Source organism: Elephas maximus, chromosome 3 (genome assembly GCF_024166365.1).
Source record: "Elephas maximus indicus isolate mEleMax1 chromosome 3, mEleMax1 primary haplotype, whole genome shotgun sequence".
Lineage (NCBI taxonomy): Eukaryota > Metazoa > Chordata > Mammalia > Proboscidea > Elephantidae > Elephas > Elephas maximus.
Genome location: NC_064821.1, coordinates 1,463,916 through 1,534,015, shown reverse-complemented (window position 1 = coordinate 1,534,015; position 70,100 = coordinate 1,463,916). Strand labels below are relative to the sequence as shown.

Sequence of the window (70,100 nt, the reverse complement as noted above, 5' to 3'; positions counted from 1 at the left end):
ACTCTCAGCTGCTAACAAAAAGGTCAGTGGTTGGAACCCTTCCAGCGGCTCCACAGTAGAAAGGCCTGGCAATCTGCTTTCGCAAAGATGGCAGCCCAAGAAACCCCGTGGGCAGCTCTTCCGTGTCCCCTGGGGTTGCCGTGAGTCGGAATGGGCTCCAGGGCACCCAGCAGCTGTTTCCCTAATGCCCCGCAGGCCTGGGTTCCAGGATGCCTTGAGCCTTGCTGGCCCCACATCTTCTCTCTGTGGCTGAAGCCCAAGCTCCTTAGCCCCAGCCCAGCCCCTCGGGCCCCTGCCCCCACCAGCCAAGAATATGTCAGGCCTGGGGCCATCCGTTGGGGCAGGAAGGTGGAGGCGGCCAGGACCAGTGAGGGCGCCTTCCTGGGACCAGACAGAGGATCCGTGGCCCCTTCCTACTCCCCCTACCCAGGCCTCAGCCTGGGCCCAGCCCAGAGATTCCTGCCCAGGGGATCAGAGGGACAGTCTGGGGCTGGGAGAGGGAGCTCTGCCTGGGGAGGGGCCAGGAGGCCTGCGGGGGCCCTAGAGGAAAAATGATACCGTTCCCAGTGGCTCCTGACCCGGGAATGGCACATGCCAAGACATAGAGGCACAGAGGCCTGGGTGTCTCTGGGGGGCCATGGCAGCTACAGCGCATAGGCCAGGGTCCTCAAAGCCTCCTCTTGCTGCTGCAGGGAGGACAGGCTGTTGCGGGGGGCAGGATTTGGGGAGATTAGGGGGTGGGGGAGGGGTCGGGGGCTGGAGCCGGAGAGAAAGAAGCTGGGGTGGGGGTGGCGGACTGGACAGGCCGGCGTGGCAGGCTGGTGATGCGCCCACCACCTCCCAGGCCTTTGCGGAGCAGACCCTGCGGACACTGTGCCTGGCCTACAAGGAGGTGGACAAGGACGTGTATGAGGAGTGGAGCCAACGGCACCAGGAAGCCAGCCTCCTGCTGCAGAACCGGGCTCAGGCCCTGCACCAGTTGTACGAGGAGATGGAGCAGAACCTCCAGGTGGACAGGCACCAGGGGACTTATGGCGGGGCCCGGGGTCTGCAGGCAGGGCCCCCACCCTCTGCTGCAGAGCCTGGGGCCTGCTCAGTCCCCTTCTCCGTGCACCCAGCTGCTGGGAGCAACTGCCATCGAGGACAGACTGCAGGATGGCGTCCCAGACACCATCAAGTGCCTCAAGAATGGGAACATCAAAGTGTGGGTGCTGACAGGGGACAAGCAAGGTGGGTCCTCTCATTGCACGGTGGGCCCCAGCCCCCCAGTGTGGGGAGAAGGAGAAAGGAGGGGTCAGGAGAAGTGCTGGCATAACCCGCCCAAAGCTTTGCCACAGACCGGGCCAGTCTCTTGGGTTAAGCATTGCCCTTCATAAGGAGCCCTGGTGGTGCAGCGGTTAAGTGCTTGGCCACTAACGGAAGGGTCAGCGCTTCAGTCCCACCGAGGTGGGGCTGTCATGACCCCGTGGGACAGACGGGCAAAGCCAGGCTCAGAGAGCTCATGACACCTGCTGGAGGTGGCCCCGCATGTTAGGGGCAGAGCTGGCTCGACCCTCAGGTGCTCTGGCCCTGGGGCTCTTAGACTCACCCACAAGGGAACATGCCCCTCCTGCTGGGGCCCACTGGACATCTAGAGGGGTGAGGAGGGTGCCAGCAGGGCCACATTGGGACTTTTGGGGGCCTGAGGCACTTTTGCTTTCATGGGCCCCTTCCCCTACAAAAAAAATTAGAAATTATGTTTTATGACTGCACGGATATAAAAACCACTATAATACAGGTTGGATTGTGGTAACGTTTTTCTTATGATTTTAAAATAAATTCTGATATTTTCGTGGGCCGCCTAAAAGCTATTGTCGGCCCGAGGTACTGTGCCTAATGGTCAGTTAGTTCTGGGTGCCTGAGACCTTCATGGGACCTCCTGGACCAGCCCTGGGTCCCAGACTCACAGCCCTCCAGCAGCCAGCCTCAAAGAGCCCAAAGAGAGCCCATTTGCTCAGAATTGCAGCCAGAGTCTCAGGGCTGCCTCTCACTGGCCAGCCTGGGTCACATGCCCTCCTCTGAACCAATCGATGTGTGTAGGGGGTGGGACATGCTGTGATTGACCGGGTCTGGGTTACATGACCTTCTCTGAACCAGTAGTTGTGGCCTGGGGGCAGAACAGGCAGCCGTGATTGGTGAGGTCTGGACCCTCCCCCTCCCCGTTCCGCCCTAAGGGATACCTGCAGGATGAGTGTGGTGGGAGGCAGGGGTCCCAGGTGGGGTGGGGCCAGTGAGACTGAACGGGGCTGCCTTGCAGAGACGGCAGTGAACATCGGCTTTGCCTGCCACCTGCTCTCGGAGGACATGATCATTCTGGAAGAGAGTGAGATAGTGTGAGCTGTGGTGGGGCGAGGGCCGAGTGGGTGGGCAGGGCTGGGGCACCCACGGCCCAGATGTGGTCCCGGGGGTCTGCAGGGTGTCCGCGGCCTTCGCTGGCCCGAGCCCCTGAGGGCCCTTCTCCCAATGCTGGACACGGGGAATCCGAGGCACGGGGAGGGGACTGCGCTGGCTGGTGTGGCCGACCCCTGCTGGCCCCCACAGCCGCATGATGGAGACCTACTGGGACAGCAACAACAACCTGCAGGAGGGGAAGGGCCGGTTCCTTCAGCAAGTCAAGATGGCCATGGTCATCACGGGGGACTTCCTGGTCAGTGTCGGCGCCTGGGGTTTCTGGTAGAGAGAGGGGCTGGGAGGAGCCCCGGGCCGGGGCGGCTGGCTGCTGGACCAGCGGAGGCTGGAGGCTGGGACTCAGCGGGGCTGGAGCCGGTGGGGTGCTGCTCGGGCAGGCCTGGGGGTGAAACTGGATAGGTAAGGTGTCGGTCGGGAAGAGGCGGGGAGGCCGGGAAGCCCCGCAGCATGAGGGGGAGGCTGCAGGCAGGGTGTGACAGGGCGCCTGCTCCCCGTGGACCAGGACCAGCTGATGGCCCCGTCGTCCACGGACAAGCCCCGGACCCTGCCCCGGAACGCGCTCGGCGACGAAGCCTGGCAGGAGCCCGGCCAGCGGCAGGAGGCCTGGCGCACCTGGCGGCTGCCGCAGATGTGGCGCGCCTTGGTGGAGCGGCTGGGGGGCATGCCAGCGACCCTGCGGTTGCCGGGGGCCAAGGCCCAGGAGAGCCCCGAGGCGAGGCGCGAGCGGGCCTTCGTGGACCTGGCCGTGCGCTGCCAGGCGGTCATCTGCTGCCGGGTGACCCCCAAGCAGAAGGCACTGATCGTGACCCTCATCCAAAAACACAAGCGCGTCGTGACCTTGGCCATCGGGGACGGCGCCAACGACGTGAACATGATCAAGAGTGAGGAGCCGGCGGGGAGGGTCCTGGGGGCGGGAGGCCCGAGGGGGTCCTGGGGGCGGGCCGGGGGCGGTATTGGGGCGGTCCTGGGGGGCGGGGGGATTCTGGGGGCGGGGGGCGGTCATTGGGGCTGGGGAGGGGGGCCCGAGGGGGTCCTGGGGGCGGGCCGGGGGCGGTATTGGGGCGGTCCTGGGGGGCGGGGGGATTCTGGGGGCGGGGGGCGGTCATTGGGGCTGGGGAGGGGGGCCCGAGGGGGTCCTGGGGGCGGGCCGGGGGCGGTATTGGGGCGGTCCTGGAGGCGGGGGATCCTGGGGGCGAGGGGGCGGTCATTGGGGCTGGGGAGGGGGGCCCGAGGGGGTCCTGGGGGCGGGCCGGGGGCGGTATTGGGGCGGCCCTGGGGGCGATGGGCGGGTGCCGTGGAGGGAGACGGCCAGGGGTGGTGCGCCCGGCGCGCGGTGCCGGCTGGGGCGCCCGGGTGGCGCGGCCCACGGGCTGCTCTGTCCCGCAGCGGCGGACATCGGCGTGGGCCTGGCGGGCCAGGAGGGCATGCAGGCGGTGCAGAACAGCGACTACGTGCTGGCCCAGTTCTGCTTCCTGCAGCGCCTCCTGCTGGTGCACGGGCGCTGGGCCTACGTGCGCATCTGCAAGTTCCTGCGCTACTTTCTCTACAAGACGCTGGCCAGCATGATGGCGCAGATCTGGTTCGCCTTCTACAACGGCTTCACCGCCCAGGTGCGAGGCTGCGCTGGGGTGCAGCCCGCGGGGGGCGCTTCTGCGCCGGGGCCCTCATCGCTCACACCGATGCCTTCAAGCACTCCGGTCCCACATCACGAGGCTCGTTTTTCAGTCTTTCCCATTTATTTGTGTAAGGAGCCCTGGTGGCCCAAAGGTTAAGCCCCCATTTGAACCCACCTGCAGCTCTGAGGGACAATGACCTGGTGACCTACTCTGCTAACGATTAAAAAAAAAAAAAAAAAGCCCCTTGCCAAGGAGTCGATTCCGACTCATAGCGACCCTGTAGAACAGAGTAGAACTGCCCTATAGGGTTTCCAAGGAGCGGCTGGTAGATTTGAACTGCCGACCTTTTGGTTAGCAGCCACGTTCTTAGCCACCACTCAGTTCTACTCTGTCATACGGGATCGCTGAGCCTGAAGGACTTGATGGCACCCAGAAACAACTTTTTGTGTGTGTGCTTTAAGTGAAAGTTTAGAAATCAAGTCGGACTCTCATACAAAAATTTATATACACCTTGCTATATGCTCCTAATTGCTTTCCCCCAATGAGACAGCACACTCCTCTCCACCCTTGATTTTCGTGTCCATTCCACCAGCTTCTGACCCCCTCTGTCCTCTCATCTCCCCTTCAGACAGGACATGCCAACATAGTCTCATGTTTCCACCTGATCCAAGAAGCTCACTCTTCCCCAGTATCATTTCCTATCCCACAGTCCAGTCCAATCCATGTCTGAAGAGTTGGATTTGGGAATGGTTCCAGTCTTGGGCTAACTGAAGGTCTGGGGACCATGGCCTCCAGGGTCCTTCTAGTCTCAGTCAGACCTCTAAGTCTGGTCTTTTTATGAGAATTTGGGGTCTGCATCCCACTGCTTTCCTGCTCCCTCAGGGGTTCTCTGTTGTGTTCCCTGTCAGGGCAGTCATCGGTTGTAGCCGGGCACCATCTAGTTCTTCTGGTCTCAGGCTAATGTAATCTCTCCTTTATGTGGCCCGTTCTGCCCCTTGGGCTCATAATTACCTTGTGTCTTTGGTGTTCATTCTCCTTTGCTCCAGGTGGGTTGAGACCAATTGATGCATCTTAGATGGCCGCTTGCTAGTGTTTAAGGCCTCTCTCCAAAGTGGGATGCAGAATGTTTTCTTAATAGATTTTATTATGCCAATTGACTTAGATGTCTCCTGAAACCATGGTCCCCAAACCCCACCCCTGCTATGCTGGCCTTCGAAGCGTTCAGTTTATTCAAGAAACTTCTTTGCTTTTGGTTTAGTCCAGTTGTGCTGACCTCTCCTGTATTGTATGTTGTCTTTCCCTTCACCTAAAATAGTTCTCTAGTTAGTGAAAATCCCTCTCCTTCCCTCCCCCCCCATAACCATCAAAGAATATTTTCTTCTCTGTTTAAACTATTTCTCTAGTTCTTATAATAGTGGTCTTATACCGTATTTGTTGTTTTGCAGCTGACTAATTTCACTCAGCATAATGCTTTCCAGATTCTTCCATGTTATGAAATGTTTCATGGATCCATCATTGTTCTTTATCAATGCGTAATATTCCATTGTGTGAATATACCATTATTTATCCATTCATCTGTTGATGGGCACCTTGGTTGCTTCCATCTTTTTGCTATTGTGAACAGTGCTGCAATGAACATGGGTGTGCGTGTATCTGTTCGTGTAAAGGCTCTTGTTTCTCTAGGATATATTCCGAGGAGTGGGATTGCAGGATCGTATGGCAGTTCTATTTCTAGCTTTTTAAGGAAGTGCCAAATCGATTTCCAAAGTGGTTGTACCATTTTACATTCCCACCAGCAGTGAATAAGTGTTCCAGTCTCTCTACAACCTCTCCAGCATTTATTATTATTTTTTTTTGATTAATGCCGGCCTTGTTGGAGTGACATGGAATCTCATTGTGGTTTTGATTTGCATTTCTTTAAAGGCTAAGGGTCATGAGCATTTCCTCATGTATCTGTTAGCAACCTGAATGTCTTCTTTAGTGAAGTGTCTGTTCATTTCCTTTGCCCATTTTTTGATTGGGTTATTTGTCTTTTTGTAGTTGAGTTTTTGCAGTATCTTGTAGATTTTAGAGATCAGACGCTGATCGGAAATGTCATAGCTAAAAACTTTTTCCCAGTCTGTAGGTAATCTTTTTACTGTTTTGATGAAGTCTTTGGATGAGCACAGGTGTTTGATATTTAGGAGCTCTTCAGTTATCTAGTTTCTCTTCTGCATTGTTAGTAATGTTTTGTATACTGTTTATGCCATGTATTAGGGCTCCTGGTGTTGTCCTTATTTTTTTTTTTACATGATCTTTATTGTTGTAGATTTCATATTTAGGTCTTTGATCCATTTTGAGTTAATTTTTGTGCGTGATGTGAGGTATGGGTCTTGTTTCTTTCTTTTTTTTTTTTTTTTTTTGCAGATGGATATCCAGTTATGCCAGCACCATTTGTTAAAGAGACTCTTTTCCCGATTTAACTGACTTTGGGCCTTTGTCAAATATCAGCTGCTCATATGTGGATGGATTTATGTCTGGATTCTCAATTCTGTTCCGTTGGTCTATGTATCCATTGTTGTATCAGCACCAGGCTGTTTTGACTACTGTGGCTGTATAATATGTTGTAAAATCAGGTAGTGTGAGGCCTCCCACTTTGTTCTTCTTTTTCAGTAATGCTTTACTTATCTGGGGCCTCTTTCCCTTCCATATGAAGTTGGTGATTTGTTTCTCCATCTCATTAAAAAATGTCATTGGAATTTGGATTGGAATTGCACTGTATGTATAGATCACTTTGGTAGAATAAACATTTTTACAATGTTAAGTCTTCCTATCCATGAGCAAGGTATGTTTTTCCACTTATGTAGGTTTCTTGCATTAGTGTCTTGTAATTTTCTATGTGTAGGTCTTTTACATCTCTGGTAAGATTTATTCCTAAGTATTTTTTCTTCTTGGGGGCTACTGTAAATGGTATTGATTTGGTGATTTCTTCTTCGATGTTCTTTTTGTTGGTGTAGAGGAATCCAGCTGATTTTTGTATGTTTATCTTGTATCGTGATACTCTTCTGAACTCTTCTATTAGTTTCGGTAGTTTTCTTAAGGATTTTTTTTAGGGTTTTCTGTGTATAAGATCATGTCATCTGCAAATAGAGGTACTTTTACTTCTTCCTTACCAATCCGGATGCCCTTTATTTCTTTGTCTAGCCTAATTGCTCTGGCTAGGACCTCCAACACTATGTTGAATAAGAGCGGTGATAAAGGGCATCCTTGTCTGGTTCCCGATCTCAAAGGGGAAGGGTTTCAGACTCAACAACAACAACTCTTTATTGGAACTATCCAAATAAGAAAAGCACACACACACACAATTCAAGGGTTTTAAAAGAATCAGGGTCCAGGGGCACAGCTCTGCGTGTTTTTCTCTCTGCTCTTTCTCCTCCCGCCTTTATTAAGCCCCGCTTAGCCCAACCCTGGTTTCAGGCCCAGCCTTGATTAGAAGGCAACTTTCTAACTCACCAGGAGTCCTCCCCAGGTGCCTGGCTAGCTTGGTGGGGCTCCTCAGGTCAGGATGGGCTTCTGTTACTGGTCATCTGACCTCTGAGGCTGACCTCCCGCCCCACAGCCCCTATATGAAGGCTGGTTCCTGGCGCTCTTCAATCTATTGTACTCCACGCTCCCCGTGCTCTACATTGGACTGTTTGAGCAGGTGAGCGTCTCTGCACCCCTTCTCCACCCTTGGGGCCTGTCAGGGGATGCTGCGGGGGAGGGGATGGGATACCATCAGGCCAGTCCCTCTCTCCCTGCCTGAGACCATTTAACTTAACACCAGAGTCCAGCTTGATCCTGGGATCAGTGGACGGAGCCCTCCTGCTCTGCCCTCACTTTGTGGGAGGCCCCCTAGAATCCTGGCCCCACTGTCTAACCAGCTGCACAACAGAGAAAGGTGGCCTCCTGTGATGGTCTTGTCCCCAGGCCTGAGAGGCCCCAGCTAAGTGAGCTGAAGCGGGGCCTCCCAAACATTCCACAACAATGGAAGTTTTCCACACCTGGGCCATCCTGGACAGCCACTGGTCACATGCCATGGCCAGTGACTGCTTGACAGGTGGCTAGTACAACCCAGGAACGGGGTTTTATTCTACTGGTTTATTTTCTCATTTTCAAAACACAATTTCTTTTTTGGGTGTGAAAATATGCACAGAAAAGCATGTACCGATTCAACAATTTCTACATGTACAATTCAGTGACACTAGTTACATTCTTCAAGTTGTGCAACCGTTCTCACTATCCTTTTTCAAATTATTCCTCCACCGTTAACATACTCACTGTCCCTAAGGGCCTCATCTAACCATTCGAGTTGTTGTGCATTTGATCCCACATACATAACTTTAAAACGGGACAATGCTCGAGGCAGACATTCTTTACTAGTTAAGTTATACTATTGTTTGGTTTAAAAAAGACTTCAGGGGATAGTTTTTATGGTTTCAGGTTGTTTAAAGATTATCTCACGGCAGTAATTTCAGGGTTCAGCCAGTCTCAGTGGCTCCAGAAAGTCTGGATTCCAGGAGCGTTTGATATTCCATCCTACATTTTCCCCCCTTTTGATCAGGACTCTTCTGTAGAATTTTTGTTCAGAATGCAGGAATGGAATTTTACATTTTATTTCTCTGTAATTCATTTTAAATGTCAAGAGGCACATGGGGCGAGGGGCTAGAGCTTTGATGAGGGCCCCTACCTATCCCACAAGCCTGCCCCTCTGCCCTGTCTCTCCCCTTCCCCTTCCACCAGGATGTGAGTGCCGAGAAGAGCCTGCAGATGCCAGAGCTGTACATGGCAGGGCAGAAAGAGGAGCTCTTCAACTACTGGGTCCTCTTCCAAGCCCTGGCCCACGGCACGGCCACCTCCCTGATCAACTTCTTTGTGACCCTGCTAGCCTGTCACGACAAGGGAGGGCCCTCCAGCCTCAGTGACTACCAGTCCTTTGGCGTGATCGTGGCCTTGTCGGGCCTGCTGTCCGTCACCATGGAGGTACCACTGGGAGCTTTGGGGCGTGCAGCCACAGGTCCAGCCACGCCCCCCACTGACTGTGCTCCTTCCTCCCCTGCAGGTGGTCCTGATCATCAAGTACTGGACCGTCCTGAGTGTGCTGGCCATCCTTCTGAGCCTCTGCTGCTACGCCGTCATGACCTGTGCCTCGGAGAGCTTGTGGCTCTATAAGGTCTCGCCAAAGACCTTCCCGTTCCTGTGTAAGGACCCCCACGTGGGCAGAGTCGGTAGGGTCCCGGGGCACACACCCCAGTCGGGGCACCAGCTCCCCCCAGCCCAGCGGCAGCCGCCGTGGCAGCCCAGTGGGGACATGACATGACCAGGAGCCCCCTCCACACGGGCCTGCAGGGGTCCAGCAATGCAGGTTTGTCGTAACAGAGGCCTAGCTGAGCACCCGTGGAAGTGGGTGCACCTACGATCTCTTAGAGCTGCCTCCACGGAACCACCGCAAGTCGGTGGTCTCAACGCACAGACACTCCCTCCCTCACAGCGTGTTGTTGCGGGGTGCCGTTGTCGCGGGGTGCCGTTGTCGCGGGGTGCCGTTGTCGCGGGGTGCCGTTGTCGCGGGGTGCCGTTGTCGCGGGGTGCCGTTGTCGCGGGGTGCCGTTGTCGCGGGGTGCCGTTGAGTCAGCTCTGACTCGTAGCAACCCTGTGGTACCGAGTGGAACCACCTCAGCATTTTCTGGGATGTAATCTTTTTTTTTTTCCTTTTAATAATAGTGTGTTTTTGGTGAAAGTTTACACAGCAAGTTAGGTTCCCCTTTGACAGTTTCCACACAAATTGATCAGTGACAGTCACATTTTTCACACTGTGTCAACATTCTCTTTAATTGTGTCTGGTTGTTCCATTTCCATGGCTCTAGTTTCTCTGTCCCCTTATCTTCTCACCTTCGCTTTGGATTAAGTGTTGACATTTTGGACTCTTACAGGTGTTTCTTTTTTAGTAGAGAACCAGTCTGATGGGTAACATCCGTTATTCTGTGCGCCATTCTGCTTTTCTGTTAGAAGGTGATCTCGGGGGCTAGTTTTGGTTCAAGGTTTACAGAGCATCTCAGGGTGATAGTCTCAGGGAGTCTTCTGGTCTCAGTAGTTCAGTTAGTGTGGCCACTTTTAAGAATTTGAGTTTTGTTCTGCATTTTTCTCCCGTTCTAACTGGGATCATCTATTGCGCTGCTGGTCGGATCCATCGGTGGTGGCAGCTGGGCACCATCTAGTTCTTCTGGTCTCAGGAAAGTTGAGGTCGTGGTTTGTGTAGGCTATCAGCCCCGTAGACTTGTATCTTCTCTGAGATTTTGGTTACCTTCTTATTCTTTTGCTCCTGATGAGTAGAGACCAACAGTTGTATCTTAGATGGCTGCTTGCGAGCTTTTAAGACCCCAGATGCTACTCACCTCACTAAGATGTAGACAAGGATTTTGTGAACTATATAATGTCAGTTGACTGAGTTGTCCCATGAGACTATGATCCTAAGCCTTCAAATCCAGAAAACTGATCTCACAAGGTGTTTGGTTATGTCTGAGGAGTACCCGTAGTTGTGTCTTCAATGAATGTATGTGCCTGCCTACACATACCTGTATTTACACGTACATATAGATACTTCTTTTTTTTTAATAGATACTTCTGTCTATTCTCACATATGTGTACGTCTATTAGCAGCCGTAGCTCTCCGTAGCTCTTAACCATTGTGCCACCATGGCTTCGGACGCCTGTACTAACCCACGTACATACATGCCTGTACCCATCCTTATGTGATCCTAGACTCATTTTTTGTTCTTTGTTGAAGTTGTTGCCCTCTTAAACCTCCAGTTGCCGTCAAGTCGATCCCAGCTCATATCGACTCCATAGGACAGAGTAGAACTGCCCCCATAGAGTTTCCAAGGAGCTCCTGGTGGATTCGAATTGCTGACCTTTTGGTTAGCAGCCATAGAACTTAACCACTGTGCCACGAGGGTTTCCCGTTGCCCTCTTATGTACGTCAAAGTCTTTGGTGCAAGCATCCTTTTCTCATGAGCGCTTCTCAGGGACATCATTTACTTTGGTCAAGCTGTGCTCTCCACACCTACATTTGGTGCCACTTTTCCCATCACCCAGAATAACAAGTTTCTATCTCCTTTTCTCTCCCTGGTAACCAGCATTGAACATTGGCCTCTTTATATATGTTTATGTTTGTCTTCTTGTAAAGAGGGATCATACAGTGTTTGTCCCTACGTGCTTGACTTACTTCAGTCAGCGTTATTCCCTCTAGGCCCACCCATGTTATAACATGTTTCACGGACTGTTCATTGTTCTTTGTGTTTGTGTAGTATTCTGTTTTATGTATGTACCGTGTTTCACTGATCCATTCACCTGCTGATGGGCACTTTACTTGTTTCCATTTTTTTTACTATCGTGAATAAAGTTGCAATCAACATAGGAGTGCATATATCAGTTTGTTTCACTACTCTTAGGTCTCTAGGATATATCCCTAGCAGTGGGATTGCTGGACTGTAAGGTAGTTCTGTTTCTAGTTTTTTTGAAGAAGTGCCATACCATTTTCCATAGTGGTTGTACCATTTTACAATCCCACCAGCAATGGATAAGGGTTCTGATCTCCCCACAGCCTTGCCAACGTTTGTTGTTATCTGTTTTTGTAATCAGTGCTGTTTTAGTTGGGGTAATATGGTATCTCATTGTAGTTTTGATTTGTATCTCTCTAATGGCTTAATGGGAGTCCTGGTGGCGCAGTGGTTAAGAGCTCAGCTGCTAATCGAAAGGTGGGCAGTTTGAATCCACCAGGCACTCCTTGGAAACTCTATGGGGCAGTTCTACTCTGTCCTATAGGGCCACTATGAGTCGGAATTGACTCGACGGCAGTGGGTTTGGTTTGGTTTGGTTAATGGCTAATGACGGTGAGCATCTTTTTATGTGTTTGTTAGCTGCTTGGATGTCCTCTTTGGTGAAGGTTCTATTCACGTGTTTTGATGGGTTGTGATCTTTATGGAAGCAGATTGCCAGGTCTTTCTCCCAGGGAGCTGCTGGGTGGTTTCGAACCACCAACGTTTTGGTCAGCGGCTGAGCACTTAACTGTTTGTGTCACCAGGGCTCTTGTCTCACACTTTAGAAGGCTAACTCACTAGTCTGTTGCCATCAAGTTGATTCCGACTCATAGGAACCCTACAGGAGAGAGCAGAACTGTCCCCTAGGTTTCCAAGGAGCGGCTGGTGAATTTGAACTACCCACCTTTTGGTTAGCAGCTGAGCTCTTAACCACCGCGCCCCCAGGGTTCCTTTAGGAGCCTAGACATCCGAATTCAGGGTGCCGGCTCTAGGGGAAGGCTCTGTCTGTCCGCTGTGGGGGAAAACCCTTGTCTCAGCTTGTCTACTGTTCTTCTCAGAGTTCCTTGGCAGTCTCCACGTGGCATGTTTCCCCATTTGTCTTTGCTTGTCTCTGCCTAATCTGCTTCTTTTATATCTTAAAAGTCATTGATTTAAGGCACATCCTGCACCGATAGGACTTTTTGTTATGTTAACAGAGCCCTAATTTCTAATAGGATTACACCCATATGTACGTTGTTACCTGTCTTTGAATCGGTTCCCTACATGACAGTAGAACTGCTCCATAGGGCTTTCTGGGCTGTGGTCTTTACAGGAACAGACTGCCGGGTCTCTCTCCGGAGACGCTGCTGATGGGGTGAACCGCCAACCTTTCTGTTAGCAGCCAAGCGCTCAACCATTGCACCACTAGGGCTCCCCCTGTATGTATAAGGGTTAGGATTCCAGCACATTTTTTAAAAAATAATTTATTTACTTTTGCTGTTGTTGTTGAAAATATACACAGCAGAACATACACCTATTCAACAATCTCCAGCATGCATTTTTGGGAGACACATTTCAATCCATAACAGCACGTCTTTTGAATTTGCACGAAGGTGTCCTATGGGCTAGTGACATGGTGGGAAAGGGGAGGGGAAGGGTCTCACCCCACCCAAGTGGCTCTGGGGTGCCTCCTCCCCAGGCAGGACCATGACCCTACCCCTGTCCCCAGATGCCACCCGCAACGTGCTGTCCCAGCCCTTTGCCCTGCTCGTGATCCTGCTAAATGTGTCGCTCAACACCCTGTCCATCCTGGCTTTTCGCATCATCTACCAAATTGTCAAGAAGCCACGTCCCAAGGTGAGGCACACCCCTGGGACCCCATCAGCCAGAGACATGGGGCTACGGGAAAGTGTGGGGATGCAAACCCTGGCACGGGATCCAGTGTCCTCAGAAGGGGACAAGGGGGAGGCCACACTGCCTGGGACAGTGGCATCTGGGAGCTCTCCAAAGGCCAGCCTGGGTTTGACTGCTGACGCTGTGGGGCTTCAGCCAAGAATTGTCTAGGGCTCAGAGGTGGAGGTGATAAAACTGACCTTGAAATGGTTGAGGCAAAAGGGGGAACTCGATGGCTCACATAGCCAAAACATGGAATGTCAGGCTGGAAGCTGGGACAGGGCCTGGAATTGACTGGGATGGTGGAAACCAGGACATGGCCACGAACCTGCCACCTTCTGTTTATCCCTCCTTGCCTCGGGCCACCTTCTGCCACACAGCTGGACATGTGGCTGCCCCAGGCTTGCCTCTCCTGGCTTTGCCACCAGAGGGCGCCTGAGGTACCCAGTCACTGGTCCAAAGTTCAGTCCCAGGGAAGGACTCTGATTGGCTATTTCACAGTTAAGTGCCGGGGAAGGACTCCAGTTGGCTCAACTAGGGAAGAGATGGACCAATCAACTGAGGCCAAGTGCTCTGAGTATCTTCCACTGGGGGGACCCCCCAAACCAGTCCACAGAGTGTAGGAGCCTGATGACCCCTGATGTCCCCTTTGCTGTACAGGTGAAGGAGGCCCCAAGTGAGGAAATCACGGTGGAGCCCATTCACTACTTACAGCGTGTGTCACGTGCCCGGCGCTCCAGCTATGCCTTTTCCCACCGTGAGGGCTACGCAAACCTCATCACTCAGGGCACCATCATGCGAAGGGCTCGGGACACCAACAGCGAGCTGATGAATGATGACCAGCCCCCATCTGAAGACGATAGTCCCCCGAGCTTCAGGGACCCAACCTGGCATCCCAGAAGGCTGTCATTCCTGGTGAAGAGGAAGCACCAGCGTATGGAGAGGATATCCTCAGAGAGGATGTGCCCCAGCGCCGTGGAGAGCCCAAGCTTGCCTGTGGGAAGACAAATGCCTTCTGATTTCGGAAACCAGTCAAAGTCGCTCAATACCAGGAGGTCACCTTCATCTGGGCAGAGGCTGCCTTCTTCTCGGGATAGGTCACCTTCACCTGGGGAGAGGCCACCTTCTTCTCGGGACAGGTCTCAGTCACCTGAGCAAAGGTCACCTTCTCGAGCTAGGTCTCCATCACCTGGGAAGAGGTCACCTTCTCCTCAGGACAGGTCTCAGTCACCTGAGCAAAGGTCACCTTCTCGAGCTAGGTCTCCATCACCTGGGAAGAGGTCACCTTCTCCTCAGGATAGGTCTCAGTCACCTGGGCAGAGGTCACCTTCTCAAGATAGGTCTCAGTCACCTAGGAAGAGGTCAACTTCTCGAGATAGGTCGCCATCACCTGAGCAGAGGTCACCTTCTAATGAGAGGTCACCTTCTAAGGAGAGGTCACCTTCTAAGGAGAGGTCACCTTCTAAGGAGAGGTCACTATCATCACCTGAGCAGAGGCCACCTTCTTCTCAGGATAGGTCACCGTTGCCCGAAGGAAGCCTGCCATCAACTTCTGCAAGTCAGCCACAACCCTTGAAGGGTCAACCATTGCCTTCAGACCAGCCGTCCCCTTTGGATAGCCAGTCAGTCACTCTGGAGGACAGACCATCATTGTGGAGGACCTGGAAACTGTTGTGGCCATTCATCTGGCAAAGGAAACTCTTTGTCAGAGAGGAGACAGAGCCAATACCAGAGACCCCACCACCACCTGTAGAAGAATCATTCATAACTGAGCAGCCTATGGAGGTTGAACCCTGGCCCTTGGAGAGGGAGCCATCGTCCATGGAGTGGCTGCCAGTCACCATCGAGGACCAATTCCAGCCTGGGATGGAGGAGCAGCCACCTTTGCCTCCAGAGAAGGAGTAATTGCCCAGGGCTAGGAGTAGTTAACCAGGAAGCAGGAGGCCTTCCCCAGAGGATGAGGGCTCTGCATCCTTTTGTTTTTCTAATAAGCCGTGGTCCATCTGATCATGACTCCTTTAGGCCCCCCTTTCCTACATTTCTTTTTGTGATGCCACACGGCCACAAAACAGTGGCCTCTAGTGGCCAGGTTGAGGAATTGCAGGGAAAGCTCCCCCCCCCGCCCCCCCCCATGGGATAGACAATGTAGATAAAACTTCATTGCTATCGAAGTAGAGAAATGGTACTGAGCAAACTCTGGTTAACAGCCTTGGATCTTCCATTGCCTGCCTGCTGGCTCCTCTCAGGGAAGTTTGTAAGTTCCAATCCTGGCACCATCCAGTTTCTCCTTCCACAGGCTGTCCTGATTTCTTCTCTTCAAATAAACCACCGTACGCCTTAGACTCTTAAGAGTGTAATTGGCAGGCCTGACAACAGCTGCATCTCGGGGCTTGGGTGACACGAAGGCACTGAGCTTTTCCTTCTGATTCTTAACTGTGTCCCACAGAAGGTGGGGGCAGTGTGGAGGTGGGGGCTAAGAGAGTACCAGCAACCAAGGAAGAGAGCAGAGTTCAGAGAGGGGTGGCCTGGGGAGAGGTGAGAGCCCCTCTTCCCTCTATCCCTTTTCTCCTTCCCTATCTTGGTGGTGGGTGCATCCCATTCCTCCCTCTCTTACACCCACCTCCATCTGGCCAACACACACACCCAGGTAAGTGACTAGAAAATAATTTATTGAAGAAAAACAACAAACCCAACACAGCAATGGTTAACAATGATGATGATTTCTTTCTTTCTTTCTTTTTTTTTTTTTTAAGTTTTAAGCTTGTCGCATGAGGGTAGGGGCAGAGAGGGCTTCTCAGTTCCCTCTAGCATTGGGGGTCGGGGAGTCAGCCTCTGGATAACTCATTGAGTGTCTCCCCTAGATTCTGACCCCAGCTGAGACAACCCCCTCACCAAAGACCAGCCCTTGGTGAGAGTCTGAACAGGCCACAAGAAGGAGCCAGGAGTCCGATGGACTGATTTTGATTCAGCCACTTTGGGCAGGACAATGTGAAATGGCCCAAGTTCCAGCTGGTGCAGGGTCTGGGTAGGAGGGGCCCTGAAGTGTCCCCCACTGCTGCCATCATTTTAGGTTGGTTGAGAACTCAGCTTCAGGTCCAGTCGGGGGCCTCCTGTCCCACTGGGTGTGAGAGACCCCATTTGGCCACTCCAGCCCTCCCCCTACAACCAGGGGCCTGTCCTGGAAAGTGGGCCCTCTGACCTCTTCCCTCCTGCCCTATCCCTGAATCCTTTGGGCCTCCCAGGGAAGGAATCACAAGGAACCCCAACCCAGGCTCTCCAGCTGTCCATCTCCAGGAGCTTGGGGGGGTGGCTCAGAGACTTGGCCTCATGTCAAGAGTGGGCTCACAGGCAGGGAGACATTGTCCCAGGTGGCCCAAATTGGGCTGGAAGGGAGCTTTCCCACCTCCTGGGCTGGACAGAAGGCGCAGTCACATCCAGCCCAGGGCCAAGAGGGCTTAGGGGGCCTGGGTGGAGTGGGGGAAGTGTTCTAGAGTGGGGGGGTGCCTGCTGGAGCCTCAGAGGACCCTTCAGACCTGGGGACATTGTGGGGCACACCCCAGCCCCCACCACACTGGCGACAAGACTCGGATTGTTGTCTGATTGTCTGTCTTCTCTGAACAAGACACTTAGGAATTCATGCTAAAGTGAGACCAACCCGGATGGGGGGCTGGCCCAAGACAGTGATGACACACGTGCCCCCAGAACCAGGGAGGCTGGGGCAGCCAGGTGGCATCTGGGCACTGGGTGGGGAGGGCGTGCAGGAGACCCTGGGTCTGGTGCTTGGACTTGCTGCTCCCCTGCTCCCTGCCTGCCTCCTCCCTTTCTCCCCACCTTCTGCACCCCCTGCCACCAGACACAGTTCCATGGAAAGGGGGACGGGGACACGGGGCAGAGCAAAGTACCACCAAACAGCACCAAGTCGGGCATGAAGTACAAGGATGACTGGACATGGAACCCAGGGGCCGCGACCCAACGGCCCCGCCCCCGCCCCGCCCCCACCCCACCCCATCACTTATTACATCAGCTTCTAGAAAGGGTACATTAGTCATGCATCAAATTCCATTTCGTCTTTTTTTTTTCATTTTTCGTCCTTTTTTTTCTCTTAAATTACATTTGAACACAGAACACATAGAATAATAAATACTCTTATAAGACAACGACTCCAAAAAACAAGAAACAGAACACGCCAGAGAACACAAAGGTTTACCGTCTCACTCTCTTCCTCTCTTTCCTAAAGGACTTCGTTTAAATAAGAAATCTGTAAACGCACAGGTCCTTCCTCGCTCGCTCGCTCGCTCGCGCTCTCAGTCTCCCTTGCGCGCACGCTCCCTGTCTTTTGCCTCCGACCAGACCACCCGTCTCCCGTCGCCTGACATTCATCCTGTCTCCCACTGACCTCGTCAAAGAAACCACATGCCATCCTATGCAAAATTATAATTTAACGGTATAAAGCTTCAAGTCACACGTTCCAAAAACTAGCTAAGGATTTTTTTTTTAATCACATAAACTATACATTAAATATTTTGAGGTATTTCAGAGAAAATTGTCAAAGGCTCAAAGGAATTGTGCTGGAGGCGTCCTTCCCCGCGTGGAGAATGATCTTTGCTATGTGGCAACCAGCTAGGTATCAGGGAGACCCGGGAGAGGAGCCCGCGTGGGGCTGGGGCTGAGGGCGCCGTGGGGAAGGGCTGGGGGTGAGATCCTGGTGGAGGGACTGGAGCTGGTGTGAGTGTGTGTATATGTGTGTAGCCTGTGTGTGTGTATATGTGTGTATGTGTGTGTGTATATGTGTGTAGCCTATGTGTGTGTATGTGTTGTGTGTGAAAAGGATCCAGGAGCCCTGGAGACACTTCCGTGACCTGAGTCAGTAGCATTTGACCCGGTCTGGCTATAGTTCCCCACCTCATTCCATCACTAGAACAAGCCCACGCCAGTTCCTAATTTTCCGATGGGACAAACCAGGACTCGGCAGGCCTTCAAATTTGACGCTTGGGTCTGAAGGCTGAGGAAAGACAAGTGGTTTGTCAGCGGCCACCCAGCAGAGGGCACCAGAGAAGCCCTGTGGCCGGGAGCAACCCCGAAGGAAAAAAACGTTGCCATGGAGTCGAGGCCGACTCATAGTGACCCTACAGGACAGAGAACTACCCCACAGGGTTTCCAAGGAGCAGCTGGTGGATTCGAAATGCCAACCTTTTGGTTAGGGCCTGGGCTTTTAACCACCACGCCACCAGGACTCCAGGGCAGGGATCAGAGAGCTAAATTTCTAAGGAGAAGGGGATGAGATTGGGGCGAATTATGACTTATGTGGGCCCCTTCCTCCAGAAAAAAATACTTAAAATAACAAATTACGACCACATTGACATACAGACGAATATTAAACATTTTCTTTTTTCCTTCTGATTTTTAAAGAAATTAAGACATTTACATTGGCCTCCAAAAGTTTCTTGGGCCTTGGGCCTGCTATGCTCAGTGGATGAGTCAGCCCTGCCTGGGATGGGCAGAGAGTTCTGAGCTGTCCATCAGGAACTGGGGAGGGGAAGGGGAGAAATGGGGCCCAGGTTTTAGTGGGAGGTGGGATAAAGGGACCACAGCCATCCAGAATGGAGCTCCCAGTGCCCAGGGACACCCTGAAAAGGAACAGGAGTCAGGGTGTATGTGTGTGTACAGTATAATGCGTGTATAGTGTGTGTGTGTGTGTAGTGTATGGGGGTGTGTGTGTTGGAGGGAGAGGTTTGATGATCAGGAACGGGACTCTTTTTACTTTTAGGATTCTGCCCCAATACCCAAAGGTTCTAGAAACAACACTCAGATCCAGTTGCTTAAAACACTGGAGGAATAGTGAGTCGATAAGGACAAGAGAACACTCCACACACATCTTTGGTTCAAGAAAAAGGCACTCATCGATCTCACTATTCTTTCTTTCTCTCTCTCATCACTTTCGCACGCTCTCTCTTACTCTCCTCTCTCTCACCGGTAGGGAGGAGGGCTTACAGACACTTGGTCCGGAGGTGGGGGAATTCTAGCATCCAGCACAAGTCCTTGGGGGAAATCTTTGGTATCAGGTGTGATTTTTCCAATCACAGACTTGAACGTTTGAGTGAGGTAGCCTTTACCTGGGGGGGAGGGGGAGGGGCATTTCACCGGAAATGTCTTTTGCATTCTCAAGGGGAGAGGGTGGCATGGCCCTCTCCCTGGGAGGCAGTAGAGGGGTTAAGGGGGGGTCCTTCTAGCCTCCACATCTTGAACCCCGGGGGAGGGGGAGGCGGGCTCTTGGGATCCAGCTGCCTACCAGCCATGGAGGTCACCCAGAGGAGAGACCAGCGGGGGGGGGGGGGGTTTCATCTTTACATCTGACCCTTCCCCCTTGTAATTTTTTTTTTTTTTTGGCAAAAATGGAGCAAGCAGATTCCACCTTCTTCGGCATCTTCTTTCTCTCTTTGGAGAGAGATATAACAAACACGAGGTTCACCCTGGTCGCTCCCATGAGGCCCAGTTCAGCCTCTCCACAAGGGCTGGGAGGTGGGGTGGGGAGTTCCAGAGGGTCCCAAAAAGGTAGAAACCCGATGGGCGGCTCCGGTGCTGTCTCTGGGTTCCCAACTCCGTGGAATCTGGATGTTTTCTTCTGTTTCCTGGGTTGTGTCTTTCCCTGTGTGTCATTCATCAAGGTGCCTAAAAGTAAAGTGAACTAAACGGAGGGATGGTCGGGAGAGGGGGAAAGGGAGGCGTCTGGAATTTACCCGCATGTTTGAGCTCGCCATTCCCTCCAGTCTAGGATGGGGGTAGGAAAGAGTGCTCGCCTGTAGGTGCTGGGCGGTTGCCGAGGCAGGCACCCTCCCCAGACTTTAAGGCAGGCAATTCTTGGCACAAGGAATCCTGGCCGCTAGGAGGGGCAGCTCAGTTCTTGGCTGGGGGGCAGTTCTGCCCGCCGACTGGGGTGTCGGCTTGTGGCCTGGGTGGGGGCTTATAAGGATCCATCTTGACGTAGGTTTTGGCGACTTTGGGAGGGGCTTAGTTCTGGGGGAGGGGCCGAGGGGGGCCACAGAGCACCTCCTCCATGGAGGCCAGGTGGGAAGGAAGGCCCTTCCAGCCTCACTCTGTGGGGGTAGGAGCCTGGCGAGGGAGGGGTTATTCTTAAAATTCCTCTTTTTAAATACCCGGTTTATATTTCTAGTATGTGCTTCTAGACCCGCTTTAGGGGACAACACAGTGAGCCCTGGTTTTTCTCGGGGGCCCCCTGGCGTCCTGAATTGAGAGGGGGCTGGGGAATTCCTTTCTGTCAGCCCCCTCCCCTGGGGGGGGGGGTTGGAGGGCTTCCTTTGGCCTGGAGGGGGTTGGGAAGGAGGGAGGCCCTTTTTGTGCACTTGGGCTGGGGGGTGTGCCACGTCCCCTCCCTGGGTGTGGGGGGCTCGGGCTGCCTCCTCCAGGCGCCCCCGGGGGGCGTGTCTCCGGGGCCGGCAGGGTGGGGGCGGGGAGAAGTGGGAGGGCAGCGCCACGAGAGGAAGGGAGGGCGCGGGACGCCAGGCTGGGGCGCCTTAGGCCTTGGAGAAGGTGGCAGTGGCCCCGGCTGGGCCCCCGGGGGCGGCGCCGGGCTCCTCGGCCCAGCGGTTCATGCAGCGGCGCCGCGCGTTCATGAAGAAGTTGCTGACGGTGTTGAGCTCCAGCCCGAGCTGCTGCGAGATGGTGACCTGCATCTCTTTGGACGGCCGCTTGTTCTCCTTGAAGATGGCGATCAGTGTGCGCCGCTGCAGGTCGGTGAACACTAGGCGCTGCTTCTTGGGCTGCAGCGCGCGCTCCTTCTGCTGCTCCTGCTCCTTGCGCTTGCAGGCTGCGGGCGAGCGGCGTCGCACGGGCGAGCGGGGAAAGACAGGCAGGGTGCATCGCCAGAAGACGGAGAGCAAGGCAGACAGACAACAGGGCACAGGGGGACGCAGCCCAAAGCAGAGGGAGAAATCCAGGGAAACACAAAGCGACAGAGAGAGACACAACAGAGGGACAAAGAGACGCAAAGAGAGAGAGAAGCACAGGGTCACAGAGATAGGAAAACAGAAATATCAATAGAAAGGATGGCATGGAGAACAAAAGGGTGGAAGAGGAAGGGCAGACGGGGTGGGTAGGCGGGCAGAGCAGGGGAGACAGATTGGGTGGGGGGGGACAGAGAAGGGGACACAGTGTGAGCACACCTCCACAGGCCAGGTCACCACCCTCTCCAATCCCCTTCTCTGCCCACAGCACCCTTCCCAGGCTAGCCCCTCCCCAGCCTCATGTTCCCAAAGCCCTTGTCTCCCCTACCAGAATGCTCCATAGCCCCGAGGAGTACAAACGGCTAATAGTGGCCTTCTCCCTGCTTTCTGCAGCCCAAACCTGGGCAATATTGGGGTGACATGGAAACTCTGTCGTTGTTGGGTGCCGTTGAGTTGATTTTCAGCTCATAGTGACCCCATGTGACAGAGTAGAACTGCGCCATGGGGCTTCCGAGGCTGTAACCTTTACAGGGAGCAGGTCTCCAGGTCTCTCTCCGGCAGAGCAGCCAGATGGGTTTCAGCAGCCAACTTTTAGTTAGCAGTCTAGTTCTTTACTGTTGTGCCACTAGGGCTCCTGTGGGAACGCTGCGTGTGAGATATTGGCTCATATACACGCAGGGTGAAGAAGCGTTCCTGAATAACCTCTTGGGGGTACCGCACAAACTCCAGCAACCTCTTCTGGGATAATGGGGAAACCGTGGCTCTGAGTGGCTGTGACAGTTCATGCCTCTTCTCTGGGCTGTCCTCTGAGGCCTGATGGCCTTTATCGGGCTGACATTGGAGCCCCCCACCCTGGCATGGCCCTTCCCATCTGAAAGCTGAGACCCAGACTTGGCCTACTCCCAGCACTTAGGGGACCCTCTGCAGCTGCAAGGACCCAAGAAAGGAGGCCTTGGAAAAGAAGCCGAGGGTGTGGAGACTGTCTCCCTTCCCGAGGGGAATGGGCCACTCAGATGCTTGCAGTAAGGAACACTGCAGCAGCTCAGGGTGATGGAGCAGGGCTGAAGCCCAGGACCCTGCCCCAGCTCCCAGCAGATCTCTCCCCTCCATGCAGTGGGGGCAGTGGGTAGAAAAGATGAGCTCAATGGCCAGGGTGGGCTACCTCGGCCAGTGGATTCTCGATTTCTCTTCCACATAGCAGTCAGGGGTGGCGGGCGGTGGAGTTTCCTGCCTCCTACAAATCCTACTGCCCTAGCTGCCCAGTCACCCCAGCAGTAGCCAGTGGTGCGGGGTGTACTAGCCAGCCCAGGTTGCCAGCCTCTCCTCTGTGCTGCCCTGGAAGCCTGCTGGGTCTGCACACCCAGCTTGCTTATTTTGCTTTAGGAACATTCTAGGCCAGATAGCATAGCAGATCAATGTCCATACACATCCGCAAAAGATAACCAAATGTTCCCTGCGCTTTGACTCATTTCTCAGGGACAACAGATTCACTCATCTCTTGTGCGAGCTGACAACTGCCCTGCTACCTCCTCAGACCAGGAACACCAGGAGATCCTAATTGGCTGTTTCAGGGTTTATACTTAAATAAGAGTAACAGTCATCAGACATTTTAGGAGAAGCCTCTAACATGAAACAGAGAGAGAACAAAAGAGGAGGATGGGGTAGATGCACTTGAGGGAAACAGACAAATTAGGAAGCCCAAAAATAACCTTAAAAATGATAATTAATATACTCAGAGAGATAATAAAAGAATACTGTATTCATGAAACAAGAACAGGATGTTGCGAAAAAAGGACAATTAAAGAATAAGAAAGTGCTCTTAGAATTTAAATATATGTAATGTTGTTTGGTTTAAAGTCAGGAAAGTTGTGCATCAGGGTTGTATCCTTTCACCATACTTATTCACTCTGTATGCTGAGCAAATAATACGAGAAGCTGGAGTATATGAAGAAGAACAGGGCATCAGGATTGGAGGAAGACTTATTAACAACCTGCGTTATGCAGATGACACAGCCTTGCTAGCTGAAAGTGAAGAGGACTTGAAGCACTTACTGATGAAGATCGGAGACCACAGCCTTCAGTATGGATTACACCTCAACATAAAGAGAACAAAAATCCTCACAACTGGACCAATGGGCAACATCATGATAAATGGAGAAAAGATTGAAGTTGTCAAGGATTTCATTTTACTTGGGTCTACAATCAACTTTCACGGAAGCAGTAGTCAAGAAATCAAATGACATATTGCATTGAGCAAATCTGCTGCAAAAGACCTCTTTAAAGTGTTAAAAAGCAAAGATGTCACTTTGAGGACTAAGGTGAGCCTGACCTAAGCTGTGGTGTTTTTAATCTCCTCATATGCATGCGAAAGCTGGACGATGAATAAGGAAGACTGAAAAAGGATTGAGTCCCTTGAATTGTGGTGTTGGCAAAAAAATATGGAGTGTCCCATGGACTGCCAGAAGAACAAACAAATCTGTCTTGGAAAAAGTACAACCAGAGTGCTCCTTAGAAGCCAGGATGGCGAGACTTCATCTCATGTACTGTGGACATGTTATCAGGAGGGACCAGTCCCTGGAGAAGGACATCATGCTTGGTAAAGTAGAGGGTCAGTGAAAAAGAGGAAGACCCTCGATGAGATGGATTGACACAGTGATTGCAACAATGGGCTTAAACACAGCAACGATTGTGAGGATGGTGCAGGCCCAGGCTTTGTGTCCTCCTGTTATACATGAGGTTACCATGGGCCAGAGCTGACTCGAAGACACCATTCCAACTCCTAGCGACCCAACAGGACAGAGTAGAACTGCCCCCATAGAGTTCTAAGGCTGTAATCTTTACAGGAGCGGATCACCGGGTCTTTTCTCACACGGAGCCAGAGCTGCTGGTCTGTTTGAACTGCTGCCTTTCACTTAGCAGCAGAGTGCTTAACCATTGAGCCACCAGGGCTCCTAAATATATGTAATAACTGGGATAAAATAATTCAATGTAAGGCCAAGGAGATAAAGGTAGGCAAATATCCCAGGAAAGAGAACTAAGTGGTGCGGAGACGGAATACAGTCCTAGTACTCTGCGGCTCCACAGTGGGTGCAGTTCACTGCACACGGTAATATTAATACTCGATATTGATTTAGGCAAAAGATTGCATTTGTAATTACATCGAGAAGCTGACAGAGGGGGAGGGTGTGGGTCTAGACATGGAGAGATGGTGAGGCAAAATGCAAGGATGGCAGTGTGTTAGGTGGCCTTTCGTTCGGAAGAGGAGAGACGAGCACATTTTGTACTTTATCTGCATAAAGAAACACTGGCCTCAAGCTGGGAAAGAGGACACAGGAAACACAGAAGTGGAAAGAATATGTAATATTCAGGAACTAGGTTCGAACTGTGGTGTTGATGAAGAATATTGAATATACCACGGACTGCCAGGACCGCCAGAAGAATGAACAAATCTGTCCCAGAGGAAGTACAAGCAGAGTGCTCCTTAGAAACGAGGATGGGGAGACTTACTTCGGACATGTTATCAGGAGGGATCAGTCCCTGGAGAAAGACATCATACTTGGTAAGGTAGAAGGTCATCGAAAAGACGAAGACCCTCAATGAGATGGATTGACACAGTGGCTGCACCAATGGACCCAATAAGCAACTATTGTGAGGATGGCTCAGGACGGGGCAACCGTTTGTTCTGTTATACATAAGGCCGCTATGGGTTGGAGCTGACTCGACGGTATCTGACGACAAATCTGTGTGGAAACTGGATCTCTCCAAGTTGAAATAGATTTTGGATGCCTAGGAAAGATTCCCTAAGGAAATCGTAGAGTGGTTCAGTTCCAAATATGTGTTTTGCAACGCAGGTTGTTGTTGGGTGTTGTTGAGTCAATTCCAACTCATAAGGACCCCGTGTGACAGAGTAGAACTACCCCAAAGGGCTTCCTAGGCTGTCCTCTCCTGCAGAGCCACTGAGTGGGCTCAAACCACCGACCTTTCTGTTAGCAGCTGAGTGCTCAACCATTGCAGCACAAGGTTCCATTTGCAACTCCGTACATGTTCATAAATAAAGTGCACCTTCATAGAAGGAGAAGGAGAATAAGGCGAAACAACCCTGGAAGGAACAGCAAGAAGCTGCTTTCACTTCCCCACCCCCCACACTGGGATCTGGCCTCCTGTGAGGGTCTTGGGGGTTTTGGTCCCCTGTCCTTCCGTTCTTCCAAAAGGGAAAGCTGAGTTTCAGGGAGCGCATCTAAAGGCAGAGTCAAAACCCAGCCCCAGGCCTTCAAATTTCAGCAGTCATGTCTTGACCATCTGTCATAACTGCCAATTCACTTACTCACTCATTCATTCATTCTCTCAGTAATTTGCTCACTAATCCGTCATACATTCACCGTAGGGACAGAGATACAAAAGTCCTTCAGAAAGCTCGCGAGATTCATATGCTGAGAGCCTTGTTAGCTGCCACTGAGTCAATTCCTACCATGGCAACCCCGTGTGTGCAGAGTAGACCTGCCCCAGAGGGTTTTCAAGCCTGTAACCTTTCAGAAGCAGATCGCCAGGCCTTTGAGGTGTCTCTGGGTGGATTTGAACCACCGACCTTTCTGCTAGTAGTTGAGCACTTAACATTTGTGCCACCTGGAGCTCCCAAGAGCCTTACCACACACATCCTTTGAATCCTTATAATAATTCCATAAGACAAGGGTTTTCTTATCTGCTTAGAGAACGGAAGGCACAGCCCCAGGGTCTCCCTGCCAGTCCTGGCAGGACACAGGGCTGATTTGCCCAGATGGGAAGGGAGGTGAGATGGGACACTGCTCCCACCCTACCCCTCTTCCCAGCTCCGCCTCCTCTTCACTAATGGGGGCCCCAGAGGCAGCAGCTGGGGGAAGGGCTGGAGAGCCAGAGTCGTGAAAAAACTTCGCTTTTTGTCGATCGCAGCAAAAAGAGGCTCCGCTCGCCCGCCCCCCCCGCCCCTTGCCGGCATCCAATCTAATTACAGCTCCTCACAGCCTCGATCGATCTGGCTCCAGTTGGAGCTGTTTACCGCGAGCAGCTTTTGTCACCGCTGCCCTCCCCCCACTGGCCTGGAGGTCCTGCCTGCAGGGAGGGGGTGCTGGGGGGACGCTGCTCAGTTCCGCTGTCTGTGCACCGCCATCAGCACCCTCCCGTCACCCAGGATTCCCAGTCCGAAACGCTGAGGGTCCCTATGCTGGCTCTTTGCGGGGGACCACAAATCTTCCTCAAATCTGGGCAGCCCTGGGAGGGGGAGGCAGTGGATATGGGCCCCTTTTACAGAAGTGCAAACTGAGGCTCAGAGAAAAGGGACCAACCAGGGTGTGGAACTGCGGAGCAGCGGGGACCTGGGTGGAGAAGCCCTGGACCTACCTGCCTCACCAACCACAGAACCAAGCACAATGCCAAGCTACTGACACTTCTTCCACGTGACTTCCACCCACCCTGACACTGTCGCCTCCACCTCCACCACGCGCATCAGTTCTACCACCTTCGCCTTCACCTCCGTCACCTCCTCCACCTCCACCATCACCTCCACCTCCATCACCTCCTCCACCTCCACCATCACCTCCACCTCCATCACCACCTCCTCTAACATCACCTCCACCATCACCTCCACCTCCACCATCACCTCCACCTCCATCACCACCTCCTCTAACATCACCTCCACCATCACCTCCACCTCCACCATCACCTCCACCTCCATCACCACCTCCTCTAACATCACCTCCATCACCTCCTCCACCTCCACCATCACCTCCACCTCCACTACCAGTATCATTTCCTCTACAATCACCTCTGCCTCTACCACCACCTCTGCTTCCACTGTCAGCTCCACCTCCATCACCTCCTCCACCATCACCTCCACCTCTATCCTTTCTCCACAATCACTTTTGCCTGCACCGCTACCTCCACCTTCATCACTTCCTCCACAATCTTTTTCTCCACTATCACCTCTCCTTCACCATCACCTCCACTTCATCACTTCCTCCACGATCACCTTGTCCATCATTACCTCTGCCTCTACCATCACCTCCACCTCCATCACCACCTTCTGCAACATCGCCTCCACCTCCATCACCTCGCCCAACATCACCTCTCTCTCCACCATCACCTCCACCTCCATCACCACCTTCTGCAACATCGCCTCCACCTCCATCACCTCGCCCAACATCACCTCTCTCTCCACCATCACCTCCACCTCCATCACCACCTTCTGCAACATCGCCTCCACCTCCATCACCTCGCCCAACATCACCTCTCTCTCCACCAGCACCTCCACCTCCATCACCTCCTCCACTGCCCTCTGCCTCCACTGTCACCTCTGCCATAATCATTACCTCCGCCTTCACCATCACCTCCACCTCCATCCACCTTTGCCTCCACCCTCAGTATCACTCCAACTTATCACTTCCTCCACCTCCATCACTTCCACCCTCAGTATCACCTCCACCTTCTCTGACTTCACCATCAATATCATTTCTACCATATCACCTCCTCCACCGTTTCCTCCATCATCTCCACCTCCACCATCAGTATCACTTCTACCTCATCACCTCCTCCACCCCCACCACCATCTTTACCACTATCACTTCCATCACCCCTGCTTCCATCACATCAACACTACCTCCATTCTCATTACCTCCTCCACTTTCACCTCTGGTCCCAGAACCATCCCCATACCCTCAACATCAGCTACACTTTTATCCCCTCCACCACCCTCGCCTCCCCTACATCACCACCATCACCTTCCCATCTCATTGCACAATCCTTGCTTCCTCTGTTTTCACCTCCACCTCGATCATTCTCATCAACACTGCCACCATCGCCTCCTCCTTTGTCTTCATCTACATCACTGGCCCCCATTGTGGGGTCCACCTCACAGGTGATGCTGTGGCCCAGAGGGGCTCAATGCTGGACGCCATGACCAGGCCCTCCCAGCCTGCGGCGGGGTTGGGGAATGGCCCCAAACACAGACCCTCCTCACCGACCGTGGTTGCCATGGGAGCCAGAGCAGAAGCAGCTGGGTTGGCTGCTGGGATTGTTGAGGGACATTAGACTTGGTCTGGGACCCTGGGTGAGCCACCCCTTTCAGGTTTCAGCCACCCCATCTGAAAAATTGGGGCATAAACCACACTTCCTTCAAACAATCTTCAGTGCCCATCAGCTGCCCCAGCCCTCTATGGCCCCCATATTACTCAGAGGAAATGCTGAGGATTGGCCCCTCCCCACCTGCCTGCTACAGGGCACCTCTCTGTTCTCTCCCCCCTCCACACCCCCTCACTCACTCCCCTCCAGCCACACTGCTCTCCTCCCAGGTCCCAGCCAACCTCAGGGCCTTTGCACTGGCTGTTCCCGCTGCCTGGGCTGCTCTTCCCCGAAGGTGCTTCATGGCTCCCTCCTCGCTCCTTCCAGTTTTTACTCCAATATCTCCTTCTCCCTGAGGCCCGACCTGAACCCCCACCCCCAGTTTTAAGCCACAATGCCTCCTCTCCACCCTTCTCTAAAAGGATCTCTTAAAAAAAAAATTTTTTTTTCCCACAGCACTCACATCGACCAATCTGCTCTCTCCAGGGGCCCTGGTGAGTGAAGGTTTGGGTGCTATGAGGTGCCCACCGTTTCTTGGGCTGCCCCCCGCCCCGGCCCTGAGGCCTGAGAATCTGATTCTAAGAACAAATTAATCCGGGGTGCCCACGCCCCATCCTGCTTCCCCACTGTTACAGTCTTTTTGCAATCCAGGGATAAAGGGGGGTCTGCAGCTGGTTCTTGGGATCCCAGAGGCCTAAGGAGGAGGCTAAAGAAGATCTAGAAGTGAGACTGAGAACCCGTCCCCAATTCTGAGCCCAGTAAAAGCGCTAATGGTGGAACTTTCTGTAATTTCTGGCCTCCCAGCCCAGGGTGGCAGCGCCCCGGCCTGCCTCGCAATCTCCAGGACTACCTAAGTCGGTCATTTTAATTTTTGTGCACTGAATCGCCGACGGGCGGAAGAAATCCCCAGGGAAGCGCCCCCGGAGGGTGGCGTTCCTGTCTCCCAGCCCCGCACCGGCCGGGTGGCCGGCCCGGAGTTCCTACTGTGACCAGCAGAGGGCAGCCGCCACCTCCCCAACCCAGTGCGCTAAGAAGGGGGCGGGGCCTCTTTGGTCCGGAGGGTAGGGGGAAGGTGAGTTGGGGGGAACCCTCAGCCCTGGAGGAAAGCCCGGGCAGCACTAACATCCCTCCTGCTTCCCACCTCTTTCTAGAACGTTGCTGGGGTCAGCAGATGCCCAAGCAGTCAGGCCCACACAGGGCTGGCAGTCCGGCTGCCTGGTGTTGGTCACTCTGAGCCTCAGCTTGCTGAACTGTAAAATGGATTCAATCCTGGTCCCTGCCTCGCCGGGCTATGGGAAGGGTTAGCCAGAAAAGCTGAATTCGATGGGGAGGTGGGATGAGTCTCCTGAACTTCCGTCTGGAGGGCCTTGGGAAGATCCAGGCTCTAGGCCCAACTTGGGGCATGGCCATGAAGTTGCTCCCCTTTGGAGGGCAGGCCCTTAAGCCATCAGTGAGGGGAGGGATGGAGAAATGACTTCAGGTGTAAGAAGCTGAACTGGCCCAGCCAGAGAACTCCTACACATCCCTAAGGCCCAGCAGCAATGGCCCTGCTCCCAGGAAAAACTGCCACCCCAGCAGAGCCCTGGCTCTCTCCTCTGGGACCCCCTCTCCCCAGCCACGGTCCCTCTCTCTGGTCCATCCCTGACCCTGCAGGCTTGGATGCACCTCACACAACTAACACCCCTGGGTTATCCTCTTGACAGGTGGTGGGCCACTGAGGGGACTCATCCCAGACTTGAAGGCCTCTCTGAGGGAGACCCAGGCAGCCGCTGACCTGAAGTGGGCTCCAGGACACCCCCAGCAGGGAACACCCACCCACAGCTTGCAAGGGGGCCCATAGGGCCCCAGATCAATCACCCTCAGCAGATGAGAGAGAACTGTGGCTGCAGCTGGAGCTGGGGTCTCATCTGTTAACCCCCTTGGCCCTCTGACCAGCTACCTGCTGAGAGATACCCCTTCCCCTCCTCCTCGCTTCTCCTCCTCCTTCTCTCCCTCCCTGCTCCCATCCTCCTTCATCTTCTGTCCAGAGGCTTGGGCACATGTAGCTTCCAGTGTAATTGAGGGTGCCCACGGGTTACTTGGGGACCAGGGCATCTGGGTGTCGAGATGGGCACACACCTGTACCTGGCAGGCCCAGAAGCAGCAGGCTGTCTGCTGGGGTGTCACCCACCCTCACACCGTGGTCCTTACACACACCTCACATGTTGTCACACCCAGCTCCAGTGGGTAGGGAGAAGGTGTGAGCTCAGCTGGGTCTGTGAGGCCTCCAGAGGGGTCACATCTGGGCTTCAGGGCTGAGCTGGAGATGGAGGTTGGGTGTCCGGCCAGCCAGTGAGACTCAGACGACCGTGGAGATGGCTGGGGTGCACGGGGGGTGAGGCCTCCAGGGGCTGGTTGGATAGGGAAGGACAACAGCTAGACCCTGCTCAGAGGTGGACTAAGAAATGACCCCAGGATGCAGAAAAGCGTTGCCCTGGTTGACCATCCTCTGCCCTTCTGTCTCCAGCCTGTCAGTCGGTTACGTCCATAAGCCCATGAGCCCCGAATGCCTGCCCCCGTGGGTCTGTCCACCTGGGCACGGTGTAGGAGCAGGAGTGGGCAGGTGCTGCCCCTCACTCTCCCTCCTGTGCTGGTTCCTCACTGCTCCAGCTGCTTTTCTCAGAGGGAACAGTTCAATGGCCAGCCGAGCTCCGGTTTCCTTGGCAACGTGTCCCTCCCGCCGCCAGCTGCCCAGTTCCAGAAGTGGGGAACGCTGGTGCCCCACCCTCGGGGCTGGGTATCCCCATTGGCCTCCTCAGGCTGGAGACAGTGGCTGACCAAAGCCACTTGGTGAGTCACCCCAAGGGGCCTAAAGCACACAGTCAGTCCTTTTTACCCACACTCTGGCCATCTGGGGGACCTGGGAAAGGGGGCTCATGGTGGGGGGTGTGGAGTCGTTTCCAGAGAAGAGAGGCCTGAGCCAGGTACCACACCCCAAGCGGAGGACCTGGAGGCCTCATCCACCCCCTCTGTCCCTCATCCCCCTGCCTCTCCACTCTCTGCCCTTCTCCCTCTCCCCCTGCCTCCCCCTACACCTGCCTCCTGGCCTCTTACCCACCTTGGCCTCAGTCCAGCTTTGGGGTGAGGTCCCCACCTCCCTCTTCCCTCCCTCCCTCCTCTCCGTGGCCTCCCCTGATGGGATTTTAATGGTCGCATTTTCAAATTAGTTCTGAGCCTTTCAAACACTTATCATAGAAAGAGTGTTCCCACGTGGACCCTGGCTCACTCCATCTGGAGGTGCTGTGGCTGGGTGGGGGGAGGGCCGGGACATTCCGCTGCAGAGACCCCCATTTGGGCACCCTCAGAGACAAACCAAATAGCAAACACGCACATGCACACACAGGCATATAGGGACACACGTGCGTGCGCACACACACACACACACACACACACAGAGCTTTTATAAAAAAAACAAAGTTAAAGAGCTGGCTGCAGCAGCCACGGTTGAAAATGGATTTGATAATGACTACAGGAAAGGAACCCATGATAAGAAAAAGTGGGGCGGGGCAGCCCGGAAAAAGGGGTTGGCTTTAGCTTGGCCTTTCAGTGATTGGGAAATTAATCCACAGATAAACTCACAAAAAATCTCATTGCCGCCGAGCTGATTCCGACCCACAGTGACAGGACAGAGGAGAACTGCCCCACAGTTTCCAAGGCTGCAATCTTTCCGGAAGCAGACCGCCACATCTTTCTCCCACTCAGCGGCTGGTGGGTTCCAACCACCGACCTTTTGGGTAGCAGCTGAGCTCGTAACTAGTGTGCCACCAGGGCTCCTTACACTTAGAGCCCAAACCAAAATCCAATCTGACTGCCTCCTCGTCAATCCCAACTCACAGTGATCCTATAGGACAGCGTAGAACTGCCCCATGGGGTTTCCAAGGCTGTACACTTTCCGGAAGGAGACTGCCACATCTTTCTCCTGCAGAGGGGCTGGTGGGTTTGAACTGCCCGTCTTTCGGTGAGCAGCCTAACACTTAATCGCTGAGCCATGAGGGCTCCTCAGGTAAACTTCCAGAGGCACAAAACGACCCTCCCCTCCCGACTTGCTCCCTGCGGCTGGATCCGGGGCTGACTCCAATGTCCGTGGGTGGGGAAATAATGGGTGAACTAGCCGACAACTGAAGAACACTCCGCAGCCCGGGAAAGGGCAGCAGGAAGTGCCCTCTTGGCTGCGGTGAAATATAGTTTCCACCTAGTGTTGTCCATACAGCCCTGGGAGCCTGGGCTCTTGTTTGTGTGCTTTTTTAAAGGAAAATAAAAAGGATTTGCACCCAGATTTCCTCGATTAAGAGTAGCTTTCTCTGGAAGAGACATAGAAGCGGATTTGCTGAAAGGAAGGGACAGGATGGTGCCGCTCACTCCATTTGAGTTTGGAACTGAGTAAATGTGTCAGCTACTTAAATATATATCTCTAAAATATATATAGATATACAATATATTATTATTTAAGAACTGGGGAGAAACACACCAGAAGGAAGGTGGAGGAAGAGAGAAGCGGGTTTACAGCACTCATACATACTGGGGGTAGAAGCTCCCTCTTTATCTGTTTCCCACTCACGTTGGACTGGGGATTCACGTCTCCATTTGGGGAAATGCAGGCGCGGAGGGGGAAGTGACTTGTCCAGGTCACTTAGCATGGATCCCTCAGGTCTGAGCCGCCCGCCCAGGCAGACCCCTGGTCCTGCCCATCTTTCCCCTAGTGCCCCCGCAATCTGCCCCAGAAGGATGCGGAGACGCTCGCCCTCCTCCACCCGCTGCAACCACTACACCCCCTCAGCGCACAGCCCAGCAAGCCCAAGTGGGCCAAAGACCGCAGCTGCCCTGGAGTGCTTGGTGCGAAGTGATGTGAGCCCAAAAGTGAGCGACCTGCAGTCACTCCTGTCTCTGGGACTCAGTTTTCCCACCTGCACAATGGGAGCAAGGGACAATAGCTCTTCAGCTCTGACTCATGGTAGTGGGTGGCGTCTTCCCAGCCTGCTGGGCTCCAGAGGTGGGATTCGGAGAGGACATTGCAACCTCCCCAGCTGTGGCTCAGGGGCCTGAAGCTCAGAAGCCGCATGGCTATGGATGTGCAGTGCAGAAGCCAAGTCTTTTAACACCAGACCATGTGCGCCCACGTCTCGCCAGGCTGCAGAGGGTGGACGGGCACTGGGAGCTTTTTGATTTAAGGGCTCGCTCCCCCGTGGCTGCAGAGGGCGGACTTACAGAGCAATGGGGCCCTGCTGTACTCCACAGCTTTCTTCACACTGCTTAAGGGCGTTCCCTGGGTAAGGGGGCCTCAGCCACAGACATACCAACTCCATTGAGTCCCTGGGTGAGCAAAGGTGCTTGGAAACACACAGATCCCTGATGTCCCCACGCCCAACATCCCCTATTGCCCTGCCCCAGTCACTCTGAGCAGACTCCACTAAGGAGTAGGGGTCTTACTCATGCCCCCATTTCCTGTGCGGACAGGCATAGGACAGACTCAGGTTGGGGGCAGATGGGCAGTCCTGAGCCCGGTGATTGCACACGGGTGTTTCCCAGAGTGGATGTGGCCATTTGCACTGTGTCCCCGTGGATCTCTACACTGTGTCCCCAGGGTTGTCTACAGTGTGTCTCCATGGACATCTACACTGTGTTCCCGTGGACATTTACACTGTGTTGCCATGGACATCCACACTGTGTTCCCATGGACATCCACACTGTGTCTCCATCATCATCTACATTGTGTCCCTGTGGACATCCACACTGTGTCCCCATCATCATCCACACTGTGTCCCCATGGGCATCTACACTGTGTCCCCATGGACATCCACACTGTGTCCCCATGGACATCTACACTGTGTCCCCATCATCATCATACTGTGTCCCTGTGATCATTTATGCTGTGTCCTGTGAACATCTACACTGTGTCCCCATGGTCATCTACAGTGTGTCCCTGTGGACATCTACACTGTGTCCCTGTGGACATCTACACTGTGTCCCCATCATCATCTACACTGTGTCCCTGTGATCATTTACGCTGTGTCCCCATGAGCGTCTAAACAGTGTCCCCACAGACATCTACACTGTGTCCCCATGGACATCTACACTGTGTCCCTATGGACATCTACTCTGTGTCCTCGTGGACATCTACACTGTGTCCCTGTGGACATCCACACTGTATCCCCATGGACATCTACACTGTGTCCCCATGATCATCTACACTGTGCCCCTGTGGACATTCACACTGTGTCCCCATGAACATCTACACTGTGTCCCCATCATCTACACTGTGTCCCCATAGACATCTACACTGTGCCCCTGTGGACATCCACACTGTGTCCCCATGGACATCCACATTGTGTCCCCATCATTATCTACACTGTGTCCCTGTGATCATTTATGCTGTGTCTTGTGAACATCTACACTGTGTCCCCATGGTCATCTACAGTCTGTCCCTGTGGACATCCACACTGTGTCCCCATCATCATCTATACTGTGTCCCTGTGAGCATCTAAACAGTGTCCCCATGGCCATCTACAGTATGTCCCCATGAGCATCTACACTAGTGTCCCTCTGAACATCTACACTGTGTCCCTGTGGACATCTACACTGTGTCCCCGTGGACATCCACACTGTATCCCTGTGATCATCTACACTGTGTCCCCGTGGACATCCACACTGTATCCCTGTGATCATCTACACTGTGTCCCCGTGGACATCTACATTGTGTCCCTGTGGACATCTACACTGTGTCCCTATGGACATCTACTCTGTGTCCCTGTGATCATCTACGCTGTATCCCTGTGGACATCCACACTGTGTCCCCATGGACATCTGCACTGTGTCCCCATGGACATCTACACTGTGTCCCTGTGATCATCTATACTGTGTCCCTGTAGCATCTATGCTGTGTCCCTGTGGACATCTACACTGTGTCCCGTGGACATCCACACTGTGTCCCTGTGATCATCTACACTGTGTCCCCATGGACATCTACACTGTGTCCCTGTGGACATCCACACTGTGTCCCCATGGACATCCACATTGTGTCCCTGTGAGCATCTACACTGTGTCCCCGTGGACATCCACACTGTGTCCCTATGGACATCTACACTGTATCCCCGTGGACATCCACACTGTGTCCCCATGATCATCTACACTGTATCCCCATAGCATCTACACTGTGTCCCTGTGGACATCCACATTGTGTCCCTGTGAGCATCTACACTGTGTCCCCGTGGACATCCACACTGTGTCCCTGCGATCATCTCTACTGTGTCCCCATGGACATCTACACTGTGTCCCTGTGGACATCCGCACTGTGTCCCCATGGACATCCACACTGTGTCCCTGTGATCATCTATACTGTGTCCCCATGGACATCTACACTGTGTTCCCGTGGACATCTATACTGCGTCCCCATGGATATCTACACTGTCCCAGTGATCATCTACACTGTGTCCCTGTAGCATCTATGCTGTGTCCCTGTGGACATCTACACTGTGTCCCTGTGAGCGTCTACAGTAATTTCTCAGTGGCATCTACACTGTGTCTCCTTGGGCATCTACACTTTCGTCCTATGCACCTTTCTCTTGGCAGCCTGTGGCAATCGTGGACATACCTTCAGGTCCCCGTTTGTCTGCTGAGAATTTGTGGCTTTGTGTGTGACTCGGTAGGCCTGAGCGGTTCCCCCACAATCTCCCACATCTGCCCACCTACCCAGCCTCCACTGGGAGGTGGGCCCCCTTTCCTCACCCTCAGCCACACAACTACTCGGATTGGGCAGAGGGGGAAACTGAGGCCAAGGTCACTTGGATCTTCCAGGCCTCCCCTGGCTCGTGGCCCAGTGTCTCCCTTCCCCCTCTGCCGCTGCCTTTCTGTATTGATCAGGGTCCATATTTAATTAAAAACTAGATGCAAACCAGTTAGAGCTTTCCTGGTTAAGCCGGGCTGCTTGCTGGCTGCGTACAAAGACAGTCCGCAGGGGCCTGGCCTCCTCCTTAGAGCCCTTAGAGCCGCTGTGGGCTCTCCACCTCCCAGCCTCCACCCAGGATGAGAGTCAAGACTTTGAAGATGGGGTGGGGGGGTGAGGAGGTGAGGGGGTGGGGGAATGGGGGTTGGAGGGGTGGGTGGGTGGAGGTAGGGGGGTGGCGGCGTTGATCTTTCCGGCAGAGGGCTAGCAGGTAAGTGAGCAGCTCTGCTGTGCCCTAAACAAGCCCTCCCCACCTCGGGCACAGAGAAGAGGGTAGCAGCAGGGCAGGGAGTGCAAGCCCAGGGACCAGAGATGGGGGCGGTGTTAGCTCAGACTAGAGTGTGGTGGTTGATATGGGGCGAAGGGGAAGAATTGGAGATTTAAGGAGGAAAACGGCCAAGACTTGGTTAGCTTTGGGAGTTTAGGCTCAAGGGGACAAACCAAATGCAGCCCACTGTCCTGCAAGAGGCCCCCCCCACCCCCGCCGATTCATCAACATGCTTATCTCTGACACGGGGGTGACTGTCCTGTCTCTCAGGCTCCGATATAATGACAGAAGGAGATTAGTGAGCCCCGAGGCTGGGGGTGCTGCTGGCCCTCCAGCCCTGGTGGGGTGACTTCAAGGAAGGGAAGGTTTGAGTGCCACCTCCTGGAATGTCCTCCATCCTGGCTCACAGAGGGGAAGCTGGTAGCTGAGATCATCCTCCCTCCAGTGAGAGCCCAGGTCCCCTTGGACTGGGGGTGTGACCTTCCCTTCTCACAGCTTCAGTTAGCCTGTCTGTAAAGTGGAGGCAATAATGAACCCAACTTAAAAGGTCATTCCAGGTGACTCTGTATCTCACCTGTGGTGAGTGAGCAGAAAGTGGGGAGGAAGGAAGGTTTCAGGAAGCCCAGCCTTCCCCCTCGCCATCTTGGAACCTGTCCTCTTCTAGGGTAATTGGGTTCACCAATCCTGGGCTGGCCCTCAGGCAGCCCCAACCTGGAGTCTTGAGGTCTGGAAGTGGGTGGCTGATTTTGGGGATCCCTGAAGAGCCAGCCATGGGTCTGGCAACACACAGCACACGACAGCCTCCCCCTCTCCCACCCTGAGCATCACCGTGTGGCCTCAGTCCCTCTGGTGAGCCCTGAAGACCCCAGGCCCCTTGGGCACCTCCTGCTCACTCTCCATTCAACCCATGGGCTGAGGTGACTCGAGGCCACCCCCCTGAAGCTAGGTGTGAGTTTGGAGCGTATGATGGAGCCACGTGGCCTCGGGGTCTGTGACTCCACTGGAGACTCTTGCTGGGGGAGGGATTGATAAGAATAAAAACAAAAAATCCATTGCCATTGAGTTGATTCCAATTCCTAGTGACCCTATAAGAAAGTATAACTGCCCCATAGGATTTCTATGGAGCAGCTGGTGGGTTCAAACTACCGAGCTTTTGGTTAGCAGCTGAGCTCTTAACCACTGCACCACCAGGGGTCCTTGATAAGAATAGTCTTAACAAACACCTGACGGCAGCACTGAATTCTCTCCGTTTCTCAGATGAGGAAACTAAGGCTCAGGCCCTTGCCCAGGATCAGCCGAGGATGGGACCCAGATGGGACCTGGGTCTCTGAACCCCCGACAGCCATTCTCCCAGCTGCCTGGGGAGGCTGCGGGTCTATTCTAGGGGTGTTTGTGGAAGGTGGTGGGAGGTGAGGAGTCTCTACAGAAGAGGGTCCAGAGTGTTCATGGCCAGATGGTCACCCCTCCAGGTAGGAGTCAGGAATTGGGTTCCCCCATGAAGCTCTTGCCGAGAACAGAGGTGATGGGGGGGAGGAGGGGGCCTGCCGGCCTGTATTAGCCTGGGAGGGTTGTCTAACCCCTTGTTCCATTCCTTCCCCACCCCATGAAGACCCTCAGCCCCTGGGAGACTGCCTGCCTGTCCCTGCCAACCCGAGTTTGCCATTACTGCTCCTCCCACATCAGTAAAACAGTTCCAGAAAAGAATTGGGGCCTTTTCATTCTTTTTTTTTTTTTTTTCTTTCCTTCCCTCCCTCCCTCTTTTCTGCCTTTCTGTTTTTTGTCCAGGGGCCAATTTGGGTCATTTAGGGACAAAGTATCTTATCAGCTCTGAGTGGAAGCAGGAGTCCCTCTCTGCCTCAGTTTCCCCCACAAGTTTCCACCACTCTTCAGGGATTCTGGGTTCCTGATGGGGCCTTTTCTTTCCACAGCCATCTTGTATTTTATTTCATATATATGCATATATATATTTTTCTGATCAATTACAAAAAATACTTTTGCACCAGAGTTGCAATTTAAACAATATTCGAAGACAGCCGAAGCTATCGACCCGGCGGAGTTGATGAATTAGAGAGGGTAATTCGAAAGCATCGACCGCCCCGCCCCCGCCAGGAGCTCGCAGCCCCTCCCCCAGCCCCTCTCCCATAATTACTGTTGGAGCCTGAGCCGGGAGGGCTTCGAGGAGGAGGCGGAGGAGGAGGCGGCTAGAAGCCAGGGGACTTAGAGGACCTTGGGATGGAGGGGAGGTGGGTCCCTGCCCCGTGAGGGTGGAGGGGGGGATGTCGGACGGGCCCTCGCCGGACTAGCAAGACCCAGAATCTCATATGTCAGTCCTAGGACCCTGGTCCCACCCCCCACATTTTACAGATGGGTAAACCGAGGCGCGCAAACGGGTGGTGAAACCCGGGACCCTGAGGTCTACCTTGTTCGGATTACTCGCGTGCTTCGAACGAACAAAGAAACCACCCTTTTCCCGTCCCCTCCTCCCGGGACTGGGACCGGAGGAGGACTCTGTTCTGGTAGGGCTGGGGGGCTGGGGACCTCCACCCCCAGCTCTCGGCTCCCCTCTTTCTGTCTCTCCCTCTTGCTCTGGTCTCTCTACCTCTTTTTTGGTCTTTCTTTTTCTCGGGTTCTCTGTTTTGGCCTTTCTTCCTCTCTCTCTCCACTTCTTTGTCTTAGTTTTCTTCCTGTTGTTCTTTCCCTGTCTTCCTTCTGTCTGTCTCTTTTGTTTCCTCCCTCCCTTCCTTCATTCCTTCCTCTCTCGGCCTCTTTCTCCTCTCTGCCTCTCTCTCTCCTCCTTGTCTTTTTCACCAGGGGCGGGACATTCTGACCGGGCAGGGCTCGCGGGAGCAGCTTCGAACCGAGTGGCGCGGCCTAAGGTGGACGAGCGCGTGGGGCTGGACTCGCGCCGGCGCGAGGAGGTCGCGGGAAAGGCCTGGTGGTGTCGCCGGCCGGGACAGGGACAGGGGAATCCTTCTCTGCCAAGGGAATTGAATTGTGCAGAGGGGAGGTTTCTCTTGATGAGCGTGGACATGTCAGTGCCCCTTGAGAGGCTCGGGCTGTCGCTGTGCTGTGAGGCGTTTGGGAGTGGGAACGTGCCCCGCCGCCTCCCAGCAAGCGCGGCGATTTGCCGCCACTTAACTGCTTTTCATTTGCGCAGGGACCGGAACTAAAGGCCTGAGCCCGCGCGTAATTACCCACGGCCCTCAGTCGGCCATCTCCGACAGCCCAGGCCAAGCTGGGTGGTGTAGACACTGCCCAGAGCTCGCCAGAAGTCCGGTGGGTGCGAGCCCAGGCGCGCGAACCAAGCCAGGTCTGTGTCCGGAGGAGCGCCGGACAGGCCGGGGGCCAGGTTCATTGTCACCAAGACTCCTGTGCCCAGGCCGGGACTGGCGCGCCCTACTCCATTTCTTCCCACGTTCCCATGAGGCGTGGAACTCCCATTTCCCAAAGGGGAAACCGAGGCTCAGAGAGGGGAAACTGCTCGCCCACAGCGGAAGAAGTCAGGGAGTGGCCGCTCACGGACAGCAGCGGCCTCAGTGTCCTCTTCTGTAATTATCCTGGCGGTGGGAAGGGTAACTCTAAGACCAGGACGAACCTGATTGAGCGCTGTGCGGGCCAAGAGAACATAGGCCTTGAGCAAGGGGTGCCAAGGCTGGGCGGGTCTTCAAGCCCAGAGGGGTTCCTCATCCCGCAGCGGGCACCTCCATGGGGTTTTTCACCTGCGGTTTGTTGTTCTGTGGCCCATGCATCCCAAAACATGTGATTCAAATACCACTAATGGGTCGTGTTAGTTGCACAAGGTGAGAGCAGAAACGTGGCTGTGCATGCGTTATTTGGGGCACACATAGGCTGGACACAGTCCCCCGAAACCCAAGCACTGAGGAGGAGGGGAAGGTGTGGGTATGATGATATTTAAAGATGCCACATGTTGCTGCCTTGAGGGATCATTTATTTCTAAGGAACCACTAAGTATGTGAAGTATGCCCCTTGAGCCCAAGTATCTGGGTATGCTTTTGTCACTTGATGTCACCACATTGCAAATTGCAAGTGGTGGCCGTGGATCCATAGCACTGAGTGTCCATGTGAGCACAAGTGTGCCATTACATGTGTGCTGGAAAGCAGGACCAGGTGGGTTTCTCCCACATGGAATCACCCAGGCAGGTTCACTAAGCCATTTCTAATATGGCACCATGACTTCCCTGTGCACTTCCTCACCTGCCACATAGGACAAAAAATTTATTTCCTGCTACCCGAAGTGGAGACCTGAAGAAATCCATAAGAACTCCATCCAGTCACCTTGCTCTGCAGAAGGGGGAAACTGAGGCCCGGGAAGCTATGAGCTCTCAGGGGCCTTTCAGTCGGCCTGGCGCTCAGGAAGGGGATGGTTCCTCCGTGGAGGAAGGAACATGGAACCCCTCCCGATCCCCTGGCACCGTTTCTTCCGTGCCCCCTACATGGCTGGGCAGGCTAGGGGTGCAGCCAACCCCCTCCCCTGTCCCTGTTAGATGGGCGCCTCAGTAGAGCCCCAGCCGCCTGGCCCCGCTTGCCCCTGTGCGCCGCGGAGAAGGATCGATCGATCCGGCAGGCGGGGTGCCAGCCCCCTCCACAGCACGGCCAGGGAAAGACCCCCTCACCGTGCCCAGGCCGCTGGGGGAACTCTCCCACACCCCCACACATACTCAGAAGATGGGGGACCTGGCTAGCCCCGGCGTTGGGGGCAGGTGTAGCCCCCGCTGTTGTCAGCTGAGAGAGAGGAAAGAGTGGGGTCCCCAGGGGGCCGCTGGCCTAGTGTCTGTGTGAGCGATAGAGACAGAGAGACAGAAAAAGAGAGCGACAGAGAGAAAGAGATAGAATGAAGAGAAACAGGGTGAAAAAAAAATCAATAGCAGTTTGAGCGGACAGAGAGAGGCAGAGATGAGAAAAAGACAAAACAGAAAAGGCCAGCCAGCGAGCCGCGCGCCCCCCCCGCCCCGAACTCGGAGCCAACATGCCGGCGGGGTGGCCGGACCGGGTGTGAAGGCCTTCGAGCCATACAGGCGAGGGTCCCCCGGGCCGCCCCTCCCCCGCCAGTTCTCGGATGACCTTTGCCAGCGGCCGGAGCGCCGGTGGAGGCGGCTATCGATCGCTGGGGCTGAGCTACAAAGAAGCGCGCGCTGGACAGGGGGCTGAGCACAGGCCCGATCTGGGTCTCCGCGGCGCACTGGAGGCTCTCTCAGGGCGGGCTGGGGGCGCAGCGGCCCCTCTCCTGAGAGAGTAGGGGTGTGGCACCCCAAGCTGACAGTAGCGGCGCATTCGGGGACACAGCAAACCCCGCTCCACAACGCTCCCGCGTGCGCGCACACACACACACACAATGAGCTACCGCGGGGGTTGTTTGGGGCGCGGTCCAGCAGTCTAAGGGGGCCGGGGACCCTCCTCCCGTTCCCGGAGGGGTAGCGGTAACGGCTCCGGGGGAAAGACGGCGCAGTCCCCAGTCCCCTTTAGCGACGGTACAGACAGTGGAGGGGCGCTGACTACGCTCTGCCCTCTGAGGGGTGCCGGGCCGGCGGGGCGCACTGCCGAGGCATGGAGAGCAGGCTGACTGGGCAGGCGGTGCGCGGCGCGCTCCTACCTGCGAGGCGCAGCGCCGACATGCGCTGGAACTCCGGCTCCTGCAGCCACTTCCACATCCTGCGGAAGGTCTCGCGGCCCGACTTGAGCTTGCTCCAGGGTTTGGGGTTGCGCAGCAGGTCGGAGAGCGTGCCCTGCGATCGGCAGAGGATGCGCTGCGCGAAGATGGCCTGTGGGATGCTGTAGCGCTTCAGCTCAGCGGTGATGCGCTGCGCCACCTCCTTGGTGTTGATCTCCTCGGCCGCTGAGCCCGGGCCGCCGCTGCCACCCGCGCCGGGCCCACCGCCGCCGCCGCCGCCTCCCGCGTGCGGCCCGTGTGCCCCGGCCGCAGCTAGCCCGCCCAGCGGCGCCAGCAGCCCCGCGGCGCCTCCGCCGCCCGCGCCCCCGCCGCCGCCGCCGCCTCCGGGTAGCCCGCGAGCCAGCGCGTCCTCGGCGCGCCCCAGCAGCGCAGCATGCGGCTCGAAGGCGGCGGGTGGCAGCAGCTTGTCCCCGGCCAGGTGGCCCGGTGCGCCGTAGGCGGCCAGCGGCGGGGGAGGCGGCGGCGGCGGCTGCGGGGCGCCGTGCAGAGCTGGCGGCAGCGCGTTGGGCAGCTGCGACAACGGCGACCCCATGGCCGGTAGCTCCTTGCTGTAGGGCCCGTAGAGATGGCCCACCGAGGCGAGCGCAGCCCGCTCGTCCCGCATGAGGGTGAAGCTGCCGCTCACGCTGGCCGCCAGGCGCTGCGGCGGGGGGGGGCGGGGGAGGCGCGGCCGCGGGGTGCGGGTGCGCGTGCGGGTGGCCGCCGTGCGCCCCGGCCACGGCTGCGGCCGCCGCGTGCTGGTGGAACTTGTCGGCCACGGCCGCGAGCGGCGGCAGGTGCTGCAGGGGCGTAAGCGTCGTGTAGGTGCCGCCCAGGCCGGGCGCCTCGCAGGCCATGCCCATGGCCGGGTGCAGCGGGCCTGTCAGCTCCCCGCGGAAGTCGGCGCCACCGCCCGCGCTGCCCGCGCTGCCCGCGCCCCCGGCGCCCCCGCCGCCACCGCCGTCCAGCAGGCTGGCCATGCCCGCCACCAGGCCTGGGCGCCCGGGCGCTACCAGGCCACGGTGCTGAGCCGCCGCCGAGCGCGCGTGGCCCGGGCTCAGCAGCTCTCCCGCCTGCGCGTGGGCCACGCCATGCAGGCCCCCCAGGCCCTCCAGGCTTAGCTCCATGCTCGCCGGCTCTGCCGCCCGTGCGCCTCAAGGCCGCCGCATGGCCCCGCTGCTCCGCGGGGGCTGCGCTCAAGGCTGCCCGGCTGCCCTGCTGCGAGCGCGGCCACCAGGATGTGGCGGGGAAGCGGCCGCCTGCGCCCGGGCCCGGCCTGACGTCAGCGCCCCCGCCCACCGCTCCCCTCGCCACCGCCTCCCGCCGGCACTCGCCGCTCCCGCCCCGGACCCCGCGAGCGCAGCCGGCTCGGGGCGCAGGCTAGGAGAGGACAAGGAGGGGCCCAGGACAGACTGAGTCGCTGACCCCGTCTCTCTCGGTCCCTCTCCCGAGAGGATCACAAATGGGACTTTTCTGCTTGAGTCCTGTCTCCGGGGACGGCATGGAAGTGTGGCTGAGAGGGGACCTGTTATCCACGTTGTTGCACAACACACCCTAGCTAGTCAAAGCTCCCCCAGGAAGTGGGTCCTTCGCAAGTTCAGCCCCCCTCAAAGGCACACGCAGGGAGTCACAGCTCCCATATGACCTCCGCGGGGCGGGGGGAGGTGCGGGAAGGAAGGAAGGCTAGGTCCTCAGGCTGGGTCCCTGCCTATACTCTCCGCAGGTGTCTGAATATGCTGCCAACTCTGTGGGCACTTGGGCCTCAGTTTGTCCAGCTATACAATGGAGCACCTGGTCTTAGTTGTGCCAATGGCCCTCCCCCAATCCAAGAATCCCAAGAAGAAGGAGCCTGGGGGTGACCCTATAGAGCGGTGGCCCCTGCAGCCCAGGCCAGCTGAGAACACACCTCTTCCCCCTTCACTCCAAGGGCCCAGCTGCCAACTCCTCATGGTACTCACTTTCCTTTGGGGGTGTGTGTGAAGGCTCTCTTCTTCTGCAACACCTGGACAGGGGAGCCTCAGGGACCCCTGGGAACAGGGATAAATGGGGGCCTCCCACAGCCAGAGAGACCTCCCCCGTGATGAGATCCCTCCAGTGGGGTAAGAAGCAAGGGGGGGGGGGGGCGGAGAGACCAGGCCAGACCTCAGGTGGGTATGGAAATCCAGGCCCGCCCCCTTCCTCCTTCCCCTCTACCTCTGCCCCGGAGGATAACCCTGGCCTGCTTCTAGGAGGTGAAGGAGGTGCAGAGCTAGCAAGGCCTGCCTCTGAATCCCCGTTCCTTATCTCAGCGGGGAGAATTGAGGGCTATGGGCTCCAGTGGGAGGAGGAAAGGACCAGATCAGGGCATCAGCCCCCCATGCAAACCATTGGAGCAGTCCCCCCCACCCTTGTATCTTTACCATGATCTCTGGAGATTTGATTTTCTGAATTACAACCTGGTTGGCCCCTGTAGGGCCCTTTCTATGCCTCAGTTTCCTCTGATGTGGGGGGGGTGCACTAGATGGTTTCTAGGTGTCTTCCAGAGTGCCCCAGCTGAGGCCTGGAGGGGCGTCTATGCTGACAACTATAGCAGGAGGGAGGTGGGAGCCTGTCTCTGATTTGGGGGGAGGTGGGGGACCTGAGTGACCCCAACCCCAGGAGTCCAGAGGGGTATCTATGCTGACCACAATAGCGGGAGGGAGATGGGAGCCTGTCTCTGATTTGGGGGGAGTTGGGGGACCTGAGTGACCCCAACCCCAGCTATGGGGGCCTGGTAGTGGAGTGGTCTGGCCCAGGTCCTGGAGTGTGATAGGGCTAAAGGGGGCCCCTGTAGTACATGGTGCTGAGGACTAAGAAGCCATAAACATTTAGTAATCACTTACTGTTTACCAGGCACAGCCCTAGAGGGGGAAGTCACACCCCCATTTTCCATTTGCTTCAGGCCTAAGGTTGGGGGGGGGATTTGGGCAGAGTTGCCCCCTTCCTTCCTATGTTCTATCCAAGTGCCAACAGCCCTCCAAGTCCAAGTCCACAGACTTTTCAACACCACCTTGGAGTCTGTTGCAGGGTTTCCCAGGTTATAGACAATCACACCCATCTTCCAGGTGGGCAAACAGAGGTGGGGAGGGGGCCCAGTTCCAGATCCCCATTCCCATGCAGATTCCAAGTCTGGGAGGGGCCCTGGCTGTGCTGAACCCCAGCCTGGCCTCCCCACTTCCACCCTCCAACAATTTAGCAAATAATTAAAAATAATCGTGGTATCTAAAAATCTATCCACAGCCAGGACGTGGCAGCATCCCCAATAAGGAAACTCAGAAGGGGCTCACAATGGCAAGGCTGGATTGGGGGGTTCCTGGGTGGGAAAACACAAAGGTGGAGGAAATACCCCCAAATGCCAACATTGGGGATCCATGGGGTCAGGCTTGCAGGTGCTTTTGTCTCCTTTATATCTCTCATACTGCTGAGTTCTCATTTTCCACAAGCACACGTGGCTTCGTAATGGGCAAGCATCCATTTTGAAAGAAAAGAGGGAATTCGGATGCTTTGAGACAAGGGGCCGACTCCTGCCTCTCTCTCTGCTGCCCTAGGACACCTGAGGGTGGCCACAGCCCCTAAAAGTCCTCTAGAGTCCGAAGGGGCCTCCCAGCACCCTGAACCACCTGCATCCAGGTGCACCAGCCCTCAGCTACACTCCTCAGCCCCCAAGGGAGGCCTGGACTTGGAATGGGTCACTCCCCTCAGGGGCTGCAGTCTGACTGGGAGACTGAGCAAAAATTTGATGGCCCCCAGAGGGGGTGGGTGGCCCCTGGGGCTCCAGAAGCGGTTTCCCCTGCTAGCGGCCTTTTAGTAATTAGTAAAATAGAATTGAGCCCGCCACAGGCTGGCCTGCCACTTGGGCCAGATCGATCTTGGGTCATTAGGCAAATTGCGGCGGGGGAGGGGAGGGATAAATGGGAACAGGGCGTCCCCATCCCAGCCCCCGCAGGGACCTTGAAGTCCTCAGAGCTCAAAATCCCTCTTTGGAAAATAGAAGTTTGGTCCCTGGTCACAGGCGAGCCCCCAGCCCAGAGCCCCAGTCTGCACCTCCAGCACGACTACAAGTGCTGGGTGGCAAAGGCCAGGTGCCCACCCTCTCTGTGCCCACCTTGGGCCTGATGAGAGCCAAGAAGTGCAGCTTCCGGGTCCTGCTCCAGGGGCTCCGAGCATTCAGAAGCGGTGGGGAGGACCGGCTGGCAGGGGTCTCCTCCCTGCCGTGGGGGTCGAGGTGCCTACCCCGCTGTAACGGCAGTAAATGCCCCACCTCGGAAAGCGAGAGGCCCCCCCTTTAATCTGTAACCTCCATGCCCCCCGCTTCTTGGACACACAGTCTTCCTTGTTGTTTCTGGCTCCCTCATCTCAGCTAAAAAAAATTTTAGGTGAATACCCAGTTTCTCTTTCCCCGTCTCCCCGAGGTCCCTCCACTGGCTGTACTGATTCGATTTGTCTCCACAGAAATGAAAGTCAACGACTGCTGGGCAACCCCCTTTTATTGGAGCGAGGTTTTAATGAACGGTGGCGATTCACGATCCACCCAGTCCCGCCAAACCCAATATTCCGCCTGGGTTCTTTCCCCGGTCCCCCAATCCGCCGACGCTCCAAATCCGGGCCGGCAGCCACCTGGGGGCCCAGCCGCCTTCGTTCAGGCGGGGTCAGGGGACTTGGTTTAGATTTTTTGGGAGTGGGTGAGCTTGTCTTGGGCGGGCGGCTGGGAGAGCCTGGCAGGGGTCCCGGTGGGGCTGTGGGAGGCATCCAAAGGGTTAGTTGTTCAGAGGCTGTGTGTGGGGACGTCCCGAGCGTCGAACCGGGGCATCACAACGTCGTCTTTCGCCCCTGGCGAGCCGGACATCCTGGGCTTTCTGGGGGCTGTTGGGGTCGCCCGGGCCACTCAGGCCCGTGGAGTGGAAGCTCCCGCGGGCTCGGCGGCGACAGCTGCGCCCAATCGATCCCCTCGCCCGCCTGGGCTCCGGTGCCCCCACCGCGAGCGGCTCCATCGAATTCTCATCGCTCTTGGCAAACACGAAGCTTGTTTGCGCAGGGGCACTTGGGCTGGGTGTCTTCGGCAGCCCAGCCGGGGAGCGGGTTGGGAGCCCCTGGGGCCCTGTGTCCTCTTCCCCCATTCTCCGGGACCCAGTTACAGGAGGGAACCCCTCCCCCCAACGACTCGGGGGTGAGCGGCCGGCCCTGCCTGGAAACCCCCCGGGCGTCAGAAATGTATCCTCTGCAGCACTGCTCCGCCCGCACCTCAGTTTCCCCACCTGGACAAGGCGGGGCTGGGGGAAGTGAGGGAAGGGGATCTGGGCTAGCGCCGAGGTCTGCCGCTCTCCCCAGTCGCTTCGCTTGCTTTCGCTTCTACTGTGCCCGCCTGCCGGGCGCTGGCTTCGGAACCCGGCCTGGAGACCGGAGTCTCGAACTCCGAGGTCGTAATACCCGGCGGAGATCGGTGGGGACGTGGCTGCACAGCAGCCGACCGTGGGGCGGGGGAACGAATGCCCTCTCCCAAGCCCAGACCCTCCCTCTCCCGGCTCAACGCCGCTGGCGCCAATCTTATGAGTCGAGTCCGCTCGGCAGTTTGCAGACGGGGAAACTGAGGCCGGGCAGGGCAGCGCGCAGGCTTCCGCTCCCTGGAGAGTGCGGAGAGCCGGACGCGGCGGGCGGAGCAGCTCAAGGACTCCTCCAACCGGACTGTGGCGCCCGGGCCCTGGAGGCCGCCGACTTCTTCGGCGCAACGAAACCCGCGTAGGGCGCCGAGCTCCAGGGGGGCCCCAACCGCCGCCGCCGCTGCCAAGGGGTTCCGGCCCCCACGGCTAAGCGGGACCTCTGGGCCTGAGTTAAAACACCGCCTCGCCTTCTTCCTGCAGGGGAAACTCCTCTGACTGTTAGGAGCCTAAATGGAGGTGTGTGTGTTTAATCCTCAGCGCTCGCCGCTTGCGGAAACGCGCCCCGAAACCTGGAGTCGGCGTCGGCCCGGGCGGGGTCCGGGCCAGGCTCCAGTGAGTAGACCTCGGGGAGCCGGGCGTCTCCAGGCGCCGCCGAGGCCCGGGGACCCGGGTGCTGGCTGTGTGGAGCCGGAGCCCGCCGGCTTTGACATCGAAGTTGCCAGATTCTGGACCCCAGAGCCCAGGAGCGGACCGTGAGGCGACAGCATGCCTGGAGAGCTTCCATTTTCCGCACGCGAAGAGCGAGGCGCCAGCTGGGGTGAGGCCCCAGCCTCCTCCCGCCCGGGAAGGGTCGGAGGAGCGCCCGCCCCAGGAGGCTTCTCCGGGGGGGCGCATCCGGCAGGGAAGCCTCTCCCGGGCCTGGCGAGTTCGGGGCGGGGCTGGCGCCCCATTAATGCGCCATTTATCTGAACACACCCGCGCCCTTTCCGCTGGGCCTGGACGCGGAGAGGGAAGCCCAGGTGGCTTCGCCCCACCCCCCTCCCCACAAAGCTGACAGTCCCCCACCCCACCCCACTGCTGCCCTCCCTAGATTTAACAAATCTCTCCCCCATGCTGGAACCTCAGCCCCCCTCCCCCCGGAGCTCCCATATTTGGAGAGGGGGAAACAAAGACCACACAGTTACCCCCATTCCTCTGAGGTCAGAACCGGGTGGGCAGACTTCCTGGAGAAGCGGATTTTGAGCTTGGGTTTTGTAGAATGTGTAGGAGTTCGGGTTAGGTAGGAATGAAAAGAGCCCTTGTAATTTGGAGAAGAAGGGAGTAGGGCAGGATCAGGAGGCTGGCGTTAACCCAGCCCCAGTACCTCACAGGCCTTCATTAAGGAAATATTTGTTGAATGATTGAACAAGATAAAGCTGGGGGCTGACTGGGGTGAGGCGGCAAGGTCAGGCCTTGAATGCCAGGCTAAGAGGGGTTGGGCTTTCTCTCCCTGGCTGGGAGGGTCCCAGGTGACCACCAGAATGGCTCCCCTCAGCATCAGTCTGCAAAAATGGGGGTTGTTGGAGACACGGTGGGGGGCGGGGGGGGGGGTAGAATGACTCAACTCCCTTCCCTCCAGTGCAGGGCCAGGTGTGGGGGAGGGGCTGTTTGTTCTGAGCTGCAGGTGAGTCACGGAGTTCCGGAAGGAAACTTGTTTTCTCCCTTTGTTCAATGCCAGCCTCCTTCTGCACTCCCCAGGGGCGGGGGTGGGGCCTCAATTCCCTGGGGGAATGACACCTCAGCAGAACCCCGGACCCTCCCCCCATTGAGCACCTACTACTCTAAGGTGAGCACTTGGCGGGGCAGGGGCAGTAAGGAAGAGGCTCTGACTATCCTCATTTTTCAGGTGAGGACACAGGCTGGGAGGCAACTGGAGTCCAGGTTTGCAGGACTGGATGGCCTCCCGCTGAGTTCCAATGTGTTCGCAAGTTGTGGACACAACACGTGTGCTGATTTTGTTCCAGGCTTCAGACAGGTGATGACAGTGCCGTCTTGGCTCTGTTTGTGGGTGGACAACCTATTCCCACTACACAGAGCACCCCTACCCCAGGGTCCCTCCCTCCAACCTGGCCTGTACACAATCCCAGGGAACACAGGACTCCAGAAGACCCTGGGAGCTCCTGAGAACCTGCCGGTGTGTGTGGAGGTGACCCGAGGCACCAGTTCCTGGGTCCTCCTCCTCTGGCCTGGGCTGGTAACCATTAAAGGGACCGACATGGGTGGGTCAACCAGACTCCTGAAAGTGTCTGTGGCCTTCCTCACCCCAAACTCTGGAGCCCGACCCTTGAGAAGCATCCACCCACCCACCCAGAGTGGGGAGTGGAGGCTGGCACAGACACCACAGCACTGTGGGGCCAGGGGGGCTGAGGGCAACCTGGGTGCGAGATGGTGATCCAAAGTCCAGATGGCCTGGCTGTGAGGTCTCTGTGGCCTTGGTTTCTCCCACTGGGAAGAGAAAGGAGACCTGCTGCTTTCTAAGGGTGAGAGCAGGAGGGGGGGTCTCCAAGAATATTCCTCCCCTTGTTCCTCCTTTTCCCTCCTCTCCACTCCCCCTCCTCCTTCCCCACTCCTCCTCCTCCCTCCCCACCTCCCCCTTCTCCCTCCCTATCCACCCCTCCTTCCACCCCATGGCCCTCCTCCCTCCCTACCTCTCCCTCCTCACTCCTCCTCTTCCCTTGCCTGCCTCCTCTTTCCTCTCTCTCCTCTTCCTTTCTCCCTCCACCCCTCCCCTCCTGCCTCCTCTAATTCCTCCTCCCCCTCCTCTTCAGACATCCTCCCCTCCCCCTCCCCTCTCCCTCTCCCTCCTCCCCTCCCTCTCCCTCCTCCCTGCCCGTTCTCCCTCTCCCCTCCATCCCCTCCTCCAGCGCCTCCTCCTCTCCTCTTTCTCCTCCCTTCTCTCCTCCCCTCCTTGCCCCATCTTCGCCCCACCATCCCTCCACCCCTCCCTGCCCCCCCCCCCGGTGCTAACAGCTGTAATTGCTGTCTCGCCCACCTCCCTAACAAGCACCCAGGCCCCTCCGAGCGTCCCTGGATGGCTCAGTGCAGTAATCGCCGTGATAATAACTCCTGCACTCCGCTGGGGCAGGGGCCACGGGCTTTCCTCTTCCTCTTCTGCGCTTTTTTTTTTAAAAAAAACCATTTCTGTTATTATCGAACTCCCTGTATGCTGGGAGGTGAGAAAACAGACCCCCACTGCATGTGTCAGGGAGTGGGGAGGGAGAACTGTCCCAGCCCCTCCCCACTCCCCCACCAGGGAAGGGAGAACTGTCCCAGCCCCTCCCCACCCACCCCACCAGGGAAGGGAGAACTGTCCCAGCCCCTCCCCACCCACCCCACCTGGGGAGGGAGACCTGTCTCAGCCCCTCCCCACCCCACCCCCACCTGGGGAGGGAGACCTGTCTCAGCCCCTCCCCACCCCACCCCCACCTGAGGAGGGAGAACTATCTCAGCCCCTCCCCACCCCACCCCCACCTGGGGAGGGAGAACTGTCCCAGCCCCTCCCCACCCCACCCCCACCTGAGGACGGAGAACTATCTCAGCCCCTCCCCACCTCACCCCCACCTGGGGAGGGAGAACTGTCCCAGCCCCTCCCCACCTACCCCACCTGAGGAGGGAGACCTGTCTCAGCCCCTCCCCACTCCATCCCCACCTGAGGAGGGAGAACTATCTCAGCCCCTCCCCACCTCACCCCCACCTAAAGGTGAGAGACTAAGGCGGGTCTACAGGTCCAGGGGGAAGTGTCCTTCCTGTAATGCCCTTAGGAGGGCCCCCTAGGCAGCTACCAGGCCTAGGGGACAGGGGCAGAGCTGTGACCTCCCTCACCTGAATGAGGAGGGGGCCCAAGGAGTCCCCTGGGCTGTTTTCTAGTTGACCTCTTGCATATTTTACCCCTGAGAAGACTGAGGGAGAGCCATGGTTTCTGCCTCCCCCAAGGGGTGCCCCTCAGCGGCCTGGGGAAGCCAGGCGTGTTCAGATGGGTGAGGGGGATGTGAACTAAGCCCCAGCCAAGTGCTGCTGTGGCTTGTCCACACTTCTGAGGAGCAGTTTCCTTTATTTGCCCATTTTACAGGTGAGCAGACTGAGGCTGGTTTGTGGGGCAGCTGGCCTCTGACCCTGGCTCTCTGGGGTCCCTGTGCCTGTGGGTGCCTTGTTACCTGGGATAAAGGGGGCTTTACCCAAACCCTCATAATGCCAAGGGCATGTTCTCTCCATTACCCAAGCCCCCAGCCCTTCCGGAGTCTCAGTTTCCCTACCTGTGGAGCAGGCACAAACACACAAAGTGTGAACTTGAGGGCACCTATATGCTCATAAAACCCTGGCTTGTGGCATGCTGTGCTTTGTCCTAACCTGAAACTGAGCAAGAGGAAATGGGGGTGGGTGGAGGCAGAGCGAGTCAGAGGGACCCTGAGTAGGGACCCAGAGGATGAGAGTCCAGTGGGGTTGACAGAGGAGTCCCTGCTGGCTTCCCAGTTGAGGCCCCCACCCAGGTCTGAGTCCAGTCACTGGGATTGATTGGGCCATCGATCCTGAGGGAGCTGGAGCCAGAGAGGCCGGCTCAGCGCTGGGAGGCCAGGGAGGCAACGAGGACAAGGGGCAAGGGGGAGGAACAAAGGGAGAGACAGTTCCTCCTTCAGCCCAGGCTCTGCTGCTTCTACAGGCAGCTTTGCAGGAGAGGCAGAGACACGGCCCCCACTTCACAGGTGAGCAAACTGAGGTCAGAGAGGTCGGGGAGGGAGGAGGCTGCCCGGGACTCCATGGCAGCTGGGTTAATCAGGCCTCAGTTTTATGGGTTCCTTCCAGAATCCCCGGTTTGCCTCTGTGCACCGAGGCTCTGAATTTCTGTTCCTTAGACCTTCCGGGGGCTGGGGCTTCCTTCTGATCCTCTCAATGGGGGAGAAATGATAGAACTGGGAGGCAGGGGTGAATGGGGGGGTCACTGAGGCAGAGGCCAGCTAGAAGCTGCCTAGGGACCTGGGTGGTGGAGGCCTGGATTCAGTGCCGTTAGGAATCATCAGAAACTAGATGATACAGCTTTCTTTTTGGGGCAGTGAGAATGTTCTAGAACTAGATAATGGTGACGGTTGCACAACATTGCGAAGATACTGAAACCGTTGGATTATTGCACTTCAGGTGGAAGAATTACATGGTATGTGAATTTTATGTCAATAAAGCTCTGACATGGATGAATCTTGAAAACATTATGCTGAGCGAAATAAGTCAGTCACCAAAGGACACATTGTGTGGTACCACTTACATGGAATAGGCAAATACACAGAGACCCAAGTGAATGAATGGTTACCAGGTGTAAAAATGGCGTGGGGGGAGTCTTCTGACCTCCTGTAAGTTCAGGAGGGGGAGAGAGTCACCACCAACATCACCCCAAGCCTGATTCCCATGAGGTGGAGGTCAGACATGTCTCCTCTCCCCAACGTTTTTTTTTTTTTTTTACCAATTCTGATGCAGCCGTCCCTCCTATGGCACTATCTACATCTCTGTTGAGTTTGATCATTTGTTGCAATGGCCACATAGAACTCACGGGCACTGTTCACAGTTATAGGGTTTATTAGAGAAGTAACAGTTTATAATTCAGGATCAGGAATGTTCAGGATACAGCTCTTCCATCAGGACAGCTTCTCCCCAGCCATGCCCACAGGCTGACCTGTCTCTGGCCCTCGGCCTCTTGGCTTATCGGCCCCTTTGCCTGGCCTTTCAGCCTCTTGGCCTGGCCTCTGCCCCTCAGTTTGGCCCGGTCTCTGCCCTGCTCAGGAAAGCATTACAAAGCTCTTTAGCTCTGCCAGTAGGCACCCAGGGCACCCCACTCCACCAGTAAGCCTTGGCCAGGAGGTGCTCAGCTCTCTCGCCCTGTGGTTGGCACGTGCACTGTAACTGCCTTGCTCCATGGGCCAGGAGCCTCCTGGTTCTGCTGCTCCTGTTTCCCTGCTGCTGCTTCTTGCCGTCTCTGTGGTTACGGCTCTCTCTCTCTCTGTCTTCTGGGTCTAGGAGGTTCTCAGTGCAGGGACCCCAGATCCAAAGGATGCATTCCACTTCTAGCTCTTCTTTCCTGGTGGTAGTGAGGTACTCTCCCTCCACCTCTGGGATGGCTCATTTTAAGCCTAGTGGGATGGCAAAGCTGACCAATCCCCTCCTTAAGGTTCCATACACCTTATTTGCATGGTCCTACCCCCACAGGAGTTCCAGGTATCTTGTTTGCATTATTAGCAAGCTAACCAATCACGTTGGTGGGCCATTAGCACCTTATTTGCATAGTCCCATCCAATCATTTGGTGGGAGTTACAAGACTATGACAAGAAAGGCCTTATAAAAGACATCCACTGCACCGTACCAGGGGTGGGAAATAGGAAAGGGGAGTCATAGCTTAGGGGCCGCTGAGTTTCTGTTAATGGTGGTGGAATAATTTGGAAAAGAATAGAAGTCATGTTTGAACAACACGAGGGTTGTCACTGAATTGTACATGTTACAATTGTTGAATTGGGAAATGTTTTGTTAATACATTTTTACCGGAATAAAAAAAATAAAAGGATAAAGTGGGCAAGGCGATGACTCCTATTTCATGCGTGAGCAAACTGAGGTTCCAGTTGCCTGGCTACTTTGACGATTGCAGAATTGGCATGTGGACCCAGGGCCTGGTGTTTGGAGCTGGACAGATGGGGTTGCCTACACCAACTGATGGACTCTGGGCAGCTCAGACCATGTCTGCATGCCTCAGTTTCCTCGTCTACAAAATGATATTGTATTGAATTTTTGCGAATTAACACAAGTCAAGTGCTTGGAACAGGGCCTGGCATGTAATAGACGCCCAGTCTGTGTTAACCGTTGTTCTAACTTGGAGGTGGCTGGACATGAAGCCAGGCCTGCACTTTGAAGCAGTACTGTGTGTGCATGTTGCCTTTGTCCTGTAACATTTCTCCAATCTCCTGTTCTGAGCACCTACTACGTGCCCCCACACTCCCCAACACAGTGGGTTGCTTTGCCTGTTACCCATTGTCTCCCTCCCTCACCTGGGAGACCTTGGAAGGCACAAATGGGGTTTGAGATGCCCGCATGGCCCCAGCACCCAGCCCAGGCCAGGAACACCCAGTAGGCACACACACACACACACACACACAAGGTCTGTTCAATTGCTTCTGGAGCATTGAGTCTGGTACCTGCCATGTTCACGATAACATCCAAACAAGTAATGTGTGGAGCCTTGAGCCATGACCCTGGAACCTTTTGGGGGGCTCTGGGAGGAGTGCAGGGCTGAGCCTGGCCCTTGTCTAATGACTAGAAAGTGGAAGGTGTCCCTCCCGGGTATGCCTGGCATATGGACTTCATTGGTCTGGGCCCCTGGAAGCTGTTGGAGGGGCTGTGTTTCCCTGAAGCAGCACTTTCTGTCCTGCCTACGGAACAATTTGTGGGTGGAGGTGCATTTATAAACAATTATTTATGCCATTGGCAGGCTCTCTGTTCAACACACAGCTTCAGAATCCGGAGAGGAGATAGCTACTATGCCACCCTTCTATGTGTCGATTTGATTTGCTAGTTGGTTGGTTTGCTTATTTGTTTCTTTGTGCATGTTTTAATTTAAGGTGTAGAGTGTGTCAGTTAGGAGCCTCAGCCCTCAAGCATGATAGTTTGGGATTAAAAAAAAAAAATACCCAGGTTCAAATCCAGGTTCTCCCACTTCTTAGCTGGTGCCCTTGGGCTAGACTGTTTCCTTAAACCTTTCTGTGTGGCAGTTCCCCATCTGTACAACGTGGATAATTACATGGTTCTTGCAAGGCGGAAATGACAGCATTCATGTAAAGCCCTTCAAACAGTGCCCAAATACTGAGCAGACAGGAGCTACTGTGTCACCAGCCTGTTTGGGGTCAAAAAGGATTAGGGTGGAGAGGATTGGAAAGAGGCAATGCAGTCAGAGAAAATGAATTAGAAACGAGACAAGATAAGATGTAGCCAGAAGAGAAGTTAGCTCACAAAACCCGCATCAGATGGTTCTAAATCCTTACCACAGGTGGGCCACAATTTTAGCTCTGAGCTCCCCAGCAGGCAATGCAAAAAGAGAAACACTTGCAAGTATGTACCTGTCTACCACCACACACGCTTTGGTGACCTTTCAAAGGCATTTACACAGGCCTGTGTGCAAGTGTGTGTGTATGCCCCAGCAGGGTGAGGTAGGCAGAATCCTAACATGGCCCTATGGTCTTTACTCTCCGGTGTTACAATCTATATAATCCCTTCCCCATGAGTGTGGACAGGACCTGTGACTTGCTTATAGCCAATAGAATATGGTGAAGGTGATGGGTACATTATTTAAGACTCCATCCTAGCAAACCGGAGTGAGAGATTCTTCTGGCTTTGAAGAAGGAAGATATGATGTAAGAGGGTCCCTGGAGGGGGCCATGTGGCAGGGAACACTGGGCAGCCTCTGGGAGCTGAGAGTGGCCCTCCACTGACAGCAAGAAAATGGGGACTTAAGTCCTACAACCATAAGGAACCCAGTCGTGCCAACAACCACGTGAGCTCAGAAGAGAACTTTGAGCTCCAGAAAGGGACAGAGGCCTGCCAACACCGTGATTGCAGCCTGTGGCACCCTGAGCAGAGGACCCAGCTAAGCTGTGCTCTGATTCCAGATGCACAGAAACTGTGAAATAATAAACGTGTGTCATTTTAAGCCACGGAATTTGTGGTAACCTGTTATGCGATGTCTTAGCTACCTAATGCTGCTGTAACACAAATGCCACAAGTGGGTGGCTCTAAACAACAGGCGCTTATTTTCTCACAGGCCTGGAGGCTGGAAGTCCAAATCGAAGTCTCAGCCACGACAAGGTCCCTTCCTTGTCGGTAGCCCCAGGCTTTCTTTGATTCCTTGGTCTGTAGATGATATCTGTGATGTCTGTCTGCCCCCGTGGGTGTCTCTTCTGCTCTTTTTATAACTCGGAAATTATTAGGTTTAGGACCCAGCCCACTCTGGTATACCCTCGTTAACATAACAAAAGAAAAACCCTATTTCCAAACAGGATCATATTCACAGGTACAAGGGCCAGGACTTAACACTTGATTTTGGGGGACATAATTCAATCCATCGCACTCAGCAATAGCTAACCAATACACTGGGCGACACACCCTTGCTTTCTGCTTTTTGACCTGCCATCAGCTCAGTAAAACTACTGCTCCTTAGTCAACCTCAGCATCACATTTATTGAGCACCAGCTGTATGCCAGGCCTGGCACTAAGACCTTGATTTGTGTCATCTCCGTTCATGACCTCACCACTTGCAGGAAATGTGGATTATTTTCGTGCCCATTTTCCAGATGGCAAAACTGAGACTCGGAGTCTCCCAGAGCATACAGGAGGCTCTGGGCTTGTCTGGCTCCCTCTGCCTGCCCCTTGAGATCTGGGTTTGGTCCATTTCTTCATCTCACCAAGCTACTGGCCCTTCCGCTGGCGCCACGTCCACAACGCGAGGTTCCAGGACCAGCAGCAGCATGGGAAACCTTTAAAAACTCAGATCCTCAGGCTTCTCACAGATCTACTGAATCCCAATGTCCACATGAGGGGCCGGGGTGTCCGTGTTTTAACAAGTCCTCCCCAAAGGGGGTTCTGATTTGCATTCAAGTTTGAGAACCGCAGGGCTGGTAGATTCAGCCACTGGCAGCCTCTGAGCCTTGCAGTCTGTTCCCTTCAGAAGATGGGCACGGTCCCCACAGCCCCCTTCCCTGAGCTCACTCCTCCTCCTCCAGGGGTCACCGCCTCAGGGAAGCCCTCCAGGCCCCCAGACTCCATCAGCCTCTCCCTGTTTTACAATTTCTCACCTCTGTCTCTCACTGTCAGGGGTCTCGACAGGATTTGTAGTGATATATTTTTCCTGCGTGGTGCAAATGGCTGAGCGATCAACTATTAGCTGAAAGGTTGGCAGTTTGAACCAACCCAGAGGCACCTCGGAAGAAAGGCCTGGCGATCCGATTCTGGAAGGTCACAGCCTTGAAACTGCAGAGGTGCCTTGGAAGAAAAGTCATCTGCTTCTGAAAGGTCATAGCCTTGAAAACCCTATGGAGCAGTTCTACTCTGCACACGTGGGGTCGCCACGAGCTGGAATTGACGTGACAGCCTCTAATAGCAACAGCTGGAGCCTGGGTGGCATAGTGGTTAAGAGTTCAGCTGCTAACCAAAAGATCAGCAGTTCAAATCCACCAGCTACTCCTTGGAAACCCAATGGCAGTTCTGCTGTCTCCTATAGGGCTGCTATGAGTTCGAATGACTCAATAGCAACAATTACAACTATTCTTTCCTGGAATTTTTTTTTTTTTGCTTAATATCCTCTCCAAGATACTGTGAGCTCCTAGGAGATGGGAGCCAAGTCTGTCCTGGTCTGTCTAGAGCATAGGAGGTGCATGACTGACTGACTGACTGAATAAATGCCTCTGCCCTCCTGCTTCTTGATCGTCACGAGAAAAAGGCAGCAAAATTTCAAATAATTCCAAGATATATCTCAGCCTGGAGCCTCCAGAAACACCAGCTCCCCTGCCAGGCCCATCGACCCATGGTGGGGCGGGTGAGCGTCTGGCTTTGTGGAGCGGAGGTGGGGAGGGGGCTGCGATAAAATCCCCCACCCATCCCAGCGCCTCCCTGCAGACCGGGCAGCCGGTGGGGGCTGCGTGGTGGAGGGGGAGGTGCTGCAGCAACCTGGACAGAAGAGCCCTCTCGACACAAAAGCAGCGCAGGCTGAGGCATTAAGCCCATTATCAATATTTTGCCTGGAAAAAATACAAAAAGCATTTTCTTTTCTGAAAAATTAATAACCTGCAAGGGGGGGGGGATCTGGGTTTGATGTCTGGTGGCTGAATGTGTGTCTGTGGTGGGGTGAGGCTTCACACTCCCCCGTGGGTGTCTGGGTCCCTTGAGCAGGTCCAGCCCCCCCCAGCCCATCTCTGAGCAGCCGCCACCTGCTCCCCAAGCTGGGAGCACTACCCCGCAGCCTTCCGGATCTGCTCCCACCCCACTCCAAGGGGGAGGCGCCCTCTCTTCTGAGGTTCCAGGTGGCACGCCACCTCCCCTCCCTGCCTTGGCTTTTGCTTGTCCCTCTTCTCCCCCCAGAAAGGTACCTTCCGAGCCAGCTGCAATGACCCTCCACCCAGATGCAGCCCTCACTGCCCTTCCCCTGCCCACTTGCCCTGGCGCCCTCTGTGTCTTCCCAGAGACCCCTCTTGTCCTGGGTCCCCTGGCTCTGGCCCAATCCTGGGCCCCCCTGTCTCCCTTTTGGGGGCCTTCCTAAGAACTGGGCTGGGCTGACCCTCTGGCACCACAGCATTGCCCCACATGGTGGCCCGGTACTTAGAGAACAAGAGAGACCTGTTTCTGTCTCCTTGGGAGGACCCCTTCTCTCCCTACCTCCCCTTGCCCATCAGGCCCTTAGGTCTGGAGAGAAGATTCTAGGATCTACATGGGGGAAGAAAGGGCAAAGCCATATTTTTCTTGGGATTCACTTTCCCTTTTTTACAGAACAAGGGGTTTGGATCAGATTTAAAATTTTGGAATCGTTCATTCATTCCCCAGATCTGCTGTGAGTTTTCAGAAGCAGATTGCCAGGATTTTCTTTCATGGCACCTCTGGGTGGGTTTCTCTAGATGCTGAGAAAAATCCCTGGCCAGTGCACCATAACTCATAGTTCGCAAACAGCATAAATCTACCACGCCTCCTTTCATCCTCGCCTGCTCGAGGATGGAACATTATCCCCGTTATGGAGGACTCCAAGGCCCAGGGAGGTCCTGGGCCCCCCCCAAGACCCCACCAGGAGGAAGTGGGGTTGATTTAGGGGACATTTGTTTTGGGGTCCTGGGGACCCCTGCAGAGCTTCAGGAAGGAGCTGTTCTTGGTGCTGAAGCTGGAACAGGAGGGTCTCTGGTCTGGGAAGGGGTCTTCCCACTCTCCTGAGCCATTCGCCAGCAGTGAGGGCTTACGCCCTATGGCCCCGCTCTGATACATACCCATCCCTTCACTTAGAGTCTGCCTTCCAGCTAGTTCGTCGTCAGTTAACACTGAGAGCTGGCTGGTCCCCCTCTGCTGATACCACCTGTGTCCCCCACCCCGTCCTACCCAGCCCCTCACTTTGGCTCTGTCCGGGCCCCACTTCTGAAACTACAAATACCTGTCCCCAGCTCTGCTGTTCCCCTCTGTCGAATGAATGGATAGATGAGAAACTCAGTGCCTGAATGTTTCTGGTTAATCCACACATGGCACCCCTCCAAGTCCCACTCCAAGACCAACAGGGCTGGAGGAATTCTGAGGCTGGCTCCAGTGGTCTGGGAAGACTTCCTGGGGGAGGTGACCCCATTAGAATCTGGACGGGTGGGGGTGGGAATGGCTCTCCTTCTCCCCCTCTTGAATCTCAGCCCAGCTCAGCTTGAAAGGCTCAAGGGAGGGCGAGGGGAGAGAAAAGGGGTTCATTAGGGGAGGGGATCAAAACGAGCTGTGGGCTGGGGGGCGGGGGTGGGGTGGCGCTGACAAGAGGGAATATTTCATCGAGGCGGCGGCGATCTCTCTTCCAAGGCCAGCGACTTGTCAGGTATTGAGTATCCTTGTCAATGCTGCGAGCTGTAAGTGGAGGAAAAAAATCGCTTAATGGGCTGCTCGAGTCTTGCTCAGGTGGGTGAATGCCCCGCAGCCGAGAAAGGAAGGTGGTGCGCTAACCCTTAAATGGGGCTTCTGACGCCCCCTCCCTGGCTCAAGGGGCTCAGGCAGCATTCGAGGTGTCTGCTAAGAACCCTTCAAGTGGTCACTGCTGGCTCTGAGCTCCTACAGCTGCGGAGCCTCTGTTTATTTTAATTTTATAAGCCGTATTTCACACACACAATCTGCAACAGATCTTGATCAACCACCCCGTGTGCCAGGTGCTGGCGGTGGTGGGGGGCACGTGGGTGACCGGGAAGGACAGAAAGGTTACAGTGTGAGGGTGACCAGCTTTAAACTAGGGTGCAGGCAAGGAGCAATGACAGTGCTTACATGTACCACAGAGAGGGAGGGAGCGGGGGGTCTCAAGGGCAGGAAGGGCTTCTCTGAGGAGGTGAGTTTGTGCTGAAAGCTAGAGGCAGCGCAGGAGTTAACTAAATGGAGAGAAGCGGGAACAGCATTCCAGGTAGTGGGAACAGCATATGCAAAGGCTTGGTGGTCAGAGGAGCCAGAGAGAGAAGGGAGAGGGGCTGGACCAGGCGGGGTCTGTGGGCCAGGGGAGGGGGGCTTTGTCATGGTTTTGGAAATGAGGAGCAGCCAGGGGAGGGCACTGACTATTTCTTTTAGGACAAGCTGATTATTTTCATTTTACAGATGGGGAACTGAGGTCCATAGACATGGACTGCTTCCTCCCTCTTCCTGCTGGAAGCTGGGGACCTGCTGGGCCAGGAGGGCTGGCGGCCACCAGCAGGGACTGTGAGAGATGGACTCTGGGTCCTGGGGGGAAGAGAGAACCTTGGCACAGGGTCATCTGAAGAGGAGCTGGGCAGGAAAAGGGTTCCCCTGTCATGACAAACTTCAGAAAAGGTGTTTGAAAAAACAGCGATCTTGATATTTTTAGTTAAATTTCCAATGTGTTTTTGAGCAGGTAATAAGTGCATGGGGACAAATCTATTTTTAAAGCTGCCCAAAACCAAGCCAAACCTGTTGCTGTCAAGTCAATTCCAACTTGTAGTGGCCCTGCAGGACAGAGCAGAACTGCCCCATAGGGTTTCCAAGGAGCACCTGGTGGATTCAAACCACCGACCTTTCGGTTAGCAGCTGTAGCATTTAACCGCTTGGCCACCAGGGTCTCCTTTAAAGCTATAGTGAAAAATAAGCCTCCGTTCCAGCCCTGCCTGTGTTCACCCTGTTCTCTCCTGCAGAGCAGCGTCTGTGACCCGTTCCTGCCGCCGGTGGCTGCCAGTCCTCTCCATCTCATGGCACCCTGTGTGTGTCAGAGTAGAACCGTGCTGCACGGGGTCTTTGGTGGCTGAGTTTTTGGAAGTAGGTCCCCAGGTCTTCCTTCTGGGGCTTCTCTGGGTGGACTGGAACCTCCAAACAGTGGGACAGCAGTTAACAACAAACACATTAATACATTCTTTTTTTTTTTTTTACTTTTTATTGTTCTTTAAGTGCAAGTTTACAAATCAAGTCAGTCTCTCATACAAAAGTTTATACAAGCCTTGGTATATACTCCTAATTGCTCTCCCCCAATGAGCACATTCCTTCCCTCCATTCTCTCTTCTCGTGTCCATTTAGCCAGCTTCTTACCCCTTCCGCCCTTCCATCTCTCCTCCAGACAGGAGATGCCCACATAGTCTCATGTGTCTACTTGATCCAATAAGCTCACTCTTCAACAGCATCATTTTTTATCCCACTGTCCACTCCAATCCGTGTCTGAAGAGTTGGCTTTGGGAATGCTTCCTATCTTGGGCTAACAGAAGGTCTGGGGACCATGGTCACACGGGTCCTTCTAGTCTCAGTCAGACCATTAAGTCTGGTCTTTTTAGGAGAATTTGGGGTCTGCATCCCACTGCTCTCCTGCTCCCTCAGGGGTTCTCTGTTGAGTTCCCTGTCAGGGCAGTCATCAGTTGTAGCCGGACACCGTCTAGTTCTTCTGGTCTCAGGCTGATGGAGTCTCTGGTTTATGTGGCCCTTTCTGTCTCTTGGGCTCATAATTACCTTGTGTCTTAGGCGTTCTTCATTCTCCTTTGATCCACGTGGGTTGAGACCAATTGATGCATCTTAGATGGCCGCTTGCTAGCATTTAAGACCCCAGACGGCACTCTTCAAAGTGGGATGCAGAATGTTTTCTTTATAGATTTTATTATGCCAATTGACTTAGGAGTCCTCTGAAACCATGGTCCCCAAACACCCGCCCCTGCTATGCTGGCCTTCGAGGCCTTCTGATACATTCTTATTAACTAAAGTCCATAATTTACATTGGGCCAAAGACCTCTTCAAAGTGCTGAAAGGCGAAGATGTCACCTTAAAGACTAAGGTATGCCTGACCCAAACTATGGTGTTTTCAATCGCCTCATAAGCATGCAAAAGCCGTACAATGAATAAGGAAGACTGAAGAACTGATGCCTTTGAATTGTGGTGTTGGCAAAGAATGTCGACTATACCATGGACTGCCAGAAGAATGAACAAATCTGTCCTGGAAGAAGTACAACCAGAATGTTCCTTAGAAGCAAGGATGGTGAGACTGCATCTTACACACTTTGGACATGTTGTTGGGAGGGATCAGTCCCTGGAGAAGGACATCATGCTTGGCAAAGTACAGGGTCAGTGAAAAAGAGGAGGACCCTCAACGAGGTGAATTGACACAGTGGCTGCAACAATGAGCTCAAACATAACAACTGGGAGGATGACACAGGACCAGGCAGTGTTTTGTTCTGTGCTACACAGGGTCGCCATGAGTTGGACCTGACACAACGGCACCTAACAACAAATTTTACGTTAGAGCTAGCTTTTTGTGTTGTACAGTCTTTGACAAACACATAGTGTCACGTGTCCACCATGACAGTGTCATGCAGAACAGCTTCTGTACCCTCCAAATGCCCTCTGCTCCAGTTATTCATCCCTCCTCCTCCCCCTGGACCCCTGACAACCACGGGGCTTTTCACTGTCTCCACTTTTGTGTTTCTCCAGAATGTCCTACAGTATGTAGCCTTTTCAGACTGGCTTCTTTCTCCTAGCAGTATGCATTGAGGGTTCCTCCATGTCTTTTTGTAAGTCTTTTCTTTTATCACTGAGTGCTACTTCATTGTGTGGGTGGACCACACATTGTTTATCCATCCATCTATCGAAGGACGTCTTGATTGCTTCCAGTTTTTGGCAATTATGAAAAGTAACGACAAATATTCACGTGCAGGTCTCTGTGTGGACATAAGTTTTCAGCTCAGCTGGGGCACTGAGCCTTTTCCCTGACTATGTCTTAGAAATCTTTTCATGTTGCTACCTGGAGACTCTCCCTATACAGTTGTATAGTATTCCACATGATGGAGGGTCTGTAATTTACTTAACTAGTATCCAAACTACACATTGCATTGGGCAAATCTGCTGCAAAAGACTTTTTTAAAGTGTTAAAAAGCAAAAGTGTCAGTTTAAGGACTAAGGTGCACCTGACCCAAACCATGGTGTTTTCAGTCACCTCACAGGCATTCAAAAGCTGGACAATGAATAAGGAAGACCGAAGAAGAATTGATGCCTTTCAGTTATGGTGTTGGTGAAGAATATTAAATATACCGTGGACTGTCAAAAGAAGGAACAAATCTGTCTTGGGAGAAGTACAACCAGAATGCTCCTTAGAAGCAAGGATGGTGAGACTTCCTCTCGTACTTTGGACATGTTATCAGGAGGGGTCAGTCCCTGGAGGACATCATGCTTGGTAAAGTAAGGGTCAGCAGAAAAGAGGACCCTCCACGAGATGGACTGACACAGTGGCTGCATATCAACGATTGTGAGGATGGCACAGGATGGCCAGTGTTTGGTTTTATTGTACACAGGGTCACTATGAGTCGGAAGTGACTAGATGGCCCCTAGCAACAACAACAACAGTACCCTATTGTTGGACATTTAAATTGTCCTAGCTCTTTGGTGGAGCAGTTACTGCTGCTGTAAACATGCTCATTCATAAATTTTGGTGAACCCGTAGAGTAAATTCCTAGCAGTGGGAACACCGAGACTGAGGGAGTGAATTCATTTAATGTTTATTGAGCATTTTTATGGATTAAATTGTGTCCCCACGAAAAAAAAAGGGTTGTAAATCCAAACCCCAATACCTGTGGTTATAATCCCATTTGGGAATGGGCCTCCTAGTTTTGTTAATGAGGCAGCATTAGTGTAGATGTGTCTTAAATCAATCTCTTTTGGGATATGAACAGCAGATTGAGCAAGCAACGAAGCAAGCAGGGATGAGGGAAGAGAGATGCCAAGCCACAGGATCACCCAGGAGCCAAGGAAGAGAAGCTGAAAAGAGACAAGGACCTTCCCCCGGAGCAGACGGAGAAAGGGCCTTCCCGTAGTGCCGGCACCCTGCATGTGGAGTTCTAGCCTCCTAAGCGGTGAGAAAATGAACTCCGTCCGTTTAAGCCGCCCACCTGTGGTATTTCTGTTAGAGCAGCACCAGGGAAATGAGACACCTGCCATGTGTCGGGCATGGTTTGAAGGGGCTTGTGACACAAAGGGAAAAATGAAGGATGAAATTCTGACCCTCACCAAGTTCACATTTCAAATTTGTATGGAAAACTTTGTGTTAGTTACGGCCGAGTCAGCTCCGACTCACGGTGACCCGTGTGTAGCAGGACAAGAGGTTGCCCGGTCCTGTGCCGCCTTCAAGGTCGTTGGTACGTTCGAGCCATCGTTGTGGTTATTGTGTCTTCTTATTTTTCGGTGACCCTCTGCTTTACCAGAAACCATGTCTTTCTCCAGCGATTGGTCCCTCTTGATGTCATGTCCAAAGTAAGCAAGTAGAAGTCTCGGACAATAATCCGTGATCCACAGGGTTTTCACTGTCCGATTTTCAGAAGTGGGTCACTAGACCTTTCTTCCTAGCCTGCCTTAGTCTGGAAGCTCTGCTGAAACGTGTCCACCGCAGGTGACCCTGCTGGTTATTTGAAATACCTGTGGCATAGCTTCCTGCATCACGGCAACATGCAAGCCACCCCAGTGTAACGCACTGATGGAGGGGGTGGGGGAGAGGTGGTTACATTTTGTTAGATATTGCCAAATCACCTTCAGGAATGATTTGTTCGAATTGGCCCTCTCACAGGAGTGTACAGTGTGTGTGTGTATGACGGGGCTGGAAGGGGAATCCTGTGTCCCCCTCCCTTTTGGCTGATGGAGATGGGGTGGGGGTGGCTCCAAGGTCCTTGGAGAGACAGGAGGACCCAATAAGCACACACATCAATCGCTTCATCAGTTGAGTTGGGTCAGTAAAGCTGCCAGATAAAGAGATGGCTTCGGAAACCTGAGCACTTGCGCATGTACGTTGTGGACGACGTGCCTGGACACAGCTGACATCCACCGGGGGGGCGACTCCAGCCCTGTGACTCTCCCCTAATGGGGGAACCTGTTGTCCCAGCCTCAGCTTCTTCATCTGGCAAAGAGGTGTCCACAAATCCGAGGGCCTCCTTTGTGCTGGGCACTTATAGATGAGGCCATTATCCCCACAGCAGACCAGGAATTGTCACACTTATCCATCAGTCATCTGTCCTCGGCTGCAGGAAGTGAGAAATAGGAAAGACGGACAGGCCCCTGCCCTCGTGGAGCTCACATGCGAGGCCAACATGAATCGAACAACCATAAGGAGCAAAAGCATGTGTGTAACTGGAGCTGTGTTCACCCAGGGTGAGATTTGTGGTGCTGCTCTCGGGGGCTGTACCTGGGCTGGCTCATCCAGGAGGGCTCTGGAGGAGGCAGCCCTCAAGGGGAGACCCGAGATGAGGAGGGACAAGCAGGGAAGAGGCATGGACAAGTGTTCTTTCAGCAAAAACAGCAGGAGAGAATGGCAGGAGCTGAGCAGAGTGCAGAGGCCAGGCGGGAACCAGGTCAGTGGGAGGAGGCTGCACGCTGAGCTTCAGGAAAAGATGAAGAATGTGGGGCAGGGTGGCGGTGGTGCAGAGGATCGTCTGGGGTGCACGCACACACTCACGAAGGCACACTAGTGCACACTTTCTCACACATGCACAAATACATGCACTCATGCATGCTGGCAAACACACACGTGCACTTCAGCACGCACTAAGAAATACACACAGTCATGTACATTGGTCAGCATTAGTCACTCTTCCTCTCCCACAGTGCACTCACACATGCACACCCATTTACACGCTTGCATTTGTACACACTCACACACAAACATACAGCCACTCACACATGCACACAGTCTTCCACACAAGTCCTGCACACCCACACTCACACACAGTCACACACTCACTCACATGCACTCTTCCACACATGCACATGCACACTCTCACGCAGTCACATGCTCACTCACATGCACCCTTGCATACCCGCACACACCACACTCACATGCACACCCACTCTCACACTCACTCACATGCACACCCACACCCACACTCACACAGTCACAGGCTCACTCACACACACTCTTGCACACCCACAGTCACACACTCACTCATGCACACACACAGGCACACACTCTTTCAGGGCCACCGTTTAACCATCCCGACAAAAACTCTAGCAGCCATTTTCAGAATAACTCATCCTTTGATAAAATCCAGCTTTTTCATCTTGCACACGAATTGGCCAGCCTCCACCTTCCTCCCTCTCCCCACTCAATAACTAGGTTAAAATAAAAATTGAGTTCCAGCATTTGCTTTCAGAAATAACCCCCACTCACTCTGCTGTTCAGTGCCACCTTCCTCAGCCGTTAAGGATTAGAAACGCAAAGGCCACAGGAGGAGACTGGAGGCTCGTCAGACGGAGCCTTCTGCGAAAAATAAAATGAATGCAAAAATGGGGGAGGGGTGCCACAAGAAAACACCGCTCTGAAAAGTATGTCTGTGCCTGAGACAGGGTTGGAGAGAGCAGAACAAAATGACCACAGCTGGTTTAGCTGGGTGAGGCTGTGGCCATCTCTCTGTCCGTTACCATTTCCTTTAAGGTGGCTGCAGAATTGCAATGAGTTTCCTTCTCTGTAAAACCACACAGCTTTGGTGTGTGTGTGTAGGATTCAGTTATTTAATCATTAAAAAAAAATCTCTTAGCACTGGGCTTGGTACAGCGTGCATAGTGAAACTATCGTGCCTACTATTAAAAAAATAAATTCACAGTTGTATCAAATAATTTAATCTTGATTTTCACCCTTGAAAAGGGTACAGATATTTATGGCCCTTCACTGGGAACCCCAGCATTTTATAAACAGCACCTTTATTCTTACAATCAGGAGCCCTGGTGGCACAACGGTTAAAGGGCTCAGCTGCTAACCGACAGGTGGGCAGTTTGAAACCACACAGCAGCACCGAGGGAGAAAGAACTGGTTATCTGCTCCCTACAGATATCAGTCTGGAAAACCCCATGGGGCATTTCTGCTCTGTCACATGGGATTGCTATGAGTTAGAATTGACTTAACGGCAACCAAAAACAACATTCATACAATAAATCTTCCTTTGACAAAATCCAGTAGTTAATTCTGACAAACTCAATGAGTTGTTGGGGGCTTTGGGGTTTTATTTTCTTACTAAACTGAATGTTTAGCCTTCCCCTTGCCCCCACTTCAAAAAAGCCAGAGATTTTTCTGAAGTCTGTTGTCCTGGATAGGGCCTTCCCCTCTGCGGACCTCTGTGAAATGGGGGTGTCATTTGGGTGAGATGTCTCAGCACTTCAAAGCCCTTTAAAGTAAACATTAGATTTTAATTTAAATAGTTGTTCATCCTCACAGCATTGTGGAACCCTGGTGGCGCAGTGGTTAAGAGATCAGCTGCTAACCAAAAGGTCGGCAGTTGCAATCCACCAGCCTTTCCTTGGAAACCCTGCGGGGTAGTTCTACTTTGTCCTATAGAGTCTCTATGAGTCGGAATTGACTAGACGGCAATGGGTTTTATAGCCTTGTGCATTACAGGCAGCGAGTGTCTGGCCCCCAGTAAGGACTGGGTAAAAGTCTGGATCGTCCTTGGGGGGTGTGGCTGTCAGCCTCGTGGGGCGGGTCCCTGCATCCCACTTCTCTACGGTACAATCCTGTGTGACCTCAGCCAGCCACTTCGCCCTTCGGGTCTCAGTTTCCTCATTTCCAGGAAGGGGGACCAGCCAGCCCAGGGCTGTGCCAGGTAAAGCTCTCAGATGGGGCACCATGCGCGTTGGGGGGAGAAAAAGCGGGGGGGGGTCCTCGGCGCCTCCTCCTCGCCATCCAATCGCTCCCACCGCAGGAAGCCTTGCGGGCCAGAGATAAGAAACGGGTCAATACACTTTTCTCCAAGCCGTGAGGGCGTCTCCATCCTCCCCAACCCCCTCCCCCCGCAGGGAAAGGTCAGATGGAGGCGCATCGACCCGCGCCCGGAGCCAGGCCCCCGGCCACGCCGCTGCCGCGCTGACCAACTGACCACGCGGTCCAGGAGCCCGCCCGCCGCCAGCCAATGAGAGCGCGCCGAGCCGCGGTTGCCGGGCAACGCGCGCCGGGAGGAGGGGCGGGGCCGGCGCGGCGATGGATCGAGGATGCTGCCGAAGCACCGATCAATCCTGGCGGCGGTGCGCAGGCGCGGCCGGGCAGCCGGGGGATGCTGCAGCCGGCGCCCAGTGGCCATTGATCGCCGCGGCCCGAGGCGCTTAATAAGCTCGGAGAAGGGCTGGAGGAAGGGCCGGGCGCCCCCGCCACCCGCACGTCCTCCCCTGCTCCTTTCAATAATAGTAACAACAACATCGACGGCAGCTCACTTGGCCTCCCTCATCCCATTTCGGTTCTGCGGACACCCACGGAGTACCCTGATTTCCTTCCACAGGTGGAGGCAGCCGCCAGGTTACCCAGTCAGAACCCTGTCTTCACTGCCCACCAGCTGGGTACCCTCCAGCCCGTGGGCCCCGCTTCCTGGGCCTCAATTTTCTCACCTGCAGCACGGGGTGAGGTCCCTGCGTGGCTCAAACGGTTTGCTCTCCAGTACTAAACCTCGAACCCACCCAGCGGCACCACGGAAGAAAGGCCTGGCTATCCGCTTCAGTAAAGGTTGTTGCTGCTGTTGTCAGGTGCTGTCAAGTCGATTCTCAACTCATAGTGACTCCATGTGACAGGGTAAAGCTGCCTCCACAGGGTTTCCTAGGCTGTGGTCCTTATGGGAGCAGATCGTAGGCCTTTCTCCCATAGAGCCACTGGGTGGGTTCGAATAGCCAACCTTTTGGTTAGCAGCCAAGTGCTTAACCGTTGCATCACCAGCCAAGAAAACCTTATGGAGCACAGTTGTGTTCTAACACTCGAGGTCCCCATAAGTCAAATTGACTCCATTGGGTAAGGGATTTTTTTTTTTTTTTTTTTTGGTAACATGGAATAAAGATGGTACCTGCCCCCAAAGAGCTGTTGTGAGGTTTGAGAGGTGTCCCCATGTAAAGCACTTAATTTCTCATTGGCATCAGTGAGTTTTCATTCTGAGATGGGGATGCTGAGGCCCAGAGAGGGGAGATCACTGCTCAGAGACATACAGCTGAGGGAGGAGCCAGGGGTCTCCTCTCTTCCTCTTTGTTTATGCCTCTGAGTCATCTTTTTTGTAATATTTATTGACCGTTCACCGTGAGTGAAGCACTGTGCCAAGCGCTTTGCACATATTAGCACTTTCGTTCTCCAAAATATCATGAATGGGGCATTTTATCCTCATTCTGTTGTCGTTGTGTGCCCACGAGCAGATTCCGACTCATGACGACCCCACATGACAGAGAAGAACTGCCCCAGAGGGTTTCCTAGGCTGTAATCTCTACAGGAGCCGATTG

The 70,100-nt window shown here is 54.7% G+C and overlaps 2 protein-coding genes across 5 annotated transcripts in view; one reads left to right on the top strand and one right to left on the bottom strand.

Moving 5' to 3' along the window:
- ATP8B3 (ATPase phospholipid transporting 8B3) overlaps positions 1-15,404 on the top strand; it is a 37,735-nt gene extending 22,331 nt beyond the window's left edge. For all 4 annotated transcript variants that reach the window (XM_049876197.1, XM_049876195.1, XM_049876194.1 and 1 more), the window contains 11 exons: positions 845-1,009; positions 1,119-1,230; positions 2,297-2,372; positions 2,581-2,686; positions 2,951-3,329; positions 3,835-4,058; positions 7,663-7,746; positions 8,826-9,065; positions 9,145-9,283; positions 13,107-13,234; positions 13,931-15,404. In XM_049876197.1, the coding sequence (XP_049732154.1) occupies positions 845-1,009; positions 1,119-1,230; positions 2,297-2,372; positions 2,581-2,686; positions 2,951-3,329; positions 3,835-4,058; positions 7,663-7,746; positions 8,826-9,065; positions 9,145-9,283; positions 13,107-13,234; positions 13,931-15,175 (2,898 nt within the window). In that variant the 3' untranslated portion in view covers positions 15,176-15,404. The remainder of the gene's footprint in view (positions 1-844; positions 1,010-1,118; positions 1,231-2,296; positions 2,373-2,580; positions 2,687-2,950; positions 3,330-3,834; positions 4,059-7,662; positions 7,747-8,825; positions 9,066-9,144; positions 9,284-13,106; positions 13,235-13,930) is intronic.
- Positions 15,405-20,802: 5,398 nt separating this feature from the next.
- Positions 20,803-43,361, bottom strand: ONECUT3 (one cut homeobox 3). The gene is given in 3 exon segments (XM_049876206.1): positions 20,803-21,095; positions 42,178-42,910; positions 42,912-43,361. Coding segments are annotated over 3 exon segments (1,476 nt in total).
- Between the last annotated feature and the right edge of the window lie 26,739 nt (positions 43,362-70,100).